This window comes from Siniperca chuatsi, linkage group LG18 (genome assembly GCF_020085105.1).
Source record: "Siniperca chuatsi isolate FFG_IHB_CAS linkage group LG18, ASM2008510v1, whole genome shotgun sequence".
Classification (NCBI taxonomy): Eukaryota; Metazoa; Chordata; class Actinopteri; order Centrarchiformes; family Sinipercidae; genus Siniperca; species Siniperca chuatsi.
In genome coordinates, this window is record NC_058059.1 from 18,802,704 (window position 1) to 18,858,627 (window position 55,924).

The window sequence follows — 55,924 nt, forward strand, 5'->3', positions numbered from 1 at the left end:
AAGGATCAAGGTTAGGTTTCTATAAAAGAGGTTGGACCACAGCATGTTTAAAAGTAGATGGAAAAATTCCTTTTGCTGAGGAGCTATTAATAATCAGTCAAATACTGAGTCAACTGTGTCAATAACCTCTTCAAGAAACTTAGTGGGAATAATATCAAGGCTGCGCGCGGTTGATTTCATGTGGGATAGGATTTTAGATAAAGGACAGCGATGCAGGTTTAAAACTGCTAAAATAACTAATGATGTCCCTACTGGCATGTAAAACATTATATCGTTGACTCTATTTGTAAAAAAAAATATTACAGGGGGAGGGGGTGATGACAGAGTCTACTACCTAAAATAAAATTCTGTGGTTAGAGTGACTTGCTAAAATTAGAATTCGAGAAGGATGGATAATGGCCCTGACCACTCTTACAGTAGCGTTAAACACACACACATACCACTCTTGTATTGTGCAGTGCTTTAGCCAACATCTGCTTCATGTCACAGTCCACAATCTGCAATGTAAAGTGATTACGGTCAAACTTTCAGTTTTCACAACTGAGTCGTATCGCTCTTCTTGGGTCAACAACTGTGCACTGAGTTTGGTTGGTTTCAGTTCATTAAGGTTATCACACAGACGCAGACCGAAACTAAACCAAAACACTTCAGGGATGAGGGTTATCATTCATTGTCCATCACGGCCTCAACAAAAAGAGCTGCAGTCCTCGCAGCTCCTCTCTTCTTCCTGTACTCTCTCTTCTCCAGGGTCTGCCTTCTCGCAGCCTCATATCAGGTAAGACCCGCCCTCTTGAGATTGACAACCTATCAAAAATGACGAATCACACGGGACGAAATGGATTTTGCAGAGAAGATGTTTTTGACCACACAAATTGGATGCACGGGCTTACACAATTTTTGGTGTCTCGTTTTGGGGGCAGCGGAACAAGCTGTTTACACATTCAGAAGACATGGAGCAATGTTGAATTTCATTTGGAGTCGAATGTAAGTCCAATATTCACTCTCCTTTTAGCTTTGGTCTTGTCTTCATCAATTCCTGAGGAGAAATATCTGGCTTTTGTCTTTAGCTGCTGCATGCTCCATATGTTCACCAGCCAACCGCTAACTGTGTGTGTCAGCCATTTGCTGCTGGGTAGGTAGCATTCAGTGGATTTATCAGAGCTTTTTCACTGCAAAAAGATGCCTGCTGCAGCTCGAGATGGGTTTCTGAGAGTGAACCAATTTATTTACAGATTTTGATAGTGACAAAGGAGGTGCCGGATCCAATCAAACGGGTGCCTGTCCCAATCTGGGATATCCCAGATCCTGTTCCGGCAGGATCCGGCACAAATTAAGCCCTATTAACATTAGAAAACGTCTTAACTCCGCCCAGCTGATGTGACACCAACGTATTCAGGGATAGTAACCCACTATTGCGCTGTGAGTCGCAGACAGTTTGTGACTAGAGTGGTAACGTTACTGGCACACTGTTCACATAAAGGGGAGTGGATTTAGGGCAGGCAGTGAATTTTGGAAGTTTTTCTCTGGGTTTGTCACAGTGAGTGACACCTTTCATATTACACATAGTCTTTTGATCCATTGTTTACTTACATTTTTTGCAGCTTTAAGCTGTTTGGGCCACAGGTTGAAAATCATAACTCAAAATATATTCACTTTCCTATTTGCTGTCCATGCTAACCCTAACCACTAACCACTAACCATAACTCAGTGTAATGATGGGACACTATTAACACTATTTTGGAAATACAACATGACATGCCCCCTTAGCTTCCAAGCCACTGGGGGTGGCCGGGCCATCATTCCTGTTTGACTGACAAAAATTCACTATAAACTAACGTTCTCTGGCAAGTGTATCAAGCGAGCCAAGTCCAGACACACCACTTCAATAGAGAACTTATAAGTGTTGGGAACTAATTTATTGAGCATCACCTCAAAATCTACACAACCATGGAAACCACACCGTGAAAAAATGTCTGCCTCTTACAACATATAAACACATGGTTACACACAGACTTCTGCTAACAGTCAAGGCTGTCTAAAATGTGCGAACAGCTTCAAGGTCTATAGATTATTAGGTCTAGCCAAAAAAACACCCTGCATGTCATGAAGCATACATTATCAGTCTGTGTCTGTCTGTGACCCTGTGTGTTCCCTTGTTTGCCTGTTACTGACGTTTTGGATGTCATGGGGACAAAAACATTGGTGGATAACAGAAAGGAGCAACAATAGTAAAGCTAAAGATGTAAGATAAAGCAAGGCCCTCAAAAAACACTTTACTACTGTCAATAAAATAAGTGCCATTATCATCAGGTCTTTTGAAACTATTTTTGGTTTATTTATTGCAGAAAAGCCACATTTCACATATAAAAACACACCAACACAATAATTCAGACTTTTCTCATGTTTTTATTGTTGCTGGGATATCAACACTATGACTCTGGGTGGACATTCATTGATATTGGCCCGTACAGTATAGATAGTATGGAAATCACATTTATGTCTGTCACAATTACTTTCTACAAACTACTGGTACATGGTTTGTTAAATCTGAGGCTTGGCAAACATATCCAAAAACATTTTAAAGCAATGTTTCACTTTGGAAGAACAAAATGTTTCACACCTACAGTTTGGAAGATCAGTCGTTGCTCCTAATAATGTACATATTATCATTCTATGCATACACTTTGGGATGAACATATCTTTAGTGCAACACACACCGGCTGCGCCATGTAATGTCATTTGACTCCCATAGCAAACATTGGATGCGCCATTCAAACAAAAGAGTAGTAAGAAGTAGTCAGGATACAATAGCCAGGATGTGCTAATCTCGGGAGCTAATGCGCTGTTGCTTTTCAGGGGAAAGTTCCCTCACATTAACCCTGGGGAAAAGGACTGTGGCGTGTCCTGACATGCATGATAGTGGGTTGACGTGTATCCTGACTGCTAGAGTGTGGACTTACAATCGAAAACAGCCAGTGCGTGTTGCCCTAAAGAATGAATTTTTTTGTCTTCTTGTTAAACAAAAAGACAAAATGAAAATAGATTACATTTAAATTTCAATTAGTGTTTTATAAAATCATATTATATAATCTGTATTTATGAGTTTGTACTCACATTCTTTGAGTCTGTGTTGTGTATCTTTATTATTAGAAAAAAATCATGCTCTCTGGTGAAAACTTTCTACAAAAGTGAAATATTGCTCTAACGCTGACATCTTTGTTCTAAGGCAATTGCAAAACGACAGTGTTAGCAACAAACAAACTTAAAGAGTAGGTTAACACCGCCTTGAAATTTGGTTTTTGCTGATTTCTCACTTAAGTTCTCACCTTGCTGCAGTGATGTACAAGTGTGCTCAAGGACACTGTGACATCACTGCTGGGTATGGTCAGAGGTGAAACAGGCTTGAAACTTTCAACCAGAGAGGGCAGTAAAACACTGCTTTCAGCCTGGTGTTAAGTTAATCTTTAAGGAGGAGGACTGGAAGGCACTGCACACATAGATATCTAGTTCTGGGTCACAAACATGTTAATAACTGTAAAATTCATTAATTAGGGTCACAATACAAAAGAGCTCATGACATAAAACCCATAAACAAAATCCTACAGTACATTTGGACAGAGTATAACAGTTACATTTACAAACACAAAACACTTTCCCTTTGGTGATTAACTTTGAATAATATATTTTATATACATACATACTGTACACATATACTTACAATGGTGTACAAAGAGTGACACACTGGTAAACAAAGACATACAAAGACAGAAATCTTAGTTGGTTTGCTATATAACCTGAATCACTACTTTGTTAGAAAAATGGTTACAGTGAATGTCAAATACAGAGGTTTGGGTCCAGAGACAGAGATTGACATTTGGTCAATGAAACAGTGAGTGGCACTGCTTCTGCCACTACCCTTGTGAGGCTTCTTGTGAAGACAGAAGTGAAACTTGGACAAACTCAAAGGCAAAACTTAATAAATTAAGTTAAATTGAAAAAAATCTAAGATTGTTGCCTTAGAATTGGAGTTTTCTCAAATTACTTATTTTGTACAGTGTGAAGGCACAACCAGGAGATTAAAAGGCTAAAAACAAGAAGGAAAATCTAGATGGGGAGAGACAATAAGAAGTCCACTCCCCATTCTCAAGAACTTATGTTGCCTCATAAACAGGGCAACATTTTGGGAAACTTCGACAGGCAAAAATACCAGCTGACTTCATTTTAGCACTGCAGTTTAAATCCCTGACAAACATCTTGCTTCCTGGAAAACATTTGACTGTGTTTCTGGACATGATTCTCACTTTTCTGTCAGCTGTTAGGAGCTTTGTCTATGTATTTTGGCCAAAAAGTGTTTTGATTCAAGTCAGGACAAAACGTTCAGCTGGCAGTTTTTAACAATGCACGTCATAGCATCACCATACTGACTTTCTGTTGGCTTAGAATCCCAAGTTAATAGCAGAAGTCAGTGAGTGCACTTGTGGAAATAATATAACTCCATTCAACACTGCATTGGCTCAACTCTGCCTCACCTCTCACGAAGTCAGTTCATGAAGAAAAACACCCTAAAGGCTATTAAACATTTTAGAATTATCATAAGAGTAAACTGTAATATGTCACCGTTGTCAGTACACCTTTAAGTAAGAATTAGCGACACAAAAATGCTTAATGATGTGGCTTGGTAAACATTCCATAGTTGTTTAGGTAAACATCAACATTATCATAACCCCGCTATACACCTGTCACCAGAGTCCAAACTGTAATATGTGCCAACTTAATTCACTGGGAAGCTATACACACATGATGTGGGACCGGGTATCCAAAGTTTTGTCTGAATTAATAAGTAAGACCATACCACACAATCCAACATTGCTGCTTCTCAATAATGATTCTCAGTAGAGAATTAAATGAAAGAAAGCGCAAGTTGTTGCTGGGAGGTCTTACAGCCACCAAAAAAAACTTTTAGTCCAAAGATGGCTGCCCCTTCACGATCTGAGCACCAGGAAATGGCACATTTTCATGACATTGTGCTACTTGATCTATATACTGCCCGAATTAATTAGACAGAATCCTCCACTTTGGAGATGTGGTCACATGCAGCAGTGCAGCAATAAAGAATAGGCTCCATGGGTCATGAATGGAGGAACACTATACATTATACTTTTCTCAGTAACTATGGTTAAGCAGTCCAGGGAAGACCCGGGAGTGGATGGTTGGGGGGAGGGCTATTAAGAGGGATGCCGCCATGGGGAGGGATGACGAGGGAGGGGGGCAGGGATATATGTGAATGCAAAAAATTTTAATTATTTGTATCTGTCATTTTCTGCAGCATTTGCAAATAAAGATTTGCTCCCCAAAAAACATCATAACCCCAACCGTCTCATATGGTGACATAAAGAAAACATAATATATTTTGGATGGACATCTGTATTACTTCATATCACCAATAACACTGTTACAGCAAAAACATCTGTACATGTCATTCAGTATTTGGTTAATAGGAAAGATATTTTCTGGAAGGCATTTTTGGAGTGTTTGTAAAGAGTGTAGTCATGGAGCGTATTCTAAAATGGTAATTTTCCCAGATACTGCCATAAAAGATGCAGTTTAAGATGTTTGGATTTTTAGCAAATATTTATTAGAAGCTAAGTGAAAGAGAGCTCATGGGCTGAGTTAAATTCAGTAGGCAGGGCCAAAGAGCCACAGATTCTGGGCTAAGTATTGCTACAGCAGTTGTGATTGGTCACACTAGCACTTTTAACAGTAAAGTTTTGGACAGAAATAATGGCATGCAATGGAATGAGTAAATCTGAGCGATGCTTTGCGATTGCAAACTGGATTTTTATTAGTTACGCCAGCAGTGCGGCTCTATGGATGGCAATGTCTGTCTGTTGGTCAGTCAGTAGTTCAGTCTGTGGGTCAGTCCACAACTTTGGTCCAGATTGAAATATATAATAATATTAGATGGACTGCCATGAAATTTGGTTCAGACATTCATGTTCCCCTCAGGATGCATTGTAATAACTTTGGTGATCATCTGACTTTTCAACTAGCGCCATCATCAGGTCAAAATTTCTAATTTCATATCCTTTACAGTACTTTTCAGTTTCAGAGATCCTACTCACGCCACCAGAGGGCAATTTAACATAAACACTGGTTATACTTTCACACTTCCACCTCTTCAGGCCTCATGGACACGGAGACACTCGATAAAACCACGAGAGGCAGACAGCTCAACACATTTCATGTCATCTGAAGTCTGTTAACGCTCATCAGATATGACCTTCACCTTGTCTCCACATAACACTGTGGCACAGAGCATGTTCTAGAACTGCAAACATCCTCCCCTTTTTGGTAAGATCCCTGGAACAACTTGTCTCTAATTCCTTAGAGGGAATAAACAACTCAGGATTTATGCAGAACCTGGACCCTTCATGGATTTACGTTGGATGGAAGAGGATGCATTCACAAAAGCTTTTTAGTGGGAGAAGAGGATCAGTAGAATAATGAGTCACCAAAGTATTTAGGTTGTAAGGTCATTAAAAGATGAATGATGAATGTACTGCAGAAAAGAGTAGTGGCTTTGGTTACTTAAACAATCCATAATGGGTAGAACAGTATTGCAGTATTTTTTGGTAAGTCGCTAAACATGTCAGTATTAATATATTTATATATTTTCTAAGCATTAGCAGGATGTCCCATAAATATTTCACTTTGAAAAGGTTAAAACCCTGGAAACAGATCCAAACACTATCAAGAAAATCAGCCTTGAGTCCCCACAAGGTCATTTTGAAGTTAAAGCTTGCAGAGATAACTTGTATTCACAAAATGGCATGTGTTGGTTTGAATTTCCCAAGATTTGAAGTCTTTCCTCCCAAACATAAAGGCAAAAGGAAGAAAAGTGTTCTAAGACCCAAAATGTTGCAACTAATACGAATGAGTCCTCAAATGAATGGGAAGGAAACTCAATGGTCATGTTGTCTGTATGTTATGAGACCTTTCTTAAGAGTGGGGATCAAGGGGACAAAGTCTGAAACCCACGACTACAGGATACAAAGTTAGAGAAGACTGAGAAGATAGAGGATGGGTTGTACTTCATTTCACAGATTACTTTTAAATAGTTCATATCAGCGTTGTCCATAACAACACATTCAAAACAAATAATAAAAATAATAAACAACTAAACAAAAATACTAAAAGCCTATCAGAGTCCTCGAAGATCAGACTCCTCCCCTGTTCTTTCTCCACACAGCGATAAAGTCTTGGCATCTTTCTTCATAGTCACCATGTATCCTTTTCTTTGTTGTGATCTCACCCAGCTCATCATCAACTCTACATCTACCTAATATTCATTCTCAAATTCATCACGCTGCTGTCTTTAGTTCATATCATGTTCGCAGTCCCTCTTGACCTTCCCACGCTGCCATTTACCTTCTTTCAGTCAGTATCTCCAAAAGAGATCAACTCCTTCAAGCAGTCGGATTGATCTCCGTGATCTCCAGCCCTCCTTTATACTACAGAGTGTTCGTTGTGGTGGTGGTGGTGGTGCATACCGCCGCTCAGCACCGTGTGGTTGATGGATGACGCCGACCGGTCAGATCCCTCTGCCGTCGTCCCGTTGACGTTCTCCTGCCGCTGACAGCACAGGATCTGCCTGAAGGTAGCGCTCATCTCTTTGTCACGGTAGGAGTAGATGATGGGGTTCATGGCCGAGTTGAACTCGGCGAGAAGCAGGAAGAACTTTTCATAGGTGAGGACGTTGCAGCTGGCACAGAAGACGTCGAGAAGAAGGATGACCAGGCCGGGGGTCCAGCAGATGATGAACGCACCTGAGGAGAAAACAAAGCAGAGAAACCCAAAGTTGAAATTGGTGATGGGAAAATGAAAGATGTTTTTCATTAATATAAAAAAGACAGCTCTATAGAATGGTTTTGCTTACAATACATAAAATGACAGATTTAAATATATAAAGCAACATGTGAACAAAAAAGTTTTGTGGTTTCCAACTCTTAATGGGAGTGTAAAGAGTTCACTAAATGTTATGTTTTGACTGGAGTTAAAGTTTGGTTGAGTAAATGTTGTTGCACTTTACCAATTTTCGCCTATGTTATTTATTAGTTATGAGACTGTTCTGGGTCCATAGTTTCTTTCAGTTACACACTAATTTTACTGATTAGTTGGATTATTTCATAATTCTTATAAAATGCATTTGTAATTGTGTTTTTCTAGGGCGAACATAAATTCTACATGTGTATAATCCATCATAAATCTTAAAGGCAGTTATTCACATCGTATATTTCTTCAATTTTCATCCTGAAAAACACAATGTGAAATACATCCTTTTTTTTTGCCTTTGTGATGTTTTTTGGTTTGGCTTTGCATATGAGTTACTATTACTAATCAGTGATCAAGCTTATGTTCTTAACTTTTATAATTTCTAGTTTCCTCTGGCTTTTCATGAGTCTGATAAAACACTTGGGCTTAATGTGCAGTTAATACCACAAAAATGTGATGTGAGCCTGACTTTTTTTTTAATTTCACCTAGTTAACATATTGTATTTCACCAGATCAGTATATATTTGTCTTTTCAGGCTTTTGGCATTGCAGCACGAAGTCATGGATTTCCAGGATTCAAGTTTTTATGACTCATGATACATTTGAAAAATGATGACTTGCTTTGGACTCAGACTTAAATTTTGCTGACTCCCACTTCAGAAACAATGATTCACTTAGACTTAAACTTGAGTACTGATGACTTGATCAAAATGGTTACACATGTTTTCATTGTCACTGTAAAATGTACCACCTTCACCTTCAATCTTAAGTAAATATTATGTTAATGTGATATCTCTCTCTCATCCCTCTACTGAACCACAGAAAAGCAAAGAAGCAAAAACAAAACAAAATAATAAAATAAAAAGAATTTCGTCCTGAAAATGTATCCTACAACACAACCACACATTGGGTGATGTAACATATAGGTGAAGCCACACCGCCTGGGAGCCAGAGTTAGTTCACTCTAAAATCACTCTACAACCACATCACTATCAGTCTACAGAACAAAAACACCCATGTCACTCTATAACCACATCTAAAACGTTTCTCAATACATTTTGAGGACAAAGTACTTTTGTTTTACGGTGTTTCCAAATAGTTTGTTATTGCGGGTGCATTAGGTCACCAAAAGGCCAAAAAGCAAAAAATACCACTAAAAAGCTGTCTTCTAAGTCATGAATAAACATAGTGATATAAATAATTTAAATTGATTGTAAATAACTTACATCATTCCGTTGCCTTTAATCTGTGTAAATCAAAAATCTTTCTCAAGTTTAATTTCACCACACGGTATGATCTTATTTATCCAACACTTCTCATTTTTCTAGTTTTTTATATGATAGAAGATACATTAGGAAACAACTGAGCAAAACGGAACATGTTTCATGGGGAAAGTGGGCAATATATCACTGATTAAACATGCTAGCACTAACAACAAAGAAAAAAGGATTTGAAAGCTGTGAAAGTGTTGGTGAAATTGTGCAAGTGGAATAGTTTTCTCACCTAAAAAAAAAAGCATTTAATTTTTGATTATTTTTTCACAAAGAATTTTACCTTTTTAACTTGCTCTGCTATTTAAATATTTTATTGCACTTTTGACTGAAGAGATATTACAATATAGTGCTGTATTACTTGATTAATCACATATTTAGTATTATCACAGTTGAGATCTTAATGACAATTTGTCACTTTTAGGGCTCCATAAACTGAGACCGAGAAAAAGGTCAAGCTTTCAAAATAAAAGCCCAATGTCATAGAAATAAATCAGAAATGAGTTTAAAACATTATTTCAAAGGAAAACAAAATCAAATAAAACAGAAATGCAATGTCAAAACTAACTAAACAGGATGTTTGTCATTGCCTTTCAAAACACACCATATGAATGTTTTCTTATCTGGTGCCTTAAACATGATTTGTCAGTGCTTTCTAAAACTGTTATCATTACAAAAAAGATTCATTTGATGGTTAAAGTTGGGTAAAGTTTAGGGAGCTAATACTTCATGGTCATAGTTAAAAGAAACCAACAAACCAACTGTAGAAGGTGGGATGGGATTCCTGATTTCTCAAAAAATCAGATCAAACAGCCTGCCAATCACAATCAACATCATTATCCCTCCCTTAATGTGAACCATCTACAACAACATAAATGACTGACCTCTACCTCATTTTTCAACCAAATCTCCAGCATTCCATCATCACATCTATAACCTTTGAACCTCATTTGGATGAGTACAATGCATCATCATTTCTCTGATTAGATGAAATGTGTTAGCATGGGGGGGGTAGAGAGAGAGAGAGAGAGAGAGAGAGAGAGAGAGAGAGAGAGAGAGAGAGAGAGAGAGAGAGAATATTGACAGGCAGGACTGTTATCTGTTAGTGTTTTGCAGGCGGCAGCTGCAGCGAAGGCTTGACCTCACTTCCCAGCTATGCAAGCAGACGCTCCAGAGCTAGATACATTTCTTAAACAGTTCACAGCCCGGCAGAGAAACTATCTGAACTATTTGTCTCTGAGTGGAACATCATACTCCGAACAGGACAACAACAGCACAGAAGCATTCAGAACTTCAGTCAGAAAAACAAGAAAAATACTTCAGACCAACATTATATTATTTTGGGACCATGTTTCCTGCCTTTGGCAACACTGTCTCATTTTGTGAGTCCTGATGGAAACATAATATAATCATGAAATCGACCATAACCACAGCCTATATTGTTGTTCGAGTAAGGTAAAAACCAAAACAAAATAACAACTAAAGACACAAATACTCTTCTACATTCCTCTAGTTTCTTTTTCTCTTTCATATAACCTGCTGCTTCTTTAAGACTGATCCTGTTCTGTTTCAAATGGAGTGTAAAATATGTCTATTTACAGGATGTTTGTCCTGATTTTCCCTCAGAATGAGGAAGAAAACAGTCTTTGTGTGAAGCTATGACCTCAGAGGTTTATCTCTTGGATTGTTTCATTTCCTCTCTGAACCCAGGGGTATATGGTTACTTGTGATACACCCTTCATCTCAAAAATGCCTCTTTACACTGCCCCAAAAAATGTGTCCGGTTTACAGTGGCCACATAGAGCAGCTTTACTGCCACACCAGGTTCACAGACGGCAAAGCAGAGTTTTTGTTTACGGAAGAAACAAATAGGTTTTTTTCGCGGACCTAAGTGAATCCTTTTGCTTTGTTACTACTTGAAAATGCCAAATGGAGGGAAAAGAGACCGGAGAAATGGAAAGTCAATGGAGGAAAGTAAATAAACATGACTCCGACACAGGCCGGGAAAATCTGGAAATGCACGGAAAACTACTATGACACTTTACAGGTCTTGATAGAGTCAGGAATTACACAGAAGCGAGAGACATGTATGGGTGTTGTCATGTCCTACTCATAGCAACAGTGCCCTACTGTATGTGACACATTGTGACATTTGAAGAATCATCTTTAGCTACACAGTGATTTGACCTTGTTGAAAGTCATGTTGCTCCACAATACTGGATAATATTTCAGCAAATCAAAACACCCAGAATCTAGTGAATAACAAATCTTTTAGGAGACAGGGTGTTGAGCAATTAAATCCAGGAAGTTTCTTGTAGGGTCAAAACATCGCCTGCTCAAACCAATAAAGTTTGGATCCAACATGCAATTTAAGCTAATTTCCGCCAGGAAAACAAAATAAATGAAATGACAAAAATAAAAAATACTCATGGTAAGTCATAAATATGAGATACAAAGTCAAAATTACAAAATGGTATGTCAAAATTCTGACTGAAAAGTCACATTTGACTTTTTTTGTCAAATCTTAACTCATTATCAATTGAATATGACATTGTATTTCATAATCATGACTTAATGAATATTTTTTTACTTATCAGTAATTGGACATCTATCTCATATTTTGGACATTAAAAGTATAAATTTTGGCTTTGTATCTCTCAGTTTTGACTAAGAGTCAAAACTTTGACTTAGTATCTAATTTTTTGACTTGCCGTGAGTATTTTTTTATTATCATTCCTAACTTTCATCTTTTTTTTTCTTTTCCTAGCGGAAATGGGCTTCCAAAAAAGAGAGAACAGAGGGCTACAAAACAGGGAAATAATGGGGACCAGACAACGGCAATGAACTCCACACTCCTACAAACACACGCACCGATGCAAAACTGAGGGTAGACACGGATAAACACTCAAAAGTACAGACACAAACACCCGCAAACACTCACTTGCGTAATTATACACGGCACAGACAGATGGATGATCACTTAAACACAATGTGAAAACATTTGGACGGGGTTGAGAAAGCAATCAGAAAAACTGTACATTCCATCCCAGCATGCTTAGCCTTACAATCAACATTATAATCATTATTATACCATATCATACCAGAAACAGAGTTTCAATATCAGCATTAAAGCTCTTTGCTGTGTACAACATCTTTAGTGGATTATAAGCAATGATTTTGAGGTGTTTTTCTGTCTCTGCACACCTCCTCCTTCAAATTAGGAAATGTGGATCTCTTACCTAATCTAACTTGGTGTTTGTTAGGAGAGACTTTGCTCTAATGGCTAACGTGTTATGTGTCTTCCAGGGGGAAATGCATTTGTCATCATTAAGATGTTTATGACGTTGTTTTTCAGTGTTACAGCTTGTTCTATTGCCCTCAGTCACATGTAGTGTACTACACAGAATTACAGAAATATGAGGTTAAATGGCTTAAGGGATCACGCTGGTGGTTTTGCAAGTTTAGTCCTTTAACTAGAAATGACGTGTTTTTTTGATTGCTTGCATTTTATGTTGCCATCCGTATCCAGTCATTTGGCTATGCTTTGAAAAACAACTTGCAGAGATTTGAAACATGCTCAAGAGAGGTAATCAACATTAGTCATCCACCCAAGTCAAAGTTACATTTGTGGTAATACACTTGGATGAGGATTTTCCTGCTGATTCTCTCTCTGGATTCTGATATTTGTGAGGGAGTTGCTGAAAAACATTTTCATGATACAAATAATGTACTGTACATTATCTTTTCCATTATAATCAAGGGTTAAATTGGGATTTGTGAGGAGGGGGAGTCCTTGTCCAGTGAGGTTGGGGGGTTGGGTATGGGTGGGGTGGTTTCCATGAAACTATGCTGTTGACAGTTTGCATAGGGACTACTTCTTCAGTAGAAAGTAGTTCCAATGACAACTGTAGACATTTTGCTCTGTGGATGTGGATTGTCCAGAGTAACAATGGCACTGTTTCTGGAAAGAGGTGTTGCTGTTGCCTCCGTGAAGCACTGCAAAGCCCCAAAAGACAATAAAATAACATCCAAAATATATGGGCCTATACCCAAATACACTGCCGGTGGTTTTCTTTTTTGCTTTGAATTTATGGTTCACGAAAAATGTAACCGTGATGACGAAGCTCCCCTAACCTTAAAAAAAAAAAAATGTCATATTGTAACCCAAACACAATGTTTCCCTAAACCTAACCATAGCATTGTCACATCATAAAACATATCATGCTAGTCATTTTGTCAGGAGTTTGTGAGGCATCCCAGATGCTTGGCATGTCCTCTGCTTCTTCCTAGCCAGGAGCCCCCACCTCTCTCTCTCTCTCTCTCTCTCTCTCTCTCTCTCTGCTGCTGATTACAGGAGTTGGATCAGGTGTGTTGGTGTCAGCTGGCAGGTGGCTAATTCGCTCAGCTCAACTCTGCTTCAAATACTGGACTCCGACCATGCCGCTGATCGGTGTATACAGGGGAGATGCTGGCAGTTTTGTTAGCATTGCAATGGGTTGAAGATGTGAAACCTTTGAGAGCAGTAATGTGCTCTGAATCCAGCTCGTCATTAATCAGCTTGAAGCACAGCCATTCAGACAGCAGACCAGATGTCTTAATAGAGATACAACAAACACTATTTAGAATTCAAATGATGGGGCTAAATATGACATTTGTATGGATACCAGCACATATAGGAATCAAAGGAAATGAAATAGCTGACAAGTGTGCAAAAGAAGCCACAAAAATGAATCAATTTGACATTACAGTACGCCTCTGTGATCAAGAAGAAACTTTAGAACATGTTATGATTTACTGTCCAAAATATGATGCTGAGAGAAGAGAAATGACACTGAACCTTAAAGAAATAAAGATGTTTGATTTACGCAATCTTTTACAAAGAAGTTCTAGAGAGAAGTCTATTGTTGTTTCATTATCTTAGGAGAACAAATTTGATAAAGAGAATATAGCTATGGTGTGTTTATTTATTTATATTGATTTTTCTCAGTTTCATTAGTGAATGTTTAGTTAGAGTCCCGATTCATACTCCATTCCAGTTGGTGGTTATGCACCATAATGTTGGTTGTCAACCGCCATAAAACTTTACGAAGAAGAAGAAGACCGTGCCGCTGGATCATAGATTCAGTTACCCAATTAGTCTCACTCCCGCCTTTCGATTTGCTATTACCTTGTTTAAGTGCTTCGCTAATCCTTGTTTCTTGTGTGTGCAGTTACCCACCGCCTGGACCTGACACTTGCCTCATTCCCATTCCTGTATGCTTTGGGCTTTCTCCCTGGATCTCTGGACTCACACTCTGGACCTGGGCTCTCTCCCTGGATCTGGACTTACTCTGACCAGCTTCTACGCCTGTTCCCCAGCCTCGCCCGCTCTAACCTCTGGCTCACGGCTCAGCCCCGGCTCTTCCCTACCCAGAGACTCTGCTTCCCTTTAATTCACTGAGGTATTGTGTTAATAAAATGTCCTTTTGCATCAGTTCCCTGCCTCTGTGTTGTGTGTTCCACATTTGGGTTCAGTTTTTCAAGTCCCTGTGAAACAATGCTGTATTAGTTGTATTCCACTATGACACACTACACGAGAAAAACAGTTAAAATTTTTTGTTTGTCACCCCGTGGCTGACATTGTGTAGTCTGAACCCAGTATAAGAACTGAAGGGTGGGGAAACATTGTGGTCATGGTTAAAGACACCATTGTTGACAGTTAGTGAAACAGGATATGAACTATGGTCTCCCACTACGATTATCTACGTCACTCGCTAGGTAAGCCCAACCATGCTCCCCATCCTCCGCTCTTTTAGGTTTTGCAGTGATATGATGATGTCATGCTATTTCCACCTTTTTGATTCTGTGAGAAAACAGCTATCATTTGTAAAGACCACAAGAGGGCGCTTGCCAGGAAAATGTTAAAACCGGTTGTTTTAAGTGTTAAAACAAACGACCAATGCGTTGTTCTGGTGAGAACAGTCTTCTGTTTGCAACTGCAGTATAACATGATGCCAACATAAGTTTCACACGCCAAAAAGAAATCAAATCTTTTCTTACCGTAGTGTACTGAAATTAAGTAAAATCCATCATAACTAAAGCTCCCGTACGGCCCTTTAAGTTTGTGATTGTTATAATGTTGTGTCTCACACTTCTGAGTTTCTCTACATTGTGCTGATGTGTTCCACATGTAGCAACATACTTAACTAATTAAATAGCTTCAAATTCTGCTATCTGGGATTTTCATGCCTTACTATTATTTCTCATGTCATTCATGCCGGCTTAGATTTCCACTAATGTGCAATTCTCTCAGGCCCTTAAAAATGAACAAACACTCAATATTACATTACTGCTCTCATTCTTCGGTATGTCTCACTCCCTGTCTTCCCATTAATCTCTCTATCTGTACCTCTCTCTGTCTCTTTTTCTCTTGCTGGTTTCCTGCCCCCCCCCATCCTTTGAGTGTTTTTATATCCTACTTCAATTCTCTTTCTTTTCTTTGTGTTTTGTCACTTACTCTCAGTCTCTCTGCTTTTTTCTCCTCCTCTCCCTCACTTATCTCTTTTCTTTGTCTCGCTGTGGTCACGCCTTCCTTTCCTCACGCCAACCTGTCTTCCTCTCTACCCCCATGTCTGTCTCTCAATTTCACCCTTCTCCTGTATCTCTCACTCTGTTTATCTCTTTCTATCATTTTCCTGACCCAACCCCATCATCTGTGGCCATGACCATGAGCCCACTGAAATAAGTCAGCGGACAGAAACCATTAGATATAATTCTGAAATCGCCCATTTATCCACAGAAGGATTTCTTTTTCCTCTCCCCTCTTTCCCACATTTGTACTTCCACACACACACACATGCACTGGAGATTAGATAAAAGCTCACATTCAGTAGCTGAGTGTTTACAATTATTGATAAGAGGCCTATGGTGTACACAGTGATGGAGTCTGGTGATGGTGTCACAGTGATCTAATGGATAGAGAAACACGTTTTTGACTGGAAGTACACTGAGGTCTTTGAAATGGTAATAATGAAGGTTTTCTGCTCTGCTAGCACATACAGGCTGTAATATATCTGCAGACTAGTTGTTGGTCAGCAGCAGTGACTCACTCACTTCCAGGTGCTGAGATTTCTGTTTTTCAAACCTTACTTCTCTCTTTTTTTCCCTCACTGTTTTGGAATAAAAAGACAAAAGTCAACAGTAAAAACAATGCACACTGGCGCTGTAATGTTCTGTTATGGTTTAGATCAAATCCAGATTGTTAGCCACAGCCATGCCACTTACCACCAAATTCTGAATCCAATTTTCTTAAATTGCATCTGATTTAAGCGGCACTTTGTTCCTTGGTGAACTTTTAAAATGATACCAGTCCAGTCCTATCCTATCCTGTAACTGTTTTGTTGACAAAATTGTATGTGTATGGTAACTTTTGTTCTTCTGCCAGCTGTTTGGTGCCACCAGATTCTGTTACTGTACTTCAGGCTATGAAGGCAGATGTTTTCTAATTAGAATCATCTCTGTTTTCTGTCCCGGAATGCAGTGGAAACAATCACCCAGTCATATACACCCATGGTCACGCACATTTTGAGGCCAATACCAGTATAGATATTTGGGAGATAAAAAAATCTGATATTGACATACAGTATTGGCTGAACACATAAAATAAATTTAAAAGTCAGAACAATTTTAAACTATTGAGCTATAATAAACATTAACTATAATAAAGTAGTTTTTGTGTGGGTGAACCTGTATAAAGGTATCAGTGTATTAAAGCAACTTTTGATATTTCATCATTTTGCATTTCTGTGCTGCAATTTCTTGTTACTTTTCACTCAACATATCCAACAATACAGATACATCTTTACTAGGCTAAAATCAATAATAAACCAAAACTATCGGCACATTTGCATCCCTCAATTTATCTTCCTAATGTAAACAGAAAATTTAACAGCATGACAAACAAAACAGTAGTACTAATTATTGTGACAGGAAAGATTTTTTTTCAAGGGTATTTTTATGGGTATTTTATGAATAAAAAGGAAAGAGGAAAAATAATCTCCCCGAAGAAACAAATAAACTCTGCCACAAAAGCAAACCGACACACACACAAAAACTAATTCCTTTCCCGATCTGTTTTTGATCGATGGTGTCACATGATTTTTTTAAATCCTAACAGGCAGAGTTGATCTGGATAATACTTGATTATACTTGAGATCTTTTAGTTGTTAATGCAGGCTTACAAATCCCGGCTTACTTGAAAAGCCAAAACAATAAATAAAACATGTTGTAGGTTCACACCCTGGAAGCGTTTCATGATACTGTAGATGTTTGAACAGGGTTAAGAGTTTGCCAGAAATGAACAACTGACTCTGGTGAAACAGGATTCATAAGGACAGATGCTGCCGTTGTGAGTGATTAGAAAAGCTGCACTGTGAACAGTAATTTCTTGCATTAAGTGCTTCACACACACACACACACACACACACACACACACACACACACACACACACACACACACACACACACACACTCAAACACACAGAAAACAGGTGACATTGCGGGCTGCACACCAGTCATGTTTCCATGCTGACAGTGGATTGGAGGGTTGTAGTTAGCTCTGATTGGTTCTGCTCTCAGAAGACACACTTGCATTGCAGTAGCAGAGAGAAAGAAATGTGTGTGTATGTATAACCATTAATTCTGTCCTCACTTTGAAATCTAGACATAGAAATCAGTGAGTTCTTGGGTTGAACATTGATTGGTTATACATTGTGATTTTGAAACAAATGTAAGTCATTGATATGGCATCTGTGTGCATGTGTTTGGCCGATGGTATGTCTTGGCGCTCCACACTGTCTGACGATGCAACCGCATACAACACCAAGGGGTTTAAGATAATCAAATCATTCACAGAAGACCCCAACATGAGCCAACACCTGACGCACAGACACACACACAGTGCTGATGACTCATTGAAGAGTGATAAAGAGAATCTCTGTTGGTGTCATTCAAACACTTTTATTTACAGCAGAGAAGCACCAGTGGCCGAATGGACTAGCAAGACTGCCTGTAACCTGCCGTGTCACAGCTTTTTGCAACAGATCAGTATCAGTTGACTAGATTTGGTTATTGAGTAAATTGAAGGTTCAGTGAATAGTTTTTTGGTGGTTGTCTAACTAGCAACAAGACATACATGCAGCAACATTTACTTGAAGTCAGGAACAGTATTCACTGTTGCTTTTCTTGGCACGTTACCGCCACCGGTAGATCAGCGGAATAGTGTGAAATCATTGCCGGGAATGTGTATCGTGTCACCTGCATGCTCATCCTCATGCTGTATGCGGGCACAAGAACAATCAAATTGGGGACTCATTTGTAAATCCTTTGTTCCATTGCACTACTAGTGGTCAACAACTCCACAGGGTACCTTTAAGGGGAAGGATATTTCAGTTTGTATGTATGTGTTTAAATGTGATTTCCACATGTGTGTTTGTGTGTCCCTATCTCTATTTTCTTTGGCAAAACAAATCAAGTACAAGCCAGATTCTGGTTTTGTTTTCATTTAACTAAGAGTTTATGAATGTGAGAGAGTCTATGTGTGTACATGCATGTTCCTGTGCTTGTGCATGTGTGCAAGTGTGTGTGACCAACTTTATTTTTTTTTCATCTCATCCTGCACTTCCTAGAAGAAATCACCCATGGCTGCTTTTACAGCATCCTGAGAAGGACAAGTGGAGAGGACAGCAGCCAGCAGGGGAGCAGTTATTATCGTCTGGTCTGCAGATGGGGGGAGGTGGACAGGGAATTGCTGTGGGGTTTACTTTCTTGTCGACTCATCGTAATCTTCCCCTAAGAAGTCGAACATAATCAAAACCCAGAACTCAATGGCAACTTTGACCCCGCTGGAGACGGAATGACGTTATGACTTATGGTTTTCCTTTGGCCAGGGTAAAACAAACACAGGCAAAGAGGGATTTCTTTTAAATGAAACAGGAGATAAGTGTCCAAGAGATGTGAATAAATGATTGTACTTAAAACAAGCAACTACTTCTCTTCTATCAATACAAGTGCTTAAAAATGACCTCACTCAGAAACAGCAATGGATTCCAGACTGAATTAAAACACATCACACCCTTGCTCAAAAGACTTATTTTACCAGTAAGGGTTTGGCATCAATAAAAAGAAACAAATGTGATTTGTTCAGAATGTGAAATGTGAATGTGAAACAATAGTGATTCAAATTAATAGTAGTGAGATTTGTTGAACTGTCTTGTAAGCTCTGTTCGATTGCGGACGATCCCTTGCCACATTAAAAGTTTTTGATCATGGCGGAGGTAACAGTCCTTGTTCATACATTTATTCTACATTAACACATCACAATGTTTCATAGTTTTCTTGACTGCTACACATTCAAACAAAGCTGGTATATTATAGTGAAAATACAAAACAGGTATCCCTCATTCATCAATTAACCACACTTTGTTCTTTGATTGTAATAATTGTTGAACTTTCCTTTAATCACAGCAGTCAGCTAAACCCTTTTCGGAATGCAGCCAAAGTGCAGAGGGAGTTTAGTCGCTCAGTGTATATGATTTCCTTTCTCTTTCAGTAGGTTGTAGAGTGGTTTATATTTACATGAAAATCTTCAATTTCTAGTTTCATTTCTAGAGAAAGTAAATCTTTTTTACCTGATATTGAGAAACTCTTGAGATAACGTATTTTGTTTTATTTCTAAGGAATCGTTTTTTATGGATAGTAGCAAATGTTATTGGATGCCTTTATTTTATTGGGCTTTTCTCTGTAGTGGTATGGAACACTGACTGCAAGAAGGCAGGAGCAGCTCAAGGAGACACGACACAAGGAGTTTCAAACTTTCCTTCAACCATTATACACTGGAAAAAGACATTGTTGTACTCTTAATGCAGGTCATGTAGTGCTAATATATATAATATATATTTAATCAAAAAGTGTTTCAACAGTTTGACTGTCACAACTGACATTATACTGCTGAGAAGGAGCCTGAACACTGAATATTTTTAATTTGGTTATTGTATTAATCAAGGAAGAAGATGGCAATGACAAAAAAGACAAAGCAGAAAAGAGGAATAAGAGATATTAACCACATTTGAACTGTGCTTTCCTTCATGAGTGACCTTGCCATTCTGGCCATAGTCTTGTCTTTCAGCTTATTCCCAGAATAATCTTTATTAGGTGCAACCAAAAGTAATCCACTCACATGCTTATTAATATATTACTTTACTTCGTGGCTAGCCTATCCCTATAGCCATCAAGAGGCATGGAAAAGAGACTCAGCTTGCCTCTTTTCTGCAAAACCGCTGAACTACAAGGCAGGTTAAATAAGTCGAAACAAAGCATCTCTAAGCAGCAGCAAATGCAGCAGAGCACATTCTGCTTTCCGCTGCTCTGAATTAAGTTTGGAGTAAAGACAACAGAGGCAACAGGATAAGATAACACAGCACATAGGAGACGAGTCACATGGAATCCTTTGGTATGTTTTGTCTAGGACAAACACATCCTGCTGCCAGGCAGTAAGAAGAAGAAGTCCTTTTCCCACAATTCACACTCCAACTTAATTTACACACAACTAAGTCAGTCTGCTACGGTGCTGTAGTCAGTCCATGTAAAAAAAAAAAAAAGCAATGCCTCTATTTATTACACACCACTGAAGAGGCCTGGAGACTTGCAAAGTGAGAAACATACTGTATCTACTGAATGCTTCGACATAGAACTGTCAGACTGCACACACAGTTCAGCTTGAAAATAAAACAGGCGCCGTTTCGTCAAAAGAGAGCCTTGTCACCACATTAATGTGTTTACAACCACAAAAACAATGGGACCATACAATAGTACAATACTGTATTGAAGGATGATTCTGGATTATTGCACACTGGTTTGGACATTATTTCTATCTCAGGGAGTTGTGCTGATTCCTGAGGCGCACTTTATGGGACGTGAGAATTTCAATCCATTCTATAGCGGTACAAAAAAAAGGGTGGCCTAAAGCATGTCTTACCAGTGTGCCCTTATACTGTCCAACCAGTGTGAACTAATAATCTTGATAACTGTGGATTAGCTGTGAATATTTCACAATTCTTGACATAGACAGGGACATTCTGGGGCCGCATAATAACTGTAAATGATGCGTGGAGCTCGGAAGCTGGTGTGCATCACTTTTCCCAGTTATGAGTTTGCATTCAGCAGAAATGTGATAATAACATTAACACAGCATTTGAGAAAAAAAAAAAACTTTCTCAGTGTGATCAAGCAGCTAATGAACACAGGCATGGTCAAAAGTCACATCTAGGATTTTGATTTTGCATCAGTGAAGATGATACTCCCAGTATAACTGTACAGTATACATTAGACATTTTCAGCACACAGTAGTCTAATTTAAAGCCAAGACGTTTAAAGGCTTGTATAAGGATGTCATGAAGATGTCCTGCAGGCTCCTTTCTCACCTTACTCTATTTTCCCACCAAATTAGTTCTCTGTCAAAATGTAAAATTTGCAGAAGTGGGCATCTGTTAAATCTTCGCTTTCATTTTCTTCAGGAAATTAGGAAAGTGATTTTGCTTACAATGAAAAATAGAGTACAATCCATAAAGTCAACAAACCACATCTATCCTGTGGCAGCAATCTTTCTATTTATTCCACTTCTACCTGGTGATAACGGTATCTTCTACATATTATAGTTACTCATATGCACTTCTTTGGCATCAGCTAAATGAAATGCTATTTAAATGCAATGGTGCCTTGATTCGTAAATTTTTCAGACCATATTCGCGTTGCACTGAACAGCCTTCTGCTTAAACTGCTCATCCAGAATCACAGCACATTACTGTAACGTAATTCGTAGGAGACAGGGTTGGCTTACAGTCGTGCTTGGCAGACACTGTGCTGAATAATATACATCCTCACAGATAGACCCATCAACAGATTCATTGTTCTGCTGCTGATAATGACTTCAAATGTCAGATTCACTGCTACAGAGATATATTACTAGATATACATAGTGACGTTAGAGGTAGTTTGCTGGATAGAGCTAGATACACTATAAATGTATTGGATAGATACCTAGATAGAGATAAACAGCTACAGATAGATAGATGGATAGATAGATAGATAGATAGATAGATAGATAGATAGATAGATAGATAGATAGATAGATAGATAGATAGATAGATAGATAGATAGATAGATAGATAGATAGATAGATAGAAAGAAAGAAAGAAAGAAAGAAAGAAAGAAAGAAAGAAAGAAAGAAAACATCATATTTTCTCCTTACCCAACACAATCACCACGGTTTTCAGCAGAGACATCATGGTATCTCGGTTGCGTCGTGGTCCAGAGCTGTGCCGTGACATTCTCATGGTCCTCTGGCGCACATAGACAAAGATGTGGGCATATAGTGTCACCATGACAACAAAAGTCACTAGGTTAAACACAGCCCAGAAGACCAGGTAGGAGTTGCTGTAAAGCGGCGCCATGTTGGAGCAAGACTCAATATTACAGATACAGTTCCAGCCCACGCTGGGGATGGCCCCCATGACTATAGACATGGTCCAGATTATGACAATCACCACCACCACACGGCGGTTACTCATACGCGTGTGCAGCTGCATGCGGAACACTGTGATGTGGCGCTCGATGGCGATGGCGAGCAGGTTGGCCACAGATGCCGTCAGGCTGGTATCAATCAAGCCTTGGCGCAGCAGCCATGTCGAAACAGTCAGGCGCCTCGTGTTTGGTCCTGTGTTGAACATCAAGTAGAAGTAGGCCAGTCCAGCAAAGAAGTCAGCAGCTGCCAGATTGGCCATCAGGTAGTAGATGGGGAAGTGGAATCTCCTGTTGACGTAGATGGCGATCATCACTAGAAGGTTGGCGAGCATGATGAAGATGCACACAGTGATGCCAAGGCCCATCACCAGCCTGCTGACGGTGTTCCAGTCAGTAGCAAGGTACTTGCCACTGCGATTGTAGAAGTAGGCGATGGTCTCGTTGTAGTAACACTGTTCCTCATCCATGGTGATAGTGGTGCTTTCTGAAAGGAAAAAATATATTAAATGTTAAAAAATAAATTGAGCAATTTATGTGAAGTTTGTTAATATTGACCAAGGTGATCTCATCAATACAGGGTTCTCCCTGTACTCTAGTGGTATTTGTGGAGGTGCTGGATATTTTATTTTAAAAGCTAGGCTTATTTTTCATATGCACTGATCTGTAACACTGATCATCATCTCAGAACAATTCCCACAGGATGAAAATACTAGATTTCATCAGTAGATCATATCTGGTTGTTTGCCTTGAACTGGCAACTGAACCATAGTGTATAAGCCAAGTGTGTGGTGTTTGAACATCACAAAAGCTAGATTAAAATGAGCAATGGAAAAAGCCCTGTAATGAATGGCCAGGTAGTTCAGGCGAAGAGTTTGGCATACATGTGAATTTCAATCTGATTGCATTTTCTGTGTAAATAAAACCTAAAACCCAAAGAGATTGGCTCAAAATGTACCCAAGCAGTGTGTGTGTGTGAGTCTAGGCATGTTTGTGTGTTAGAGTGTGAGAGTCTAGGCCTATGTATTTTATTATCCCAAGATTTCTGCTACGAAATTTAAAAATGAAGCATTAACATTTACATTACATTACATTTGTGCATCTGGATAGCAAGGACGCCCCTGTCTGTGATCACCAGTAGGAATCAACAATCAAAACCATCACACCATCAAATGGCCATTATAAAGGCAAAAGTGTACTTTAGCTGCCATTTAAAGCATGATAAATGTTTTTAAAAAATGTTTTATTTCAACTAAGTATTTACATGGATTCAGGACACCAAAAGAAAATCTGTCTATACTAATCAGAACGGCCTTTCTGTTGATTTTCCTGAGTACAGGTCCTATTTTTATGCTTCAGAAGAAAGGAAGAGTTAATCTATACTTTTTGGAAAAAATACATATATTCCTCTTTCATAATGTTCAACACAAAGCAGCGCTTTAGGAAACATGCAGACTTTAGCTGCATCCCCTTTGGATTTAGACTCAACATGATTAGTAGTCATTTGTGTGTGTGTGTGTGTGTGTGTGATACAGACAGTATGTGACAGTATTTCACATACAGAAAACAGCCATCGTTAAGACAGGAACAGCAGCTTTATAAGAGCAAAAGGTCTTGAAACCAAAACTTGTCCACAAGTCACAGTTAACAGCAACAAGGTGGTATGTTTGTGTGCCTGCATGCTTGCCTGCTATTTGTGTGTAGCTGTGTGTGTGTGTATGTATCTATGTGTGCTGTATGAATTAACCCGTGCGATATGAAGCTGAAAAATGTTTTTTCCATCTGGTGGAGCTTTATGAGTGTTTCTGCTTTAAAAAACACATCAGAGGAAACTGAGTAGCAACAGCAGCAACATGACGCTTAAGAATCAACTCACACACATAAACAATGCTCACAGAAACATATGTGTGTGTGTGTGTGTGTGTGTGTGTGTGTGTGTGTGTAATAAGCTCCAGACCCACACAGATGCTGGCTAGTCTCTCTCATACACCCCAGACCGGAAACAGGACCTCCGGGCTAGAGTAGAGTGGAGTGTTTGTGTGTGTGTGTGTGTGTGTGTGTGTGTGTGTGTGTGTGTGTGTGTGTGTGTGTGTGTGCGTGTGTGTGTGTGTGTGTGTGTGAAGTATTGCGTGTGTGTAAGTAAAACAGAGACAAAGAGAGAGAAGGGGGTATCAACTGCAGAAACAAGAGGGAACAAGGAATGAAAGAACAAGTATTAGAAGTTCTGCGTCAAAGGCCAGTGTTTTTGTGGAAATCCTTCTCTCTTGATTTACCTTCTAATATGACCGTTCAAATCCTCTAAGCCCTCTTTTCTCTCTGCAGTGACACAGCAAACATCTCCTCTCTGCCAAAAGTGAACTGCAAACACGAAGGACTCTTTTTTCCCCCCTCTTGGACTAATTTGCAATGTTGGAAAAATCACAACCTTCACCTCTCAAAAATTCCCATGAAAAATAAGGGATACTCCTGGGAAATAAGGCAGTGCTGAAAGCTGTGAAAGCTGAAGTTTGCCAAAAATATTTTTCAGCCCCTGCACCTCAACTGCTAAGGAGCACTAAATCTCATTGAACATACCGTTTTGACAGCCATGATGTACAAGACATGTTACCTAATGTAGAGCATTAGTTTTGCCGGTAGCAATAACCCATAATTTAGTTCCTGACTGTGCATTTGTTCATAGAACCCCATGCTATAAATTCTAAATTTAGCCAATTTTTAATCCTAATTCAAGCCAAAAGCAATACTGTACATCAACTATACAGTAGGCTGGCTCAGAATGTTGGCAGTGTACAACGCCTTTATATTCCTTAGCCAAAACGGGTGTCTATTAGGCATGGCAGTGCACCAATAACAGTATAAAGGAAGTCCTAATCAATTAAATAAACGGTTTTCTGGACTGTTTATATCTCCAATTTCCTGAGGCGGACCGATAGCGGACTCCATCTGCAGCCATGTTATTTAATTCACTGAAATAACAATGGTACATTCTATTAGCTGTATTTAATTATTGCTAATACTGTACTGCTCCAGACACGCCGGATGTATCTGCTCAATTTCTCCACGATGATTTCTGAGGAGACAAAAAATACACACTGGCCAGTAATCATTATAATAGGGCCACATTTTTTCATTACATGTTTACATTTGACTAATGACTAATGTTTCAGAATTCTTAAGGAAGAGCAAACAAAATATCCTTATTTGGGATAAGTGTGCTCTTATGTATATTAAAACAATTTTTATTTGCTATAATGATTCCTACTTTTTATACTGGCCATTAAGAGATCCCTTACTAAAGCACTTACAATGTAAGGACAAAATCCACTGTCCTTATTCTGTACAAAAATGCGTTGCAAAGTGTATCTGAAGTTAAGATGAGACTTCAGCAGTCTGAGTTAGCTAAAACAAGTGAGTATCTTCCAAATTGTCTGTCAACAAAAAGAGGGAATTTTGTACTAAAAAAAAGAATTTGTAAATAACTTTGGAAGATAGCTACTTGATTTGTTCTAACTTAGACTGCTGAAGACTCATATTAACTTCAGCTATAACTCGGAGTATATTTGTGCATTGTTTTAAGAGAGACTTGAAAAAATGTGAACCTATCCTTCAAGAAAACTACTTTTATTGATCAGATAATACATTAAAAAAGGGTTAGAGTTATATTTTTTCCCTTTGATGTCTGTGGTGATCACTTTAGAAAGGACATTATCAGACCCGCATGTAATTTTGAGGTTTTTAATTGTTGTTTATATCCAGAGAAGGCAGTAACTCAGCCATTAAGAAGCAGTGAAAGGAGTAGCTGAATGACAGCATGCAACACTAAAGTAGGATGGATCCACAGTGAGGGAGCGCTCTATGACAGCTACCGCCCCAGATGAAAGCTTATCTATTCTGTCATCTGTGGCTTATGGCCATTAAACGTCTGGAGGGAGCAGTCACCGGGGCATTAGATGCCTGAGGCGAGTCGTCAGTACTAGAAAGTGGAGGAAGTGTCAGTGACCTCTCAGTACACATTCCCAACACTTTCATCAGACCCTTAGTCTGCAGAGAGAGATCCTGTCATTGTGTGTGTGTGTGTGAGTGTGTGTGTGTGTGTGTGTTCGTTAGCAACAGCCGGAGGGTGGGTCTTGTAAAAAGGAAACATTGAGCAAGAAAGACGACACAGAAAGAGGGGATTTTAGATTTCTGTGTTCCCGCACCTGGGTGTGCATGTGTGCACTATGAAAAAGAAGTTGAAGCATTTTAGAGTGTGTGTGTGAGTGAGTGAAAGAGGAAAGTTTGGGAGTGTGTGTGTGTACAATGTGTTGAACCTCGAGTGTTAAAGACAGAACAAAATGCTCGCTGTGCTTGAGTGTGTGTCGACACACTCTCTTCATGCTTGTTAGTAATGTGTGATAGAGTCTGGCTGTGTGGAGAGAGAGAGAGAAGAAAGTGTGTTTTGTGTGTACGTGTGTGTGTGTGTGTGTGTGTGTGTGTGTGTGTGTGTCTGTGTGTAACTGTCTAACAGTCTGTGAAAGGACCACCCTGGAATCCATACAAGTGAGGTCATAACTCAAGCATCAGCACCAGGGCTACATCCGTATATTCCTAACATTCGTCTAATTAACACACGCACTCAGTGATCCTAGTCTCTGTTTTACTGTTACAATCATACACACTTCATCTGTTGTTTGCAAATGAACAAACACATAAACTTACTGTACTGTGCTTTTCATGTTTTAACTTCAGAGGAATGAGACACTTCCTCACAGGACGAGATATTCCTGCCTCCTCAGAGTTGTTGAAAGCTGCCAAGACCAAAAGTCTAAGTCCCACTTGCTGCTGCTAGTGACTGCAAAGTCCATTACACGCTGAAATGAGCAACTCTTGAAGATGGGGTGAGGAGAATCAAAAGGTTTATGGAAATTTTATGGGAATCTTCTGAATGGATTATGAGGCATCTTGTGTGCAAACTTGACATTTTGACTTTAGGAGAGCTGGAGTGCCCAAAATGGAATGGCTTCATGTCATGGAATCCATCTTTAAGATTTTGACATTTCTTTGTGTACACAAGGAAATTTTGACGTAACAGTGCTAAAGGGGCTACAAATATATTAATACCCCCCCCCAATACCCCAAAACAACATGTTTACGTTCAAGTGATTAAGTAATTATGACAGGAGGAGGTAATGTGCTTTAGATGGTTGGACGGGTCAACAAAACTTCTGACTTTAACACAGGAGACCGCTGTTCGACATTGGTTTCTTTTAGCCCCAGTCGTTCCCTGACTGTAACCACATGGTCATTACTGTAATCATGACGACGAACGTCCCCTAACAATGAAGAAATTAATCTAACCCAAACCACGATCTTTCCCTAACCCTAACCCAAGTCGTGTTTGTGCCTAGATCTAACCAAACCTTAACCATCGCGTTTGTCACATCATAAAACAGATTTGTAACGGTTTTGTAAGGCACCGACAAACGATGTCATCCTGCCGACAGGGGCGTCACATCAGAAAACACTTCTACATGTCGTTCTAGAGGGCAGTTACAAATGGTCCTATCAGATCAATGCTAGAACAGAAGTTGAATAAACTTCAGACCGTAACTAAACCAAAGTCTGCTCCCAGTTTCGCAACAATCCATCATCCAACCTTCTGGCTACTATTGTTAATACAGTCTTGAGAGGAATAATACTTTAAGGGGAACACCACTAAATTTCATGTTTGACATGTTATTCCTACGCAGTGAGAAAGTTTAGTCTGTATTAGAGAACATTTATTAGTGTGTCAGATAAGTGTCTGGCCAATCTCTGGTTCTCTGATCTGAGAGTCTGTGCTGAGAAATATTCCACAGGGAACTGATGAAAAAGATGGACGTCCTGGGACCTCTCTGCCCCCTGGCTGTCGGTGTCTCTTTCCAGATGTTTGGATCTGGATCTTCGTCCTCCAGGAGATTCAGCCTCTCCTCTTCTCTCTCTCTCTCTCTCTCTCTCTCTCTCTCTCTCTCTCTCTCTCTCTCCATTTGTGTGTTTGTTTCTTTTCTCTCCTATCTGTGTGAATGGTGTGATTGAGCTTCGCTTCCTGTGTGTTTTTGTAGTCTGTCCTTTTCCATGGCGGAGAGGAGGTCATGTGGCTCAGGTCTGTTTGGTGACACCTGAAGTCGCACATCGTAACAGATCCATATTCTTCATATATGTTACAATCTAACTATTATTTTGTCATCCTCATTGTCCATACTGTAATTTTACTCTATCGATCTATTCTGTACACACTGTACTGTCCGGTCCCCAATCCCTCCTCTGTTGCTCTTCCTGAGGTTTATTCCACTTTTTACCCATTAAAAAGTTATATTGGGGAGTTTTTCCTCATCCGAATCAATGGTCTAAGGATAGAGGGTGTTGTGTGCTGCACAGATTGTAAAGCCTCTTGAGCCAAATTTGTGATTTGTGATATTGGGCTATATACATAAAATTGAAAGAGCTCAAGATAGACTTGAGCTCTTTCATTTCAAAGTCAATTTTGATATACAGTTTCACGGGGAATTATGATGATTTTCTCTTTTACTTCTGGCTTTGGAACTCAGAAAAACATGATCATATGAAGCTCATTTGGATGTTCAGACAAAAATGCTAATGTTTTATTGTCCAAGAAATAGCCCCTGCAGTTCTTCAGCATGGTATCTCACAGTCAATTGCTGGCTCTGTGGTTTCTAGCCTTGTAAGAATTATTCATTTTCATAAAATGTCACGAAACATCTAAGAGTGATTACAGTTATGCATAAATTATCATGCAGAACAATGATACTCTTGTACACATCTGGGGAATGATGATGATTTTTAAAGATGTAAAACTATTTTTAGTATATAAAATAAATCACCCAAATTGCTGAGTTCAGCTGTGCAGCATTTCTCAAACCACACTTTGATGTGAATGAGTTATGAGTGATGGAGGTAACATCTGAAAGTGATAGAAAATCTCTTCACTGAATGCTTGCAAACTGTCTGCAGATTCTCCTTTAGAGTCAAACTTCTCCTCCCAATGTTTAATTTGGGCCTCAGATTAGTTAGTTAACAATTTGCCAGTAACTAAGGTTAATAGCATCTGGGGTCCAATTATCATTATACTGTAGTAAGTACTATATACTGTACAGTAAATTGTGTTTTTTGTTACTTTATACCCACCTGACATCATTTTGGCTACCATCCAGTAAGTTTGTATCTTGAGTGACTGAAATGTCCAGGATGTGATGCAGTATGCCAGTCCTGGATCAGGTCTACCCATTTGTTGGGAGGTGTCAGGGCTACTATCTCATATTGGTTTAAAAAGCCTGATTTACCTGCATCTTGGTGCAGACTGAGATGACTTATGAGCTACCTTCTATTGCAGTCAGGGTATTAAGATTTCACTTTTGAATGTGAGCCTGATCCACAAATTCCCACTTGGCACTGATGTGGCAACGTGGATATATGTATGTATGACAAGTGAAAGTGAGAAGACTAACTTTCCATACTGCCATCACTCCTCTCCTCCTTTTTTCATAATAATCTCCCTTCACTTGTCCTCCTTACCAACTATGTTCCACACATCACTCTACTCATTTTGACCCTGTTTCTCCTGCTTTCTAAGCGTCCGGTATCCTCTCACCTCACACCCTCTCAACTCTTCTCCACTCTTTTTCTTTCCTCTCCTCCTTACCTTTCCCTTTCCATAGTTTCTCGCCTCTCCCTTACCTCTGTCCCTTGGTCCTCTCCTCTCCTTCTCCTTCGTCCTTTCCTCTCCCCTTAACTCTTCTCCACATTGCCCAGTCCTTTTCTTGCTCCCATTCCTCCCGCTGTTATTCCTCTCACCCCACCCTTTTCCCATATCTTAACTTCTCATCTCCTCCTCTTTACTCCTTCCCTTTAACCTCTCTCTTCTCTTCTCTCCCTTCAACTCATCTTCTGGCATCTCTCTGTTCCTCTGCTTTCCTCTCCTGTCTCCTCCTCTCCTCTCCACCTCACTCCTCCTCCTCAACCTCCCCCCATCTCTTCTTCGCCAACTCTCCACACAATGTGCCCATTGTTTCCATACTCCCACCCCAGAAAGCAGAGAAACAGGACTTCTACAACCCAGAATACACACAAACACACACACACACATAGGCTTTCATTCTCTCACTTTCTCTTTAACATCATGGGCGAGCGCACACAACCCACATACCCACACACCCTCACACCCACCCACACACACACACCCTCACACCCACCCACACACACACACACCCTCACACTCGCACATACTCTCAAACAGTTGCTGCGGAGCGGCTGAGCTCAGTACAAGGGTTGGATTGAGAGTTGGTGTTGAGTCATGTGTGACTGCAGCCGTGACGGGCTGATTCACGGCTCGTCAGTGGATGATACCCCTCCAACCACTTAAGCACTTCCATTTCAGCACACGAAGCCCCGCACAGACACATGTTCAGTCATTACATGTGATGGCTTAGAATAGGAAACATATTTGTATAGAACTGAATAGAACGTGATTAGTATTTGTCAGAGAGATGCCTGGATGCCAATCTCTGATCTGGGAGTCTATACTGAGAAATATTCCACAGGGAATTGATGAAAGATTAAACTAGACCATATTTGACTTGACATGACTAGAATAAAATAGAATGTGCTTTGTTTTATATAGTAGACCATATTTGATTCGATTAAACTTGACTCGTTTAGATAATATTATTGTAGAAAAGCCAATTAAAACTTAACTCGACTAGACTCAACTCATCTGAACTCGACTGAACTCGATTCAAACAGAATAGAATAGAATGTGATTTTTTCTAAGAGACTAGAACATATTTGACTTGACTTAACTCCACTAGAATAGAATAGAATAGAACAGAATAGGCTAGTAAGAAAAAGGAAACCAAACTACAGGAGATTCAAGAAGCAGCATTTCATCACATCACCAACAGAAGCACTTCTTGGGCATTTACTCTTGGACGTACTCTGACAAAATAATGTTTTATTCCCCAGGGAGGAGTTAACTTGCTAAATCACACACAGCTCTGTAGAGACAGGCTGAGTGGGCTTCACAATGGCTTCTGGTTTGTCCAAAGCCACTCAGAGCAATGTTTTATTTCTAAATAACAGCCAGAATCATAAATAAAATATAAAAGCCATTTTAATTTGGCTATAAATTCTTCCAGGGATCTTAGCTTAGGAAAGTCTAGTGACAACCGAAATCCAACTCACGGGTTATTATCTGCAGAGCAGCGTATAACACACCATTTTAACCTTCTTTGCTTTAAGGTCTTTCTGCTATGATCTGTTCCACATGTTTTGGTAAAGGAGGCTTTCATGCTAAATGGCAGGAACAGGAAAAAAATATAACCATGAAATTAATCCTTGGAAAGCCTTCAGAAATGCAGTTTAGAGCAGCATAAGCATAAGCTCTGTTTGACGCAAAGACATGGCGTGTACACCACGTCACACCTAAACTTAGTGGCATTTGTGCAGTTTTTGACAGCTAGTGGCGGCAGAGAGCAATGTTTTAATAAATCAATATCACACGAGAGGGAGTGCTGTTGTACTGAATAAGCCGCAGTTCTACAAGCGCCATTTATCAGTTAACAGTAATAAGCAGATTATGATTTGTTTGTTTATTTAATCATTTATTTGGCTCCACCAACACAAATAGTTCTGCAACTGAACTAGGACCGGACTGTTGCCAAGCAACACACACATTTTGCTGCACACTAGCATGCTACTTTGTGTCTATACAGGTTACTGTAGGCCAGCTACTTTGTATCATGTAGCCTACATTTATACTGTATGTATGTTTCCATTTATTGTGCAACCAGTGAAATAAGAGTCTGTTGACAGTCGCTTTGGTGGAATGTGTGAGTCTGATGAGTTAACAGCTTGATCAGACAGTACGTTGCTCCATCGTTTCCTGCTCACCATGGATGGTCTCCAGTAACTTGTTAACTAGCTTTCAGACCTGCAAGATCAACAACTTTTTGTTTGTCTTTTTTATGTTCCGCGACTTGTTATAAATCACAATTCACATCATAGTCTCTGTATGTTCATAGAAAGCATCTCACCTATGCCCACTCACTGACATTATGTCCCTCGCCTCGAGTCCCGCCTTAGACAGTTTCTGTATGACAGTGGCTCTCAGGCTGTGGTTGTAATTGTGTGTGTCCCTGCCTCTTTGCACATCCTGGGTAACATCAGTGACAGCTGGTTTACTCCCAGGGGAATGGCTGTATACCAGACGCTGTCTGTCTCCGATGTTACCCTCCTGGGCTGAAGATAGAGGGCTTTTGCACCAGGCGAATTTTGCTCAGATATTTTTCGAGTGATGCTACCGGGCAGAGGGGTAAACTGCCTCATGATTACATTCAGCGCGGTCTTCTTAACGGACTGAATGCCAATGGTTATATTGTTTAGACTTATCCAAGTCTGAAAGCAGTTCAAAGCCCATGTTGTTTGTTAAGGCCCCCTCACATGATCAGCGGTAAAACCGCGCCCAACTAGGCGGAAGCGCTACCCTTGGCGGGACGCACTGCTCAAAATTGCCACCGAGCACTGTGCTCAAAGTTCAGATTATTTCAACTTTGACCTTGGTTGCTGCTGGCCTTTCAAAACACAACCAATGAGATAACAGCTGTATGCGACGTAGCCAGAAGCGACACATGCAAGCAGGGGAGGTAGAGAATGATGGAAGAAAAGCTAATGCTCACAGTCCCACAAAAACATACCACGATCTCACCAGGAAAAGTAATGCATGGCAAAATGTCAGCAGTCAGATGGGGCTACCACATTTGTGAAAAGGTATGTAGTTTACAAACTTAGCTAAATCTAATGCTAAAGTTAGCTTAGCGCACTTTTTGATTACATATACTTGCACTGCGCTTTGCCTCGGCAACTGTCTGCACTATGCGGCCTACCTTATGGTGAGCAAAGAGCAAATTTCTTATCATGTGAAGGCAGCGTTAGCTTCATTTTTGCTCTTCTCTAATTTGTCGAGGTCAGCTGATGTCATATGTGTACACCTGGAGGTTTGCGCTGAAGTATCCAGGCTTCTTTCCTTCCCTTCGCCTCTCTTCTGACGACCATTCATAATTTAAATCAAACGTAATTTGTGCAAATATGTCCATTTTTGCGATGCAAAGCTTGTTACAATCTAAGATAGATAGCCTAATAACCGTTAATATAATTAACGGTTATTAGAAAGCCTGTAAAGCGGAGTGATACATGTGTAGTTTAAAGTCCCAGTGCTGTTGTACTGTATATCAGTACTCAGTGCCTCTTGTCCAATCAAATTACTTGGTTGGAACTAACTGTTGTATAAAGGATTTTAAAATTGTGTCTGTTTTTAGGGGATGTGAAATGTGTCAAGGAGGAATTGATGCAAAAGGGTGTGTGTGTGTTTATAGTGTTAAACAAAATGAATTTCTGAAAATTGACTCTTTTGTACTACTTTGACCTTGGTTGCTGCTGGCCTTTCAAAACACAACCAATGAGATAACAGCTGTATGCGACGTAGCCAGAAGCGACACATGCAAGCAGGGGAGGTAGAGAATGATGGAAGAAAAGCTAATGCTCACAGTCCCACAAAAACATACCACGATCTCACCAGGAAAAGTAATGCATGGCAAAATGTCAGCAGTCAGATGGGGCTACCACATTTGTGAAAAGGTATGTAGTTTACAAACTTAGCTAAATCTAATGCTAAAGTTAGCTTAGCGCACTTTTTGATTACATATACTTGCACTGCGCTTTGCCTCGGCAACTGTCTGCACTATGCGGCCTACCTTGCGGTGAGCAAAGAGCAAATTTCTTATCATGTGAAGGCAGCGTTAGCTTCATTTTTGCTCTTCTCTAATTTGTCGAGGTCAGCTGATGTCATATGTGTACACCTGGAGGTTTGCGCTGAAGTATCCAGGCTTCTTTCCTTCCCTTCGCCCTCTTCTGACGACCATTCATAATTTAAATCAAACGTAATTTGTGCAAATATGTCCATTTTTGCGATGCAAAGCTTGTTACAATCTAAGATAGATAGCCTAATAACCGTTAATATAATTAACGGTTATTAGAAAGCCTGTAAAGCGGAGTGATACATGTGTAGTTTAAAGTCCCAGTGCTGTTGTACTGTATATCAGTACTCAGTGCCTCTTGTCCAATCAAATTACTTGGTTGGAACTAACTGTTGTATAAAGGATTTTAAAATTGTGTCTGTTTTTAGGGGATGTGAAATGTGTCAAGGAGGAATTGATGCAAAAGGGTGTGTGTGTGTTTATAGTGTTAAACAAAATGAATTTCTGAAAATTGACTCTTTTGTACATGAACATGCACACATACTATATACTAATACACAAATAAACTGTGCACACTTATAAGAGAGAAACTTGAAACCCAGGACCTCAAAGACATATCACGTACAGTACCTGATTTAAATGTGGATGTTGCTTGGGTTTTTTTTAAGACACAAGAGGAATTGGGGGAACTTGATGTCCTTTTGACACAGTAAGATACAGTATGTGACTTTAATGCATTTACAATTGTGCATTGATTGTTTGCATTTGAAGTGGCATGATATGATAACCAAACTTCTCCAAATATTTAACAATGACTGGGTCCAGATAAACAGCCTCCAACATATGTGTCAAATTTCTATGCAGTTTATTGCTGGGTGTGTTCAGTCATCCTCTAATGAAATCACACTATTGGAGACAGAATCTACAGATTACATCACCGTAGCTCAGATGCAATATGGGATTGCATCAGTGCGGTCTGCAGAGATTTCGGGGTTTGACTCAAAAGCGTTTTTCAAATTCATCGCTGAATGCTCTGGACTGTCGCTTGTATAAATCACCAATGCTGTACACTGAATGGAAACAAATGCTTGCATGCATGTATGGCCACGATCTGCACTGAAAGTAAATTTGAAAGGTTTGTGTACAATATGCATTAGACTTAAAGAATCTTCCATGCAAAGTAATTATAAGACACTGCAGGAAAACTGTGAAATACAGTGCAGTGTGTACGTATTTGGAAACTATTTTGGCTATATTTCAGCACATTCCATTTACAATAAACCTATGAAAATGAGGTTAAAGTGCTGACTTTTAGCTCTAAGGCTGAGGAACTTCATATCCATATTGGGTGACTTGAGGCCCTTTTATATAGTCCCCAAATTCCCAATTTTAGAAAAATGCAGCCGGACAATATATTTAAACACACACACAAGACAACCAAGGAGTTTTTATGGCCAAGCAGTGGAATGTTCTTGACCAGCCAAGCCAGTCACCTGACCTCAGTCCAACTGTTCATGTTTCACTTGCTGAAGACCAGACTGAAAGCCAAAAGCAAGCAAGTTTTATTTATTTTGCACTTTTGAAAACAGTAGTTACCAAGTGCTTCGCAAAAGGAAGAGAAGAAAAAGAGGGAATAAAAAGAGATACGGTGGCTTCGGAAAGTATTTAGACCCATTTACTTTTTACAGACTTTATGATTAAAATGGATTGACAGTTAACATACACACAATAGCCCATGATGACAAAGCGAAAATGTGTTTTAAGAAATGTTCACAAATTTATTAGAAATCTTTCATTTACAGTAAGTATTCAGAGCTTTTATTCAGTACTTTATAGAAGCACCTTTGGCAGCAATTACAGCTTCAAGTCTTCTTAGGTAAGTACAAGCTTTGTGCACTTTCTCCCATATTTCCTGGTAAATCCTTTCAAGCTCAGTCACACTGGATGGCGAGCGTCTGTGAACTGCCATCTTCAGGTCTCTCCGCAAATGTTCCGTGGTGTTCAAGTCCAGGCTTTGGCTGAGCCATTCAGTGACATTCAGAGACCTATCCTGCAGCCACTCCAGCATTGTCTTGGCTGTCTGCTTCAGGTTGTCGTGCTGAAAGGTGAACATTCGCCCCAGTCTGAGGTTGCGTGTACTCTGGAGCAAGTTTACTTCAAGAACCTCTGAATATTTGGCTGCATTTTGTCTCACCAGGGGGGAGAATCTTATTGAATACTTATGTGAATGAGAGATTTAATTCATTGATTTTTAATCAATTTGCAAACATTTCTAAACACATGTTTTTGCTTTGTCATTTTGTTTCTCATTATGCATTTTAATGTGTTCCCATTTAGGGGCAGAGATGTGGGAGGAGGGGATGGAATTTATCCACTGCATCTGATTTAACATTGTGGACTGACCGCTGCACCAGAGGAAATTGCATTTGAAATTTAACATCTGGGAGGTGCAGGTGTCTTCATGAACAGTCTTCAGTAATATCTCAGACAAAAAACACTTCTGTGTCAGCAGTAAAGACTAATGCATCACATTTAAAGATGTGTATAAGGTCTCTTTACAGTAGCTTCACATTCAGCACCACAGCAACACAAGACAAAAGACCAGCAATGCAACAGGCTGATATTTCTGACAAGGGATATTCTCACAGCTGGATTGAAAATCATTTCTTTTTTGGTTTTGGTTCCTCTTTCTGTAGTTTCCCACTTACTTAAGACTTCCCTTAGGCTACATGATTTTAACATACACCTCCATCTCTCTCTCTCTCTCTCTCTCTCTCTCTCTCTCTCTCTCACACACACACACACACACACACACACACACACACACACACACACACACACAAAAAACAGAATCATGGCATTATGGCATGGAGGAATGAATAGTTGCAAGGAAGTAAATTAATGGGAGGGCAGCAGGTAAACAAGGAGTAAGTGAGGGATTCATGTCTGAACGTCCCTGTACAGTAAAGGCCACTGTAGGTTTTTTTCTCAAGCTGATGCAGTCCAGTGCCCGCCAGCACGAGTCTCTGAAATTGCGTCATTGTGGCTTGTGCCCTCGTGTGACAGACAGATGATTAGAACTATTGGTCACTCTGACCAACATCCTTTTGTCTAACTTGCATGGGAATACAATCTTGATATGTCTTTATCTGCTTCTCAGTATGGGACAATTTGGACATTCACTACAGGACATATTTGATAACAGAGTCTCATTGTTCCATCTCTGGGAATGCTGACGCATGCTGTCAAGATACTGTATGTGTCGCCTAGATTTGACAGTGAAGACACTCTGTAGTAAACTTTGGTTTGTTAATTTTAACTGAACAAAACGGCCAGCATTCCACAAAGGAATATGTGGTTTTACCTAATTATTTACCTAATATGTCAACTTTCTGGGTGGATTTCAGTCGTGCTTTCTGTAGATTTGTCCACAGTGCTAACTACAGAGTTGGCGCGCAATGGCAACTCCCGCAAGGATGACTGCGCATTAATAGTTGCGGACAGTGGGCATGAGTCTACGGAGTAACAGGTATGCTGAGACCTTAAAAACAGACTCCAAACCTGTGGGCAAGCGGGTATGTGCCTGCCTGCTTTTCTCTCTTTCTGTCTCTGTTTTATGTCTTTCTCATCATCTTTTTATTTTCTCAGTGTCAGTCTCCATTTCCCTGAGTTGTCTGGATATGTTAAATACATTGCAGGGCTGTGAGATGTGGTTCCAGCATGGGGCGTTCAAAGATAACATGCCTAACACGCAAAGACACACACAATGGCAGTAGGGTCCTCAAACTGTCAAGGCTTCCTGTCAAAACCACAGTTTATATTTACATTAAGTGAGATAAAAAAATGAAGAGCAGAGGAATATGAGGACCTTTGCTGCAACATTTACATCTCCTTGTGCATTAGCAGAACATACAGTATAATGTATGTAAATGTAAAACAAAAAAGCCACAACAGATGAGATAGGAGTGCGTCTGCCAAGACCATCAAATATAATCAGTCCACCAAGACACCCAGAACAGTCTACAGAACTTAAATATACCATGGCCTCCAAGAAAATCATCAACAGGATGTCTTAATCAGTTAAACAGATAAACATGGGTTAAACTGTCAATAACAAATGGGTGATGATTGTAACACAGCTTCTCTTTTTGCCAGTGCCAAGTGGCCATGATATAAGCATGACAATACACTCCAAGGTGTCCTGAATATACAGACTAAGTAGTGGAAATGACTCCATTTTGTTTGCAATTTTGTATTATCACAACCAGGTAGCACTTTGTAAAAAAAAAAAGACATTCCTCCAACAAAATGGAAGTGGCCACTATTCCCTAGAGCTGGGTATTGCCACTGATTTCCCGAATCGATTCGATTCGATTCAATATTGATTTGGTTAGGGACGTTTCAGTAACAATGCCTATTTTTGCTTGGATATGAAAGAGATTCTCAGAAAACTAATGCTGTAAATTGTACAAGGAACCCTCTAACCTGATGCATTATTAAAAATATGAATATTTAAATTAAGAATTTACCCTTTAAATCACCTATGACAGATATTTTTACTCAGACGCCCCAGTGTTTCCCCAGCCATTATATTATAAATAAATATATAGATATTAAGAAAAAAACTCGACATTTAAGGTTGAAATAATGTCCCTTACACATATACAATTCAAGTATTGCATTTCTAAATGTTGTGCTGTTATTTCCACGTTTAAATAAAAAAAAAGATAGATTGTTAGAAAGATTGTCAGATGTCAGTCAGGTGAGCCTGGGAACCTGTATTCCTGAATGGCAGATTTTCACTCGACTCACAAAACCTCTGTGATACATGTTAGCATAATATGTTATACATTTTTTGTGTTATTCACACTTTAATGAGTTCATCAAGCTAGCAGCACAACACGTGAAAGCAGCCAGATCTGTAAAGTTTCCCCAAGTATTTGAGTATTGCATCCTTGGTACGCCTTCTGATCCGCGGAGCCCAACTCGCTGCACTTTACGGCCGGAGAAAGCTTCTCCTGGAGAGGAGCAACTAACACTTGTGGCTGGGGTCCCGCTGCAGCTCGGGGGTAACCAGCTACATCCCAGCCTTATACATCGAAAAAATACAGGTAAACCATCCTCTAACCTGGGTGTTGTTTTTCTCTTTTTAGCTACGTAGCTAATGTCAATCTGCTTGTATCTCACCGCAGAAACGCTTCACTCCAGCGCTTCTCTGCCAGAAAAAAAAAAAACCCTATAGCCTATGGACACCAGCCCTAACGGGGTTAAAGCTTCACGCATCCACGAGAAAAGGCATATATTAAAAGATCGATCTCTGATTTTATGAATAGATATCGGATAATTCAAATGAAGAAATGAATCGGAAAATCCAGCCCTACTATTCCCACCTACAGCGCCATATTTAGATAGATATGTCTCAGCACTAAATATTGATGCAAGTATTTACCGTTTTAATCTCCAGTTACAACAAAGTCTGCTCTGGTCTGGTCTCCTTAGATTGCAATCACATTAAAAGCAATTGTAGCAGTGGAGGCCACTGCTTTTTAGTTGATTCCAATGGGTTTGAGGCATTGGAGGATTGCTTATGCACTCTGGGTAACTCGTGTTTTATCTGCCTTGTTCCAAGCGCCTTGAGTTGAAAGAGGTCCAGTTCTAAGCGGATCGATTCTTTACATCACCTCATCTTTTCCTCTTCTGTCCAATCTAAAGAGTGTAAGTGTGGACCTTCCAAACCGAATTATTAAAAACAAAAATGAGGACAGCCGCCCAGTAGTTGCTGCTGACCACCTAGAGGTATTTGATACTGCAGAACATCATGTTTTTAACCATGATATAAACAAAAAACATCAAGCATAAGTGGAACAGTTTGAGGTAGGTTTTTAGATTTGCTGTCTGTTATTACTGTTTTTGACTGCAGCTGATCGAGTGTAGCCTGCTGGCACTCAAATGATTGACCATTATGTGTTATCCCAACAAGTCCCATGTCACTGCAAACCAAAAGTGAGATCAAAACCAGAGCTGCAGTTGAAACTGCATTGTGGTGAGTCACGCTGATAAGATGTAAAGTGTGATTGGCAACCTAATCTTCGGCAAATGGAGAGGAAGTAGTGGTCTGGCCACAGAGCTATAGAGCCATGTAGACACGCTGCCACGGAAGCTGAAGAAGAATAAACATTTGCATCTTTCTTAAAATAGCCAAAGAAATGGTACAGGCTTAATTGTAGCATGTGGAAGTGTATAAATGTAAAGAGCACTTAAGTTCTTAAGATCTTTGTAACTACTTGTTGTATCTTCTTTAATATTCTTAACACTGTAGAACTGTTGCTTGAATCATTTGCCCCGTTCACACAGCTTTGAAGGAAGTTTCATTTTTGCCACAATAGCTCACAAAATGTAACTCTGTTACCTGCATGAATGTGGAAACAATCTGGACATTGGGAGTAAGAATGGGTGGAATGCAGGTCCTTTGAGGAGGGGGAGGAGAAATCGTGCTTTCAGTAATCACAAAACAGATGGTTTAAGGACCCTTTCTTTTGACGGACATCAGAGCTCATGTGGGGAAACATAAAACAGTCGTCTTCAGGGGAGACGATAAGTCTTGGCAGTGGGAGTTTTGTTTAGTTTGAACAAGAAGGTCAGAAGTCAGGAGCATCAACTTATCCCTTCAAATTTAGTTTTGCTTTTCAGCATCTCACAAGCTGTGGAATAACTTTTGGATGAGTATGTTTTTCTAACCCCGTCAAATCTATCAATCAGAACTTTAAGGACTAATAGCCTGCGCTGCTACCCTGGTTACTGAGGAAACCACTGAGCTCCTGAGAACCACCCTGTCCCCAGATGTGGAGAGCTGCTGTGTCATATCCAGGGTGACATGATTATCTACTGAAAAGATTTAAGCTACATAAAAGTCTGGAAGACCAGTAAATTATAAATCAGTTGTGAAATGTTTTGGAAACTTAGACTGTAAACTAACACAGGACGTGAAGTAACATATAGTTTACTGAAACTAACAACTCAACCTTTATCACTTTAAACCATTCTCTCTTATAGATTGCTTTGTATGCAAAGGCAACATTTATTTTTCTTGCTCTTTGCTATCTCTTTGCTTTTCTCCAAACAGCTTTTCTGCCCCTCTCTCCTTTCATCTCTATCTCACACGTATCTCCTCACTTCGTAACCCTCCGCAGTAGCCGTGCTTGTGGTAAAATGCTGCATAATGTGCATTTAGATATGCATTGCTAAGGAGGCTCTCAGACATGGTTGGAACTAAATTGTTGACAAAATGCAGTTAATATTTGCAGCAAGAAGTACACAACCATTATGATATGGGTAAAAGTAGTTTTTTTTTTTGCTAAGAATGGAAGCTAATCTGTCATATGAGCCAAATCTCATCCATTTAGAAAAAGTTTAATGACTCCAAATTGTCTTTAATCACTTACAGTTTTCTTTTCTTTAGATCTTTCAGAATGTGCAGTTACACATTTGCTAGAGGGTTTGTAAGAAATTGGTAAGAATGACTAAATTAAGAAATAACTATAAGCAAAAACACTGGCCTTGGCTCAATAAACCATAGGTCAGGACACCAAGTGAGCTGCAGCCCTACTTCAGAGGAATTTCGTAATAACAAGTAATAATATTTTTTATGTCCAAAGTGGAAAGGTTAAATGTCTTATTTAACAGCGCAAGGCATAAAATGCTGAAGACCCTATTCTCTAGTAACCCTAGCCCCCCTCCAGCTGTAGCCGTTGAATGTGTCTCAGCTTAGCGTAAAGTCAATATACACGAGATTCCATACAGTAAGATGAAAATGGAACCTAAAATTAAAATTGTTCAAAATTTCAACCAGGAAAAACACCATTTATTGCAAAGTATTAAGTCAACAGTCAACGAATGTGACTCACTGTGAAACATTATTTTGCAGAATGTGGATTGAGTAATTAAAACAGCTTGAAAGGCACTAATCTATCTACAGAAGTGTAAATGGTTCTCACACTCCACTATAGCATCAAAGACCTCCTGAGGTTTGTGGCAGTGGGTGGTAGGTAAACAGTGTTCACACTGTCTCTTGTGAATACACAAATAAACACACCTACACACACTCACACCTACACACACACACACACGCACACAAACACATACCATTTGAGTCTCAGATCAGTATTAATTAGCTAACATCAAAAGGGAATGTTAGCACGTAGGGAGCATATGGCTTTTTCTTTTTTTTTAACAGTAGACCTTTACAATCAGTTAAAAAAAACTGATGAATTAGAAACATTGGAATGTTATCACATATACTGGGTGCATGTGGAAAAGTAGGAGAAAAGGAAACGCCATGGAATCACCAAAAATGTGGCGATAATGACTATCTGCTACACTACTACTATACACTACTATACTAGCAAATTTCACGGTGAACCGGCCATTTGTTTTTGTCTGTTTGTTTGAGGCGGCAGTGAAGGAAAGGTCATGTCTATTTAAAAGTTATTTATAAGCTATTATAAACGTTGCTTCAGTGCCACCTGTGTGCCCCACCAGAGATCTTCTGATGGGAGCATTTGAGTGCTCAGTAAATTCTTATCTGTCCTTTAGAGATGTGAGTTTCAGTGCAAATGGGGGGTTTGGCCTGAGGGTTCCCCCGAGTGTAACAACGCGTGTTAAGATGTTGTTCTTCAGTAAGAGTCACTGCGCACCACACAAGCGTCAGCAGAGCTTTAGTGGCCTCTGAATCCTCTCCCCAAACGCACAACGCTGTTTCTTATCCAGGATGCACCATGAACTTTGCAGCAATGTATATGATCATTGCACATTTCTGTAAATGCTACACTTCACTGGTAATCCTCATCATATGCACCTTTCAGGTGAATGAAAAATCCAAAACATTCGCATGATTTATCATTGTTCTACTCACTCAAGAACAACAGAAAGCTCCTGGCCAGAACCTGAACTAAATACAGGAATCAAGTATCCCAGATGAGGAACTGATAAATGATGTCAGATGTTGAAATATTGTTGCCGCTTTTGACTTTTTACTGTATAACTTTGGAGACACAACAAAGGGTGTCTTTATATTTCTGTTACAGAAGGAAAATAAGAAACAATCACAGGCACTCTGCTCAAAGCTGACTCTGAGTTACTCATCCCCATCCCCGCAGCAGGTGAGCTGGGTTAACATTGCCTGTCTGCCAGAGAAGCATACATTTAGAATCTGACCTTGTTTTGGTGGAAACACCAAACCACATCATGAGTTTCGCCAGTGTCTTCAACAGAGTTCAGTGAGAAGTGAAGTTAGTTCATGAAATTGTATTTCAAGGCCTGAGTCCAGGGCACAGCACGGTGAATAAACTCCTGCCGGTAGTAGACAGCATCAAGGCGCATACTTTGGGAAGATGCCAACACCACAAGAAATGTCTGAGGACTATCAATATGCTGCTGGCCTGGTCTTCATGTTTTAGCACTGACACTGACAACACCAGGATTTCCTGTTGGATGACAGCTGATGCTGGATTATGGATAAAACGTTTATTGGAAGGAGGTTACATTTGGGAGAGAGAAGGAGAGAGGTTCAATGACGAAAAGTAAAAGAAAATTCCAAACGCATTCTCTGACTGCAGATCAGCGTGGAAAATCAACACAGATGTCAAACGTTTACTCCCAGATCCAACGCCCGCTTGTTTTGTTTTTTTTGTTTTTTTACGCTCACTCCCTTCCACAAATTTTGTTCTAATCCCAGAGTTTGATAAAGAGCCCGTTCTGGCGCAACAAGTCCTTCATTCCAGCCGCTCCGTTCTCGACCCCTATAGGCGCACGTCCGAGCGTCTCCTACCGAAATAAAGGTGCGCACAGCGGATTCAGGCATCTGCTAATGCCATCAAAGCCTTTATCTGAACAGAACGCTTTCTAGCCCCGTCTACGTGGCAGGTATACTTTGATTATGTACAGATGTCCACACATCTATGCATAAGTAAGCCAAAGTTATTTTTTTCTCTGTGGACCAGATGTGATTTTATCAGGATTCATTCAATAAGCGGGATAAGAAATGAAATACTTACAGCGTCTTCTTTTCCAGTGAGAGCAGTAGGTAGGTAGTTTAGCTTACTCCCTGACTGGTTCCTGGATGTCCAACTCAAGCCTGATTCGGGGTGCCTGAAATTCCTCCAACAGACAGACTAGAGACTCAGCCTGCGCAACTCTTGTGTCAAAGTCGCAGCGATGTAATACAAGACTCCAAATCCAATACACAGCCAGGTAACCCTTTCATTTTATGTCCGTGCAGAAAAGCAGTACCTCCTCCGATTGTTTTCCCCACCAGCGTGTCCCTGTTTTTGAAGTTGTTTTATTTATTTTTCTCCAGATGAAGTCGCCTCGATGCTCTCTGCTGCGTCTCCGTGCCTCTCTGCGCTGGCGCGGCCGCTCAGCAAAGCTCTCTCTCTCTCTCTCTCTCTCTCTCTCTCTCTCTCTCTCTCTCTCTCTCTCTCTGACCGACTGCCACACACACTCTGCAGGAGAGGACCTTTGTCTGCACATGACGTCACACACACACACAAACACTGCAAAAAATGACCAATTTATATAAAAAGTGGCATTGAAAGTTGCTGGACATCTTATTTTCCTTGGAGAAAGATTTTTACAAAAGGAGTCACAGCATGTCACTGCAAATCAATAAAACAGGACAATTTTCTTGCAGATCTTGAAACTGCAGGCTTCTTAGTCTCTTAACACTGAAGACAGGTGAAACTTCATCAGCAACAAAGGCACCGAATCCACCCATTTCACATTTTCCCACTTATCTTATTTAAAAATGCTATTTGAAATATCCCGTTACCAAAGACATTTCTTGTAGTGTTCGCAGTTGAGCGTTGTTCTTTTTCCCTCAGCGCCTAATTGGAAACACGTTTTTTTTTTCAGTAACTTGTTAAGAGAGAGACAGGAAGGGAGAGAGGGGTGGAGTGAAGCACAGAGAAAAAGAGAGCGTGAGACTGACACCGAGGGACTCAAAGACATATTGTATTCCTTACCAATTAACCTTCCACATAATATACTGGAAATAGTTCCTCCCGTCTGCCGGTGCTGGTGTCCAAGTGAAGTTAAAACCTTCTCAAATGAAGTTCTCAGCTCATGAGAAAGTCTTTGACAGGGACAGTTATGTCTGCCAACTTCACACCATCTGTGAACACTGAGGTGTTTGTAGTAAACCAACCACAGAGGCCTTGGAACGAAATGAAGTGTTGAAGCCATGATATATTGAACAATGTAACATTTTTTCTCATTTGTCTCATTAAGCTGAATGTGTCATTTACACTGAATGTTATTTAGGACCAATTTCCAAGCAAGGCACAGTAATGTTGCCTCCATGTCCTCAAGATATTACCCATACACCAACATTCACACGATGTCAATTCATAACAGAAGTTTTCTTGTGTGATACTAAACTGAATATCTTTAGTTTTTTTAAGTGTTGGTCGGACAAATCAAGACATTTGATGACATCATCTTGGGCTTTAGGAAATTGTGACAGCATTTTTCGCCCTGTTTTCTGACATTTTATAGACCAAATGATAAATAATAATACATCAATAAGGAAAATAATCGTTGGTTGCAGCCCTAATCTATTGTAGAGTGTTACAGCAGAAGAATTATGCATCTAGGAGGAACCTCATGAGGAACTGATAGAAGGCCTAGCAATGCCATGGTTGTTGATATTCCTGATCCTGGAAGTCGTGGCTCTGTCTCCTCCTGCCTGGTCACCTTGAAACGTCATGCAAGACATGAAAAACCCAACAACTCGTCCAAACTAAATGACAAAAAAGGTCATTTGTCATTGGCTTCCAACACTAATATGAGCATTTTCTGATCTGATCTGATCTGATCTTCAACGTGTCTGACATGTCTCTTGGTCAAGTGACAGCAGGAATGTAAAGCACAAAAGACATAAATGTTGTGTCTGATCCCGGCATAATCTAAAATCTCTGTAACGACCGCAAAATTCAGCATGACCTCAGTATTTGGTTTTTCTGCCACCCACATTGATTTTCATAGTAATTTACTTAGTAAATTACTTACTTAGAAACATCATGTTGTATATAGTAGTAGTAGTGCCTGTAGTGCCTGGCATACTGGAGGATGGGAAAGGAATGAGTGGAACCATAAAGAACCCAGCATTGGGGAAATCTGTTTGCTTTGAGTGATTTGTCAAAATACTTGCATGACCGCTACGCTACATTTGCGCTCTTGTTGTGACAGAAGCTCCTCTATTTCACACAAGTCTAACAGACCAAATTTAAACTGCGGTGTCCCACAATGGAAAGCAAACATCAACCAGTTGGCCAAAGGAGAATCCCACCTACTGTACATGGTGGAGACTGGGGCTCACGTGGCTGCAGGCAGCTTGTTTGTATACATGCTGTTTATGTGATGATCATAAACTGTTCCCTACTTTGAAGACGGACTCGTTATTTATTCTGCAACTACAATCAAAACACTTTCTGAGTGAAAGAGCGAAAGCAACTCAGTGGGTTATCAGATTATCAGAATCACAGATTATCAGGTTTGAGACAAGGTTGGTCTTCAGGAGGTGGGACGCAGAGAATTTAATTGAATGTGACATTTTTGTTAGCACACATTACATGTCACTGTAACACTCAGTTACAGATGTCAAAATAGAAGAAATATAGATGATTGCTAATAGACGGGTGTTAATAGGGACGATGGCAACGAGACTTTGTTTTTATGTCTAGTTACCCTGCCCATCAAAATATCTGTGTGCAGGAAGTAAAAGCTCAGAAGGTTGTCAGCAAGGTCCTTGCATGACATTCCCGACACTGTTTTAGCATGGGTGAGGTTTAGATCGCCTATATCACCTCAATGAGGAATTTCATTAACGTAAGACACAATGTATCTTAGTCACCAGGTTCAGTAAGCACAATCCACAAAAGTTGTTTTTAATGTGTTACACCCACAGGCTTGTGCACCATCTAGTAGTATTTTCTGAGGTGTTGGTAGTAAACAAACCAACATAATTGTAGGAATGGAAGGGAAGAGGACATTTTTTACCATCAAATCATTTGCAGTAAATGAATGGTGCGCAAGCAAACATGTAATGAAAAGTTTGTATGTTAATCAGGAGTCTGAAAGGGAAATTCACATCTGACCATTCAGCTTATGATGTGTCTAATACACTTGCTTGTAGATGAGGTTGTTTGATGGAAACAAAGTTTATACAGATTGTCAAAACTAGTAAAAATGTCTGGGTGCTTTCTCTACACCCCAGCTATCTTATACAAGATTGTGTAAAGATTTCTGAGATGTTGTACAAGCAAAGCTAAAAAAACAAACAAACAAAAAATTAATAAAGGTTTATTTATTTTTATCCATTATAGCTATATGGCTATAGGGAAGGCAATGTCAGTCTGTTGTCACTTTGGTCCAGACTGAAATATCTCTATAGACATTCGTGGTCCCCAGAGGAAGAGTCATACTCACTTTGGTGATCCACTGACTTTACCTCTAGCACCACAAGCAGGTTGACATTTTTAGCTTTTAGTGAAATGTCTCGATAACTATTAGTTGGATTTCCATGAAATTTGGTACAGATATCCATGCGGCCCAAAGGATGAATCCTAATGACTTTGGTGATCTTCTGTCTTCTGACCAATACTTTTGTGTTTAGTGTCAAACTCTGTCTCATAACAAATTTGGTAGGCCCTATATAGTCTTGCCTTTGAAAGGCCTGTAGCCAGGTCTCGCTCCATGTGACATTTACTTATGTAGATAAGGGAGGCTTGACACTTTGACTTTGTGTATTTAAGCAAAGGTCCTCTCCTTAAGCATGAACTGTAATACTGATCAACCCCAGCTCTATCTCCCAATACAAAATTGAGAATCACCTTGACAGACAATCACCATCATGTTGGTGGTGAGAGAGAATTAGACCACCAGAGAATTGAATTAGAGTTAAGGGGTGACAACAGAGAGGAGAGGGAGGCGCAGGGGTTTCAGAGGAGAGTTAAATTTCAGTAGCGGAGGCAGAGAGTGAAAGAGTGCGAGGGGTTGGGTCGGATGAAATAGAGGAAATGGAAGAAAAAAGAAGAAGGGGGGAATAGAGAAAAGACTACATAAACAGCCCGGGGGCAGGGAGATAAATTACATCACAAAGTAAACAAAACTAATAGGTAGCAGCGTGAAAAGAGGTGATTATGAGCTATCATTGATGTAGATACAATACGTTTGGATATAAAAAGCCTCTATATGAAAATAAGATAAGAATAATGAGACAGTCTTTCAAAGAAACTACCAGGCAGTCAGAGAATAGGCACTCTGAAAAGAAAGTGCAGAAGGAAAGAAAGACAGAACATATTGCCACTGTCATCATTTCTAATGTAGTAACAGTTCATGATCTCACAGACAATTTCAAATTAAGGTTATTTATACACAGTTTCTGCAGCACTTTATTGTTCTTCATTATTTGGGTACTAAGCAACAAAAAAGCCCCTTGAATAAATTACATCAAAAATACATAAATACTAAATTCCCTTTTGCCAAATTTAGCATGCTATGTAAGTAAATCTCTAAACTTCCTCCTTTTCTTTCCTCTCTCCTCTCCAATCCCTTATTTTGCATCTCTCTCTCTCTCTCTCTCTCTCTCTGTCATCTATGTCTGTTATTGTCAGAGCAGAAAAGAGCTATGAGATGGAGATCGCAGATTAGCCATGGTGACTTCCTTTGTCACAGGTGGTGATAAATGGCAATGGCTTCTCTCTGTCGATGAGTGCATCAGTGATGAAGTGTTCTTTTTGTAATGGACTCCTGTATACTGGTTTACAGCCTCCTCCACAATTACTGGGTCTTAAACTACACAGTGTTGTCGTCATTGTTGTCATTGTAAAATGAATTTAGAAAAGCAAGGTTAATCGCAATATCCAGTTAAGTTTAATTAGATTAAAAGAAAAAGTTAGGATGTTACAAGATAAAAACATGGCACCATGGCATTAACACACCCAGGTTAAGATCAGGTTTTGGAATTTTAGGAAATACTCACTTTCTAATTGCTATTGATTACTCGATTCTATCGCTCCTCTCAAAAAGAAGATAATAAAACAAAGAAGGTTAGCTCCATGGTATAACCTCCAAACCCGCAAATTAAAGCAAACATCGCAGAAACTTGAAAGGAAATGGTGTTCCACCAATCTGGAAGAATCTCGTTTAGTCTGCCAAGATAGTCGACCTTATTCAGCTAACTTCAACGATTAATTCATCTAAGCCATCAACCTGTCTCTTAGACCCCATTCCAACTAGGCTGCTTAAAGAAGTTTTACCCTTAGCACTTCTTTACTAGATCTGATCTGTCTATATCTAACCTTCCCTTTTTCTCTAAGATCCTTGAGAAAGCAGTCGCCAATCAGTTGTGTGGCTTTCTACATAACACTAGTTTATTTGAGGATTTTCCATCAGGATTTAGAGTGAAACATAGCACTTGTGAAAATTACAAATGACCTTCCCGCTGCTACAATTATTATTATTAGTCTTATTATTAGTATTTCTATCATTATTATTACTTTTATTATTTTATTAATATTAACATTACCAATACCATTACATTATTATTATTTTAAAATTATATGTGGAATTTGCATTGTGCTACCGTATGCTCTCTTTCTTCCTGCTCTCTCTCTCTTTTTCTCTCAACCAAACTGGCAGCGGCAGATGGCCGCCCACGCTGAGTCTGGTTCTGCTCGAGTTTTGTGCCTCTTAAAAGGAAGTTTTCCTTACCACTGTCGCCAAGTGCTTGGTCATGGTGGGAATTGTTGGGTGTCTGTAAATAATATTATGAAGTAGAGTACGGTCTAGACCTGCTCTATACGAAAAGTGCAATGAGAAAATTTCTGTTATGAATTGAATAAAATATATGAATATAAATAAAACTGAATTGAACTGAATTGAATAAGCAATTTCCAAAAATTGTCTAACTATTCTTAATTACTTTAAGAAAGAAATTGCTTTAAAATATATTCATAAAAAGGGTTATTTATTTATTGCCTTACTCAAGCCAACGGCACTTTTGTTTCTTATTGGAGCTATTTGTAAAAACTGGCTGCCTGTCGAATTCATACTCCAAACTAATTGGGAGCAGCATCACTTCTTTCTTTGCCGCCGAACGTGGTTTCTTGCCCTCGGGGCAGCGCTACTTCTTCATCCTCTCATGTTGGACTGAGGGCAGACTGGACACTACAATGACTCACTATCACCTCTTGAGGTACAAAGTGGTATTACAAGACAGGACGGGTTGGTTAGCATGCTAACTTCAGTAGATATCTCTGGATTGTTTTTTTTCCCAAAATGGTGATGAAGTGTGAAGTAATGTGACAACATGCTATCAGGCAAGATGTTGTTCAGCAGGTAGCATTTGTCTGGGTATTGGTTGTCCATTAGTTATGCTTGGATGCTACTGTAATTCTAAACAGGACAAATGTGAAAATGCTGGACAGCCATCCACACTGTATTGTATATTGTTCTTCGGCTTACAGTCTACAGTTTTATGCCAGGATTTTTATCTAGCCTCCAACAGAATAGATTGTATTGTCCCAGAAACTCTCTTTCAAAACTGTTCATGACCTATGATGCTAATCAGGCCAACACAGTTGGGTACCTTCTAATTCAAAGCAGGTCATGAGCTATGCTAGGATGCTAATGTAGCCCCAGCAGAGCAGTGCAGCATGGAAAAGCCATTACAGCTGACAGAAAGGCCTTTTATTTGGAGAACTAAGCTCAGCTTCACATAAGGAACCAATTACCTTCAACTGCTTTCCTCAGAAAGCAGCTGAAGAACCCCCCACCTCTACTTTCTTCTGTGTCCGTCCCCCACGTCTGTCCTCCGTCTTTCTCCTGCCATCCCCTCCCTGGCCATGTACCTACCTCTCTCTATGGCTCTATCCCTCCCTTTCCTTCCTTTATTTTTCCCTCTCGCTTTCTTCCTCTCCCTTGCTGGCACCTCACTCTTTAGCTAACCCTCCTTTTCCTTCCTGTCTCCCTCTCTATCTGTTTTCACTCTTTTCTCCTCCACCACCCTTTCCTGCCAACTAACCTTGCTTTTATATTTTTCCCCTAATTTTCAAATTTTCTCACTTGCTCATTCCTCTCCTAACCTTTCCTTGCCCCTGTGCCCTTCTCTTTCTGCACCCCACTTGTGTTTCTCTTTCTAATCCCTCCCTTTGTTATCATCCTTTCATTCCCTGCAACTCTTGCTGCCTCTGCCTTTCACCAAGTTCCCCCTGTCTCCTTTTTCTTCTTCTCCTCTGTTCTTATACTTAAAGCAAAATATCTAGGGATTAAAGCTGCACTAAGCAGAATTTTTATGTAAAATAAATAATCTCAAATAACAGTTTAAAGCGTTGGTCATCACTTTAAAAGAGTTGTGCTGGATGGCACTGATACACGTCCAGTGACGGCCGATTTAGAGCTTTGACGATCAAAGATGTCAGATAAAAGTTCTGACACTGTCAGAAATTTTTGACCAAATTCTCACAGTGTGACTGCTGCTACAACGCACACATGCAAAACAAACAACAGTATTGTGACGTGAAATGATGCAGAATACACTGGCTGATGTGCCATTAGTGCCATAGTAAGTTAAATATCTGAATAAAGTTAAAATACAGTGCCAGCACTATCAACAAAGCTTATTTTTGGCCTCATCAACAAAACATGAGAGCAGTGCAGACAGATGACATGAGTCGACGATGAGTCACTGCTTGCATTTTTTTTTACATGGTCACGCTATGATTCACCATACAGTGTCACAAAATTCATATCATACAGTGTCACATAGATTTTATTAGAACCATCTTGCACAATGGGCTTCATGCAAGAGCCACTCGCGTGAACAGATCCGTTCTTAAGTGGCAAATACAAGTGATTTAGGAGAATTTGTGGCATTCACCAATTTCCTCGTATTTATAATTTTCTCTTAGGTACAAGTGAAATTCACGAGTGGTCCAGACCTGTTGAACGGGTCATGTACAGATGGTCTGCCTTTCTCCACAGAGGAAAAACCACTAATCGCAATTTCAAAATCAATTTAAAAAGTTTTTTTTTAAAGCTTTAATGTTCTATCCACTAAATCATCATCATCTTGGCATGGTAACTTATACAGTAGATGTTAGGAATATTGTCTCACTCCGATAGCTGCCTCAGGGTCTTTATTCAGGTTACTATCCACTTTGCTTTTTTAGCATCTGATTTCATGTAAAACCATTCCCTCTCTATTTCTATCACAGTACGGTTCTGCTGTGATGACATGTCTTTGGCAGCTGTATTGAAACAGTAATTGTTTCGGGTCCCCTAATACAACTAAAACTGCTAAATTTGTTATGTTTTCATCTGCTGATCTCTGACAGCAAGACTTGACGCTCTGCGATGTGAAAGTCTTCTTATTAATCTTTGGAAACATTTTTGTGAATGTAACTTGACCAAAAAACAAAGCAGGACAGCAATTTAGGGATGTTGTTTATGCAAATGATCAAATCTCCCAAATGTGCACCTCCTCATGAAGCGGTGGCATGCATCAAGTTGAAAAGGGCGTTTTACAAAAAGTTTGTGTAATGAAGACAGCTTGGTGAATCCAACTTGGAACACTCATCATACAAAAAAATCTCATGCATGCTCTTGTCTCTTTGGTTTCCTTAAAGCCTCTCAGACTGGCCGGGTGTACGTGTGATGTGTTCCTGTCAATTAGAATATGATTGTGATTTGTTCCTCTTTTCTAAACAAGTTATTCTGACTTTTTTTAACCATAATCACTATCCTGCTGTGTGGAGCATAAAAATGTTAGCTTAGTGTTTGCTGAGGTAGTGGAAATTACAACCTATATTTAAACACTGTAAAAACCAGAATTTACGTTGAAACAGTAAGGGAATTCTTAATGGTGTACTCCAATGGGTATTGACACAGGCATACAAGAGATTTTGGTTCAAATTTCACCTGTCTGTGAAACTAAATTAGTTGACAATTACATTTAAACTAAGTATGCATCTAAAAATCACAGGTTTCATATAGAAACATGTTGAATCTCTTCCCACAGGCATGCATGCGGTCAGTGTTTCAGTAACTGAGAATACATATGCACACAGCTGCACACATACACACTGAGCAGTGCCACTTCTATGGTTGTAGCGTGGTACCATGTAAACACACCACTCAGTGGCATGGTTGTGGTAACCCTCACACACTGTACACTCTCTCTGTTTCTCTTTCTCTCCTCTCTTTGTCTTTCTGTTTTGTCATTTTTCAACTCTCTTTTTTAGCTCACGCTGTCATCTTCTGTTTCCTGTATCTCTCTGAGCAGTTCTTCCTTATAACTGATTTTATCTGCATATTTCAATTTGATTTTGCAGATGTCTTTCATCATCGTAGATATCACTGTACTCACTTTGTTGTCTACATTGCCCTCATCATCTGTAGTGTTTTTTCATGCCTGTATCTGTATAAATATTTGAATATAGTTTAGTTTAAGCTTTACAAACAGTAGTAATATACAAATGAGGATATAGCTCACTGACTGTAAAAGATGCTCAGAGTAGCTCCATTTACCGGATTTGTTTCCTATATCTTACCTTTTCTTTGTTACTTTGTCCGTATTGTGTATTTAATTGGAATATGCTGTTATAATGATCGTTCCTTAGAAACCCAAACAATAATGAAGCATTACAGCTTTCTATCTTTTGGTCAAAGCCATTAAGATTCATCTGCAGGGGACCATGAATGTCTGTGCAAAATTTCATGGCAATCCATCCTTGGTGAGGCGTTCAGTCTGGACCAACCAACATTTACGTCCCTGGCAACGCACTGTTAGCATGGCTAAACAAGTTAGCTTTTTGATTTAGCTTTATTGTCATTTTAAGTATGTTCTAGTAATGTTTAAACCTGCATTAACTGAAATTTTTTTTGGCCACTTGAGGGCAGCGAAAACAAACTGTAAACACAGCTTTGACATATAATCACCTTTTAAATTGACATGTTGAATATTGTTAGCAAACAGTTGCCTATTTACACATCTAACAGACATGAAGCAACATTCATTTGGAGTCATGTTTGTGTCCACCTGATGAGTCTAAGTTCAATATTCACTCTCCTTGTAGCTCTGTTTTGCACTCCACCAACTCTGATTCAGGTTTATTATCAGCTAAATTCTCCATTGTGTTCACCAGCTAGTCGCTAACTTTGTCTTTCTGCTGTTTGGTGCTGAGCAGGTGGCGTACAGTCAGTTGTTAGAGCTGTTTGTTTTTTTTTTTGCCTGTTGCTATAAATGACGCTGATGAGAGTAATGAGAGTGTGTAACAGTAAAGTTGTGGGCCAGAAAACCAAAACAATGACCCGAAAGATGCTGAAAAGCGCCGTAGAGCTTAGAGGATGAAAATTATCTGTGGGTTCATCGCCATGAGCAACTCCTTTCACATTAAACATGATCATTTGATCCATTGTTAATATGAAAATATTGATTATTACAGCTTTAATGATTTATTAGTTTTATCTATTAATCTTATTTTGACATATCTTAAATTTCTTATATATTGGCGTGTTACTAGTGGATGTATAAATCACCCAGTCAATATCAGATATAGACTCAATGTCAGTTGACAGAACTAGAATGACAGAACTCCAGGATTACATACAAATGAGTGCACTCACATCATCATGTAAGAAACAGGTAAACACGCGCATGTCTGCTCTTACTCAAACACACACAGTCTCTCCTGTAGGCGCTCTCTCTCTCTCTCTCTCACACACACACACACACACACACACACAGACATTCTTGGATAAAGAGCTATTTGTTTTAATGGTTGAAGGGAGGATGTGGATCTACCACCCATTGTGACGCTGTGCTGACTGCTGCGGTTCTCAGGCATTGTGTGAAGAAAATCAGCCCTTAAAACTCCACGTTCGAGACAATCAACTCTAAAAACTCCATGTTCGAGCCACAGCAACAGCTGGAGATCTATCAGTCTGCTCAAGTCCAAGACAAGTTTGTCCAAACAAAATCCCAGGTCAGGTCTTTCATAGCAATTTAAATAACGGAAAGAATATTGAGCCAAATCTCAACAGTCAAGTTGTTGTTAGCAATGCAGGCTAGCTGCCTAGATGGTAGACTTACAAATTCAAATATACAGTCACATACAGTACATTATTCAAAATGCACTCAATGCTAGTCCAACTTAAACAGCTTAAGTTTGCCAAACCTGGTCAGAAATGAATATATAGATTCTT

The 55,924-nt window shown here is 39.6% G+C and overlaps 1 protein-coding gene and 1 long non-coding RNA gene across 2 annotated transcripts; one reads left to right on the forward strand and one right to left on the reverse strand.

The window, feature by feature from the left end:
- The first annotated feature begins 683 nt into the window (after positions 1–683).
- Positions 684–16,918, forward strand: LOC122865618. The gene is made up of 3 exons (XR_006375507.1): positions 684–775; positions 921–984; positions 14,534–16,918. It is a non-coding gene; the product is annotated as an uncharacterized LOC122865618 (long non-coding RNA).
- lpar1 (lysophosphatidic acid receptor 1) lies at positions 2,387–45,133 on the reverse strand. The gene is made up of 3 exons (XM_044174306.1): positions 44,716–45,133; positions 22,609–23,364; positions 2,387–7,826 (listed from the first exon to the last, which is right to left on the reverse strand). Exons 2-3 carry the CDS (start codon positions 23,345–23,347, stop codon positions 7,507–7,509), a joined length of 1,059 nt encoding a protein of 352 aa, XP_044030241.1. The 5' UTR covers positions 23,348–23,364; positions 44,716–45,133; the 3' UTR covers positions 2,387–7,506.
- Positions 45,134–55,924: the final 10,791 nt, after the last annotated feature.

Coding starts and splice junctions, on each gene's coding strand:
- lpar1 (XM_044174306.1), bottom strand. CDS start 23,347: ATGGATGAGGAACAGTGTTACTACAACGAGACCATCGCCTACTTCTAC. Junction 7,827..22,608: donor AACCGTGGTGATTGTGTTGG/GTAAGGAGAAAA, acceptor TTTTCTCCTCAG/GTGCGTTCATCATCTGCTGG.